The 61,695-nt window shown below is 41.2% G+C and overlaps 1 long non-coding RNA gene across 1 annotated transcript; it reads right to left on the bottom strand.

Annotated features, from left to right (window-relative positions):
• Positions 1–7,591: 7,591 nt before the first annotated feature.
• On the bottom strand, positions 7,592–32,398 carry LOC115282124. The gene is made up of 3 exons (XR_003904527.1): positions 32,362–32,398; positions 30,422–30,456; positions 7,592–7,620 (listed from the first exon to the last, which is right to left on the bottom strand). It is a non-coding gene; the product is annotated as an uncharacterized LOC115282124 (long non-coding RNA).
• Positions 32,399–61,695: the final 29,297 nt, after the last annotated feature.

The raw sequence follows: 61,695 nt of genomic DNA, 5'->3' as shown, positions 1-61,695 counted from the left end.
GTTTGTGGGTTCGAGCCCCGCGTCAGGCTATGTGCAGACAGCTAGCTCAGAGCCTGGAGCCTGCTTCCGGTTCTGTGTCCCCTTCTCTCTCTGCCCCTCCCCCTCTCATGCTCTGTCTCTCTCTGTATCAAAAATAAAAAAATAAAACATCTAAAAAAAAAAAAGACTCAAGACTGACCACTCACTTTTAAGAAAATGTACCCTGTGCTCATTCCTATCTGTCAATTCCATGCTACATAGTATTTTAGAGACATTTAGGAAGTTGGTCCTTGTCCTCACAGCTAAGACTACTAATAATCAGGGCCCGAAGGCTCAGGGCCCCCATCCAATTGTTTAACCAATCCCAACAGACTCTTTGCTTTCCATTTCTGGTGGGTCTCAAAATTAATTTAATTCATATTCCCAGCTGCTAAAATAATTTCTGGACTCCCACGAAGACCCTCAGTTAGAGCAACCAGATCCTACAGAACTCGTTTAGGAATTTCTAAACTAAATTACTCACCTGTCATCGTTATTGATAGTAAGATACTCAAAATGATTGATTTGGCTGAACCATAGTCTGGGCACACTCTGTATCCTAGCTATCAGCTCAGTTCCTGGTTCTTGAGATCTGTGTGACTTCCCCTTACACACTCTGTAGTCACACTTGGATAATCCCACCCATGATCCAGGTTTTAGATCATCTGCCTGTGGGTTTTCCATGTTGTGCAATCTCTATAGCAAAATTAAAACATTAGCCCAAACTGGCTTCCCCTCATCACCCAGAGGGTTGCACTGCCTTTTTTCTCAACCCACATAGGTGTGTTTAGAAAAAGCAAGTTCACTTTAATAGTGGGATGAGGGAAACCTAATTAGAAATATAAATATACAAGGGAAAAAAATGGTGCATACCAAAGTCAAGAAAAACATCTAATGTATATATCAGTCATATAATATATGATATATATATGAGACACACACACACACACACACACACACACACACACACACACTCCCGGGTCAGCAATTCCCTTTGTTCAGACAAGACAGGGTCACAACGACTCCAATGTGGAGCCTCACAGTATTTCTCCCAGCAATTTTTTAAGAATAGACTGGCCTCTCTGAAGAATGACTGTCAATAAAAAGCCAGAAGCTTCTCATGAGTGTTAGGGTCATTTTTTTCCCAATAGTCCCACCATATATCCTGAGTGAGTTTCTCACTTCACAGACCATTTTTATCCCCATATTTCTGTGGCTAGGTGAATGGCAGCCTCCCAGGAAGGCATTAATATACTGTTAGTCTGTTGCACTACGCACAGCTTGAAACACAACTAATAAATTTCCTGTAAGTTTTTCTCATCCCCTTTAAGCCTTAACTTTCTCAGGGTGTGTAGTGCTGCTGAGCTGTCAAAGAAACTGTCCCTGGAAAGCCTCTCATTTTTCTTTTAGTGCTAGTTCTTAAAAAGTCACAAAGCAAAACAAATTACCCCCATAAAAGTATAATGGCCAAGAGGAAAATTCATGACAGCCCTCCTCCAGGACCACAGCTGCCACAACTCAGGCTCGCCAGCGCTCATTAGCCACCCATCTCCCCCACGCCTAGTGGGGTGCAGGCTGCGGGGAATGGGCTCCAGGACCTTGGAGGTCGGCATGTCCACCCCACCAATTACTCACCTCCCTTCCCCAAACTGCTTCTGCCTCACGACCACCGAAGCTGCTCTTGCCAAGGTCACCGTTGCCCTGGAGGTTGTATAATCCAATGGGCAACTTTCAACCACTGGTTTTTCTGACCTCTCCAGAGTATGTAACACTTGATCACCCCTTCTGTGAGAAAAGTACCCTCATCAGGTGGGTTCCAAAATATCTTCCCCCATAACTGGTTTTCACTGCAGTCTCTTTTGCTGTTCCACTCCTCTGCCTTCTTCACCTATCAGCCCTTCTTCCTCCCAAACCATTTATACACCTTATTCAAGACTCTTACCAGGCCGACTCACCCTGCTTCAGGATCAGGCAGAGACCTTTGTCTAGAATGTTATATCCAATAGCCTTCTGGACATTCCATTGGCATGTTGATAATCAAATTTAAAGTGTTCAGAACTGAATTCTTAACCATCCTTCTAAACTCTCTCTTCTTCCCCATCTCAGTAGATGACCCCAAGTCCACTCAGTTGCAAGAGTCAGGGATGAACCCTCTCCTCCCATATTCCTCTCTCCAGGCAACCACTCAATCCAATCTAGCACATATCCTACCTCAACTCATCCAATCTCACCTCCCCACACTGCTCTGCCCCAGGTCTGCAGCGCACGTCCGCTGGACTACAACATCCACTCACTGTGTCCCCTCTGATCAATTCACCACGCTGGGGCACAGCAAACTGTCTCTACACATCTGACCACATCACACCCCACTTCACATCCTCCTGAAGATTCCCATCACCTCTTAGAAGGAAGAAAAAAACATTAGCGTGGCTTTCTAGGCTCCACATTACCTGGCCACATCTACTTCCGCACTCCCTTCGTTTCACTCCTGCAACCCTGTCCCACCCCCTTGTCTCTGCTCCAGTCAACTGGACTCCTCCCTCTCCCTCAGTCTGTCTGTCCTGCTCCTCTCCGCTTCCCTCCAATGTGCTCCCACCACTGTGCCCTCTCTCCTTTTCCATCTGGCTAACTCCTACTTAACTTCCAAATTTCAACTAAAATAACACTGCTTCCAGGAGACCCTCCAGGACCCCTGAGACAAGGTTTATTATCTTTGCTCTACGCAGTTCATAGCGCACTGAACATGCCCTGCTCTAATACCCTCTGCTTTTGTATGCATGGATTTAATGCCTTCTCACTAGTCTGCAGACTTCATGAGGTCATGGCACCAGTCTATCTCACTGCAATGCCCCGAGTGCCTACTACAGTGCCTGGCACTTGAATCATGGCTACTAAACATTTCAAAACTAAATCGAATTGGATTTTTTTTTACCTCTTGGGGAACTAGAGGTCTTTCTTTTCCCGTTTCTGGTACACACCTTATATCTTTGTCTACATCCAGAAGGCTGTTTAAGCCTGCTCTCCTACCATTACTCTCTGTGCCCACACACTGCCTCACACAGTATAGGTGTTTGGCAAAGTTTTGTGATTGAACAACACTAGCTAGCCTCTGAGACAGCATAGAAGAATCATGAAACACAGGCTTCATGTCAACAGACCGAGGACTGCGTTCAGTTAGGCCACTCGTTATCTTTTGAGTTTTAGTCAAGTTACTAAACCTCTCTTAGCTTCATTTTCCTCAGCTGTAAAATGGGGATAATAATAACATACACCAAATTAGGATGTTGGGAGGACAAAATAAAATAATGTGTATAAAGCAAGAGTAAAGAATGCTTTTAACAGCAAGCATTCAAGAAACAAGTCATCACTACGATTACCATCATTAGACCACTGTAATGACTTCATTGTGCCTCCAATGAACAAGGAACTATTATTTTGTTTTGTTTTGTGTATTTTTAAAAATTTTTTATTTTTTTAATATATTGTCAAATTGGGTAACACACAGTGTATACAGTGCGCTCTTGGTTTTGAGGGTAGATTCCTGTGGTTCATCACTTACATACAACATCCAGTGCTCATCCCAACAAGTGCCCTCCTCAAAGCCCATCACCCATTTTCCCCTCTCCCCCAACAAGGAATTATTAAATAAATGACAATATACATATGCCAAAAAAACCACTATAAAGTCATTAAAAATACATTTAAATAATATTAATGACAAGGGAGAAATGCTCACCCTATAATGTTTACAAAAACGTACTAATTTAATAAATATACTTGAAGTATTTAATACGTGCAAGTCCCAGTGTTAATGCTGAGGATATAACAGTCAATAAAAGCATGAGCACTGGCCTCATGGAACTCTATTCAAGCGTGTATACATTAAGGGAAGAAGGTAATATCCCATACAAGATATTTACATATAGCTTCATACAAGTAGCGTATAAGTTACATTAAAAGTATATGAATAAATAAATTATTGGAAAGAAATACAACAAAATACAATAATAATACAATACTATAATACAATGATGTATTGTGGGACTGTCATTTTTATATCCTTTACTGCGTTTATATGATATTTACCAAAAACAGACTCATTTTTTAAGTGTAAATCTATTATATAGTTCTATGAATCTGCTTTTTTTAGGAAAATTTAGACAGAAGTTCTAAATTCTCCACCTGGAATCCACTTTTGATTTTGTCTTCCTTGGTTATCATAAGGAAGTAGTAAATAGGTCAGATGTGACGTACCTCGGCTTCCCGCAGTCTCCACACCTGCCTCCCTTCCCTACAATGCCAAGCAGGAGATGTCAGACAACCAGGGCAAAGGCTGCCCTTATTTCCCCGTGCTCCCCTAGGCTACTCCCCTTCTTTACCAGCTCCCTTGTCTGCATCTGTAACTTCTTCCTATTTAGCCCGTCATCCTGCTCAGGTCTTTCCCACCCTTCACAAGTCTCCTGGCCCCAGTGGACTACCTCTATGTCCTGTCCTCTCTCTCTCTCCCTCCACTCACACCTAAAATTTCTTAGAATGGTCTACACACATCTCTCTTCTTCCTCAAATCCCATTCACTCTTCAACATCAATAAATTTGCTTCTACCCACAGCACTCCACTAAAACTGCTCTTACAAATATCACCCAGAATGTTCACGGCATCACATCCAATGGACATTCTGCATCTGTACTTTTTTTTATTTTACATAGAGAAAGAGAGTGTGTATGAGCAGGGGAGAGGGGGGTGGAGGGGGGAGAGAGAGAGAGAAAGAAAAAACCTTAAGCAGGCTCCACTCTCACACTCCATGACCCTCAAATCAAGATCTGAAATGAAATCAAGAGTCAGACACTCAACCGGCTGAGCCACCCAGGCACCCCTGCATCCTTATTTTTAGAAGGTCTCTTGGCTGACTTTTGCACATGCTCATCCTAGAATGCCCCCAACCCGACCTGTTTGCCTGACTAACTCCTCTTCTCTTTTAAGTCTTAGCTTAAATGGCTGTAGACCAAAAATGTCTCCCCTACTTCTCCTCTTTGCACCTTCTTTAAATATTAGCTCCCTTTTTTATGCACTGGGGTCATCATACATTGCTGCTGGAAACAAGAAGCTTCTTATAAATATATATTTAATATATGGCCAGGCAAGCTTATTTCAAGGTATTTATCCAAGAGAAATGAAAACATATGTCTACACAAAGACCAGGTCATGACTGTTATAAACACGTTATAGGCACCTTTATTTATAATTGCAAAAAAAAAAAAAAAACTGGAAATCACACAAATTTCCTTCAACTGCTGAATATAAATAATGATAAAAGTGCATGCGTGCTGTGGAACACTACTCAGCAATAAAAAGGAAGAAAATCTGACATGTGCAACAACACAGATGAATCTCAAAAACATTATGGTGGATAAAAGAGGCCAGACACAAAAAACTACACACTCTATGATTCCCTTTATAGGACACTTTATAAAAGGTAAAACTACATGGCTAGAAATCAGATCAGAGGTTGCCAAGGGCTAAGTATGGAGGAAAAGGGAGTGACCACAAAGATGCTTAAAAGAACATTTTAGGGAGATGGAGATATTCTATATCTTGAATGGGACAGTGGTTATTTAATATTATGCTTTTGTTAAAATTCATAAATTGTACACATAAAAAAGGATAAATCTTACTCTGTGTAAATTCCACCTTAATAAACCTCACTTCTGAGGAAAAAGAAACTAAAACTCAGGTCATGCTCATCTCTACAGGAAGCCTTCATGACTCCATCCAACTCACAGACTGGGTTTGAATGACCCGTCAGTTCCCACAGCACCTGGTACCTATGTGTTCCCTCATTGTATCCCTTGTGTCCCTTGAAAGTATCTCCTGATGATAAAATATACAGCAAGGCTGTTAAAGTCAGAAACGACATTGTATTTGTCTCACACCCACACATCTCGCCCTCTCACCCCTATGACAAACATCTTGTACAACCAATCATCAATGAAATCTTTCTTCCAATTCAATTAGCTGGAAATTCATTGAAACATCCTGCTAAGTTCAGAAACCTTCCTCATAACTCTGCCTTATCAAAATTCTCAGGTTTCTTTTTTCCCTTCCAAGCCAATGTAAATAAATACTTCTTAATAAGGTATTAATGACTGCTGGTAAGTGGCCTTCTCAAAAAATATATTAAATTTGAGTATAGATGTTCAATATCTTATTTTAAAGATAGGATCCCAATGGTAGAAATATTTGAGGTAAACTAACAAATTTGTAGAGAAGTTATTTCAGACGGAAGCCAATCATTGTCTCTTGAATCTATTTAAGAATTACTGACAATTATATACTGACAAACATAAAGTAGGTAATTGTTCTATTATAAGAAATATATATTTGATATTTATCTTCAATTCCTGGCACAGAGCTCCTAAAACTCTTGTAATTTGCTGATTGGTAAGGATGAGAGGATCATCTGCTGTTATTTATAATACGCCCTTTTCAACCACACCTGAGGTTATGCTCCTAAAGTGACTCTTGGTGGGCCCCTAGATAGCTTCAGAATGGAGGTTGGTTGCTAGTAGAACCAAGCATGTAATTAGAGGGTTGGAACTTTCAGCCTGAACCCCAGTGGGAGGGAGAAGGGCTAGAGATTGAGTTAATTACAAAGGCCACTGATTTAAGCATCTGCATCTACATCATGAAACCTCCATAAAAATGCAACCAACAGGGTTCAGAGAGCTTCTGATCCAGAGAACACATCCACATGCTCTGTGGGTGGTGCCCTTCAAACTCTACCAGGACAGAAGTTCCAGGGAATCTTCTGACTTCACTCTATGTACCTCTTCATCTGATTGTCCATTTGTAACCAGTAACAAGGGTAAAATGTTTCCCTCAGTTCTAGGAGCCATTACAGCAAACTTCCAAAGTTGAGGAGGGGGTCATGAAAACCCCCAGTTTGTATCCAAATTGAACAGAAGTCTGGGTGACCTAGAAACCCAAACCTGAGACTGGAGTCTGAAGGGGAGATGGGCCATCTTATGCAACTGAGCCCTTAACCTGTGGGGTGACACTAACTCCAGGTAGTCAGTGTCCGAATTGAATTAAACCACAGGATGCCCAGTTGGTGCCTGCAGCAAATTGTAAAACTACATGGTGTGGAAAACCCACACATTTGGTGCCAGAAGTTTTGGGAATAAAAAACAGATGATAATAGGAGTTGTGATGTATTTGAAGCTTTTTGAGTCCTTATGACCAATTTCCAGAAAACCCATTATTCTACAGGGAAGAATAGATGAAGTTTGGAAGGGCGGGCATGACAGGTACTTACATGGCTCCTCTGGCATCATTAGGATCTCTTTTGCACTTGAATTATAGATCAAAACTAAACCCTTTATCTTAACTGCTTTCTACTGAGAATCCTTCAATTAAAGAGTGGGGAAATATTTCAAGGGAGACATCATGAAAGAATGACATGTTGCTGTTATTTTATCCATTCAGCTCATTAAGAAAGGCCTCTTTCCATATAAGTAGTCTTGTCCAGTGAACAACCAAAGAATTCAAGGCTGTGTGATTTATCATATGGCTCCCATCTAGTAGTCAGGCTTTTCACAAGTAGCCTAGGAGAGAAGCAGGAATTTCACATCAATTACTAAGAATTCACTTGTCTTCCATTTTATTCCCCTCCTGTAAGGGCAGTGTGATGGATCCGACCAAACCCTCTCTAGCCCAGATCATTCACTCCTTGGCCTGCTCACTGTATACCGTACTCACAGTGGCCAGACAGAAGTGCACCCAGAAGGATTCTGCAAAGGAAGCAATTTGCTTAGTTTTGCCCAATTGAAGCATCAGTGACAGTAAAGCAGGGATGACCCTGTCCAGGTATTTTTTTGGGCAAAGGGCCAACATTTTTTTATCCCATTCTGAAAGTCCTTATCCTTGAAGTTATTTTTTAAAATTTTATAATGGGATATTATGAAGAAAATTAATATGAATAAACAAAAAAATGCAAATATTAGAAGGCATCCTATGTTTGGAACTACAGAGTAGCCAGCCAGTAAGCCCCTTTGAGGATCTACTGTAGGGTAGTAGGAAGCGGAGAGTGGAGAGTCCTAGTCAACAAAATGTGTGGCTCACCACAGTAATGTTCACCTACCCACTGTGTATTCGTCCTGTGAGAGAATATCATCAAGTTCCATAATGACCATCTTTCCTTTTTTTTTTAACGTTTATTTATTTTTGAGAGAGAGAGACAGAGTGTAAGTAGAGGAGGAGCTGAGAGAGGAAGGGAAGCAGAGAGAGAGAAAGAGAGAGAAAGAGAGAGAGAGAGAGACACAGAATCTGAAGCAAGTTCCAGGCTCTGAGCTGTCAGCACAAAGTCTGACACAGGGCTAGAACTCATGAACCACGAGACCAAGACCTGGGCCAAAACCAGATGATTAAGTGACTGAGCCACCCAGGTGTCCCAATAACCATCTTTTCTTACTTTTTACAAAATACTTTCACCTGTAGGATCCCACTTAAATTTCATTCCCAGTATAAAATGTAGGGAGAATTTTTATCTCTGTTTCACAAATGAAGAACTGAGGCTTGAAGTGGACCAAGAACACAAGACTACACTCACTTCACGCCACGAAAATTGACTCACTCTCTTTTGTCTGTAATTTGACCTTACACTGACTCTCTGTCTTTTCCTGCTACGGTTTTCCTTTGCCGTCTTTCAGTCAGTACTCCCAGACTCCTCAGATCTTGATTTGTTTTTATTCTTTCTTATTCTCTCATCTGAAATCTAACTGCCATGTACCCAGCAGGACCAGGCTAGGCTATCCCAGCTCCTTTATCAGTGACTTCAAAGCTCCTAAATCCTCAACATTTAGTACCTAGATCCTTTTCATGTGCTTCCACTCAAACCCATCTTGAGCCTCCTCAATATTTTGCCAGTCACCCTACAACACCCCACCATCTGTATCTCTCTCCACTCTGACACAGTGATCCACCTGATTCCTTTTTTTTCTTAATGTTTTTTTATTTTGGGGAGAGAGACAGATTACAAATGGAGGAGAGGCAGACAGAGAGGGAGATACAGAATCTGAAGCAGGCTGCAGGTTCCAGGTTCTGAGCTGTCGGCACAGAGCCCAACCTGGGGTTTGAACTCACAAACTATGTGATCTTGATCTGAGCCAAAGTCAGATGCTTAACCGACTGAACCATCCAGGTGCCCCTCCACCTTATTCCTTTAAGCTCAGCCCTAGAACTTGATCACAGAAGTCTCAGGATACCCATAATGGACAGAATTAGTTGTAGAGAGACTCATTAGATTATGGTAACCCTAGAGTGTGGACCCCATTCTTCAAATTCCAACACTTTCCATACAATAGTCCCTTTCCTACAAACCTTCCCCTTCACACCACTTGAGTTTTAACACAACAATCTGATCAACACAAAATTAGGTATGATTTCCCTGAAATATTGATTATTTGACCAATAGTGGTCCCTTCTACCCCCCAGCGCATGTGATAAAAATCATATTCTGCAATAAGAGATAAGCCACATGACCGCTGAATCTTCTTCCATTAGCAACCAGTTTAAAATTCATTTACTACTATGAAAGCCAGGAAAGGAAAAGAAAACAGGCTAAGAATGAGACTTGCCTAGAATTAATGTGTGCAGATTTGATGCTATTTTTGTCACAGTATTAGCATATATTCTGACTTGTCCAAATAGCTTTCTTTCTCCTCTCTGTCCTCTTCCAGAACTCCCAGCGTTGGCTGGAATGTAGGACAGAATTTCCCACAACACACAGACATCACACATATGTCTCTAATTTCACAAAATGACAAACTGGAATAGCCCTAAGAGCCAAAAATTCTATTTTATTCTTCTCTCTGATATACTAGTTAGGATGTGGATTTTCATTTCCCTTTAGTACAAATCAGGCACTTAAGGCGCCGAGAAAGGAGAGAGCAGACCCCATGTATGTCACTGCTATGCTGCTGATGGGCATTTACAAGAAGCTGGATTAACACAATTGAAATGAGCCCAGAAAGGAGTATAGCATGCCTTCAATACTGGAGAACCTACTGCATTTCCCCTGCAAAATATAAATGGACAGACCCCAGTTGAAACCTAGAGCATCCCTCTAAACTGGAGCAGGGTGTGTTAAAAATGTGTCGCTCACTGCCGAATCTTATTCTGCAATGGCAGGCAATGACCTTGAGTCTTAGGACATAGACTTTGTGGCGAAAGCCAGCACCTCTGAAACAAGATGATTTCTGGATTCTCTTGTGTAGACTTCTCCAACATACAGTGCTGTGTTTTGTATATAGATAGCTCCAAAACATTAGGAATGAGGACCAGATAGTATTTTCAAATGCTTTACATTTGACTAGATTATTCCTATAAGGAAATGACATTTGATAAAAGATGTTGAATAAAACACAGGGAATGGTATGTGGAATTAGTCAGCTCCCTTGAGGAGAAGTATGATATCCCAAAATAGAGCAGTCCAGAAGGTATTTAATTTGAAACCAGAAATCCTGAGCTTTTATCCTGGCTTTCCTCTCTCTCTCTCTCTCTCTCTCTCTCTCTCTCTCTCTCTCTCTCTCTTTAATGTTTTATTTATTTTTGAGAGAGCACAAGAGGGAAAGGGGCAGAGATATGGGGACAGAGGATCTAAAGTGGGCTCATGCTGACAAGCAGTGAGCCTGATTTGGGGTTTGAACTCAGGAACCATGAGATCATGACCTGAGCCAAAGTCAGACACTCAACCAACTGAGCCACCCATATGCCCCCAGGCTTCTCTTGAGGTGAGCTCAGCCTTAGCTTCACCCACCTACAAAAATGGGAGGGATCAGCGAAGTATTCCTTAGAGAAAGTGGTCTCACAGGTACTTGAAGAGCACAGTTATGATCTAGCACGTGATAAAGAGAAGACCGAAGTTTCACTTACTTTAGGCAGTCAACTGTCTAAGTTGGGGCTGCCTGAAAGCCACAGCCAACATGAGGCTTTGGGCACAGGTGTCCTAGTCTTCTCCAGGAAGCAGGAGACAGGGATTGGGGATAATCAGAAAAGGAGGGAGAGCCAACACAATAGGTCATTATCAAGGTCACGGATGGGAGCAACCTGGGCTCAGCAGGACCAGGATTCCTAAGAAGGGTAAAGAAAGCCTGCCAGAAAGGGCCAGCTGGATTATGGCAGAGCACTGTGCACACATTCCAGTCCCCAGTGGCTGAGGCCTGGCCCTGGAGAAGGACCTCGGGTGGACAACACAAACTGAGAGCATGTGGCAGGGGGTCCAGCAGTTCACAGTGAATGTGCACTCCTGCGGAGCAGCTACCATAACTGAGGCTAAAATCAGTGGGCTCTGGTGGACATGGATGTGGGCATCCAAGTGTTTTCTGTACCAACCCAAGGCTCTCTCACAGTACACCCTCACTTACTGCATCCTCAAAGGTGTTAAACAACACCTGGACATCACTTTCCTTATAAACTATAATGCCCAGGGATGACTTTTCCCTGAAGAATCACGTCCCTTCACGGAACTCCAGGCCTTGGCACACGCTACTTCTGATGTTTAAGTACTCTCTCTCCCTGCTCTTCCCCACACCTACTTTGCTGTCTAGACCCAGCCTAATAAATATGCTCTCCAAGGAGCTTGCCCTCACCTCTAGGGGAGGTCATCTGCCCAAGATATGTGTACCCAAGGAACACTGTATGGCTTATTTTTGCTATTTATCATATTTTTAAAACATCTGTTCCTCTAATCACACTCAAACATACATATGCAAACACACACAGGCCCACACACACACGCGTGCACACACCGTTCAATCTATCAGTACTGAGAGGTCAAGAAATTTGCTCTCTTGCTAGCAAACATATTCCCCAAACATAGCACAGTGCCTGGCATAAAAGTTCATGAACACATTTTTGTTCAATGAACTAACAAGTGAATGAATGAACAAATGAATCAAGGGAAGTGAAAACATATGCTGTTGCTAAAATCTACCTGAACATCTACTTTTTCTCAGAGGTCCTAGTCCCTTCTCCCTACTGTGTTTCCTTCAGGGTGATTATCCAAAGACAACCTTCCAGCATCTCCTGCTTGGGCTTTTCTGGGAAGAAAAATGTGCAAGTCAAATGCACAGAGTGTCCTTGGGATTTCTGTCCTTGGTATCTGTGCACTAGTTCCAGCAGGCTGTGCCCCAGGGTCATTTTGTTTGCTTTGGAGGCAGCACTAGTAGTTTAACTGTGGCCTTTCAGGGTCCTTCATTGGCTTCTAACAATAACCCTCTTATGTTGTGAAAGGCAGAGATGCTGTCACCAACATGTCCTCCTTGCCTCTCGTTCCTCTTGACCTCATCGCTCTCCAAGGAAGATGAGCCTGCCCAAGAGCAGATATGAGAGGCCAGTGGAAACCCCCTGTCAACAAGCTGTGTTCTTCCCACTGCAAGGAGCCAAGGAAAATGTTCTTTGGGGTGCAATCAGAGTCAAGGCCTCTCTGATTCAACCCCCAGATGACCTAATAAGAGCAAGAAGAGGATAGAACATCCCAGGAGTCAGAAAACCTCCCCCCAGTGCATGGAGGAAGAGCAATGTAGGGTCTGGAGACCACAGCAGGGCACAGGCCACTGTGCTCCAATAAGCAGGCAGAACCCTACGCTGGGGATACCAGGGCAGGTTCCCAGGGGCACTGAGATTGCACCAGAAACATCCGCACAGGTAAGTAGACCCGAGTTCAGAGATACAACTACTGCCAGAGAAGAACAGCCTAAGTCCAAATCCTACGTGACAGACATGTGGCAAGAATCTGGTCACTACTAAGAGGTCATCACACACACCATTGCTACTTCTTATTTTCTCGGTTCCTGCCATCATGTATGCCTGGATGCTCTTACCCACTCACTACCATGTACCTCTCACCTTGTCCCCAGTGCTTCTCTTCTAGGAAGCCTTCCTTGAACCCCAAAGACTATTCTCCCTGTCACTGTACTTGCCTACCTCCCTACTACTCTGAAAGGTCAGAGGAGGAACCCATGGAAGAACTCATCTTAGTTCTCTTTATACTCCCAGGCCCTAAGACAGCGCCTTGCTTGAGGAAGTCCTTCAACAAAAACTGAATCAATGAAGTGAATGAATGAATGAATGCACTTACAAGAATTGTTTGGAACCACACCTTCAAGAGAAGGCAGAAGATATTTATCAGAGTAGATATAAAACTAGAGCTGGACTATCGATGGATATGAGATGGAATCTCACAGTCCTAGGCAATTGTTCCTTAAAACTCTTAAAAATCTGACCAAGTCAAGATTGGTCTAAGGTTTGAGATGAAATTGAGTTTACAGATCAGCCTTGACCCTGGGTGGCAGAGACAGAAGCCAAGCAGGCTGAGAGCATTTGCAGTGGGCTGACTCTTTCAACCCCCAAGCTTGGCAAGGGTCAGGAAAAATTTGGAAGTGGCAGATGGACAGAAGAAGAGCAAAGTGGCATTTGCTACTGGGGGTGGAATTAGTGCAAGTATCACTGATCCAATGAAATTTCATCAGCCTAATTTTTTTCCTTCCTCACTTGGTATGTTCAAGACCCCTCAGCCTTCTCTCAGTTTTGTTGAATATGCCAAGATCTCTCATACCTCAGGGCCTCAGGACACACTATTTTTTCTGCCCTGAATATTCTTCTACCAATACTTTAAAAGATAAACCCCATATCTGTGAGTTTTAATTTAAATATTAATCTTCATGAAGCTTTTTTTGGCCACTGTATTATAAGTAGGTGCCCGCCATCGCACACTGTTTTAGTCTGTTTGGGCTACTCTAAGAAAGTATCACAGACTGGGTGGCTTAACAAATCTCTGTTGTTTAACAGAAATGTATTTCTCACAGTTGAGGCTAGAAGAGCCCAAGATCAAGGTGCTGGCAGCCTCAGTGTCTGGTGAAGGCTTGCTTCCTGGTCCATAGATGGCCATCTTCTGGTTGTGTCCTCACATGGTGGAAGGGGCCAGGGAACTTGCTGGGTCTCTATTACATGGGTACTAATCCCATTCATGAGGGCTCCACCCTCCCAACCTAATCATCTCCAAATACCATCACACTGGAGGTTAGGTTTCAGCATATGAATTCGAAGGGAACACAGTCTATAGCACATAGCCCATTAGTCTCAACCTCTTTTTCTTTTTTGCTTTCATCATAGTATTTATACAATTTGTAATTACTTCAATTATTTATCAATTTACTAGTGGGGGGGAGCTGGGAGCAGTGATCTCTCATATTGAAACAATTTTCTGAAGACAGGGATCCTGGCCTGTTTTTATCATAGCACCTAACACGTCACCTGGCACCTAGTAAGAGGTAACTGTCCGTCCCATTGTTGTTGAATTCACTGCTATTGTCAAAAGGATTTCTTTAGCATATATAAAACTGAATTGATATGTCAAATTATGAGCTCAGGCATGAGCTTCTCCATTTTTCCACATACATTATGTATCTTGTAGCAGAAAGCATTTCTTAATGCTTGCAGAACCATGTCAGCATTCAGTAATGTATATTAAAGGATGCTGTGTAGGTCTGAGTTAGCCTTGTGAATAAATCCCTCCTAATAAAAGAAAATGAGATTTCATGATTAAGGGGTTTAGAAATAATCAAGAGAGGGTTAAAAATAAAACTAGCGGAGGCAGAACAGCCCAAAGAATAGCTCCTGGCATGCCTTCCAAAATGATGTCCCAGATTATGATTTTATGAGGAAAAAAATTAAATAATTGCTTGCCAAGCCATCTAAAAAAGATGATTTTTTGGAAAACTTAGAAACAAAACACTGATAGGCCTATAGGGTCTAGCTTCTCCCAACAGCCTAGAATTTTCCCAGAACTCATTTCCCTGCCACTCTCAGTGTTCCCTAGTCTGATTTCCCATCATTCTGGTGATGCGGTCTTCATCACCCAAACCAAATCTGCTAAGTTTAGAAACAACAACAGGGACACCTGGGTGGCTCAGTTGTTGAGCATCAGACTTCAGCTCAGGTCATGATCTCACGGCTCACAAGTTCAAGCCCCACGTTGGGCTCTGTTCTGACGGCTCAGAGTCTGGAGCCTGCTTCAGATTCTGTGTCTCCCTCCCTCTCTTTCTCTGCCCCTCCCTTACCTGTTCTCGCTCTCTCTCTCAAAAATAAATTAAAAGAATTTTAAAAATTTAAAAACAACAACAACAAACAAACAAAACTTGCCTTAAGGAGATGGAAAATGAACTCTTCCTCAGGGTGCCTGGGTGGCTCAGCAGGTCATGATCTCATGGTTCCTGGGTTCCAGACCCACACAGGGCTCTGTGCTGATAGCTCAGAGCCTGGAGCCTGCTTTGGATTCTGGGTCTCTCTCTCTCTCTCTCTCTCTCTCTCTCTCTCTCTCTCTCTCTCTCTCTCTGTGCCCCTCCCCCGCTCATGCTCTGCCTCTCCCAAAAATAAATAAATAGACATTAAAAAAAGAAAAAATAAAATGAACTCTTCCTCGTTCGCATATGTTTGAGGAAGTCTCAGGCCCTAGGCAATTTAAACCTCAGCCTGTTTTTCTTCCCTTTTGTTTGTCTCATCACAGCACAGCACGCAAACCATGCCCCACCTTCTTTCAGCCAGATTTCAAAACTAATGAGTTATAAACAAAACATTCCTTCCTACTGGGAATGCTCACAGCTTTGTCTTCATCTATGAGAAGGCTTGAAAATGAATATACCTTTCAAAGTCAGAGAACACACTTCCTCAGTCAGCCCCGTACCCAATCTGCAAGGTTCCATCACGGCTCTGCCCCCCTCCGGAAGTCTGTTACTGCTCCAGCTCCCAGTAATCCTCCTAAACTCTCTTAGATGAACCTGCAGCTCGATCTTGTACTGTTTTCTAACTGTATAAGGTAAAGGGAGGAACAAAGTGGGAGGGAACACAAGAAGCAGGAGATAAGAGAGACTAAATTATGCCCAAGGACTGGGCTTCCTATATTACATAAGCAATCTCATTTAATCCTCACTACAGCCCTGTAAGAATTATTCTTCACCTTTTCCAGATGAGGAAACTGAGGTTCGTGAGACACTAAGAAACTTACCCACAGTTCAGAGCCAGGAAGGAGCCATAAAATCAGTTCGGACCCAGGTCTCTGACTGCCCGACTCTTGCAGGGCTTTCACACACATTATCAACTCAGCTTTATCTCCTCTCCTACTTTAGCCCCAGGCACAGGCCATGCAAGAAGTGAGAGGAGGAAGATAAAGGATATGAAAACCATGGCATGCTTCAAGAATAAACATCATCTCAGGCATCTATTAGGTATAAAGCAGAGCACTCAGAGCTTTGGAGATGGCAAAGGGGAGATTACAGTACAGTGAGAGAAAAGCCATTTATACACCTCTAGGCACGCGGTAGAGATGCTCCTGACAAAGTACTTGCAAGAAGAGGCATGAGATCCTGAACAAAGGAGATAATTAGGCCTCCACAGACTCTCTGCTGATCAAACCACGCCTGCAGTGTCTGTAGCAGTCTCAGTGACCAGAGGCACTGTGCTGTGGGATCCACGAGAAGACTATGAGCATACTCAGTCAGAAAAAGTGAGCCCTTTAAGGAATCACGGTTAAATCTTCAAATACATAAAGGGCTATCTTTTATGAGCAAGATAACTGGATAATTTCTGTGCAGTTCAAGAAAACAAATCCAAAATAAAGAAGTAATGCTATAAGAAAGCTCATTTCTGCTTTTGCTGTACAAAAGAATTTTGACAGTTCGAACCATCCAAAAATGGAACAAACCACTTCTGGAAATTGCCAGTTCTCATGGTGGACAGGTTCACACAGCCTGAAGACCATTTATCAAATATATGGTAGAGGAAATTCATATATAGGGAATTAAGTATGGGCTAAAGTCCTCCAAAATCCCATTTACCTCGGTTCTTCTGTTCCAATTGCACATAAGAGAGTTTTCTCTCATTGCAAGAAAATCTGTGCTCATTTCCTATCACTGCCCTAACAAATTACCACAAACTTAGTGGCTTAAAACAATACAAACTTTTCATCTCACCATTCTGCAGGTTAGAAGTGCGACACAGGCCTCACTGGCTAAAATGAAGATCTCAGCAGGACCGCCTTCCCTTCTGTAGGCTCAAGGGGAGGATCTATTTCTTGCTTTTTCTGCCTTCTCAGCTCACAGTCCCCTTCCTCCACCTTCAAAGCCACAACAGCAGGCTGAGTCCCTCTCAACCTACATCACCCCAACCCCCTCGTTTGCATATTAATCTCTATATTAAGATCCCTTGAGTTCACACTGGGCCCACCCAAATAACCCAAAGTAGTCCATGTCAAGTATTAATCTTAATTCCATCTGTACCCTTAACTCCCCTTTGCAATGCAAAATAACACATCCACAGGTCCCAGGGATGAGGACATGGATGTCTTGGGGAGATGGAGGAAACTTATTCTTACTGCTCCAGTGAGCTTCTAAAAAATGCTGCCAGTACATTCCACCAGTTCGAGCTGGCAAATGACTCTTTGCCTCCCCCAAAGACCACCGTGGAGAAGAAAAGGATTTGGCAAGAGCATACCAGGGTGCCGCTGGTTACCTGAGACTCGGTCTATGTCCAACTCAAGCCAACCAAATAAAATAACAGAAAATATTTTCCTGGTAGGGCACCTGGGTGGCTCAGTTGGTTAAGGTTCAGCCCTTGATTTCGGCTCAGATCATGATCTCACAGTTATGGGATCAAGCCCCATGTTGGGCTCTACACTGATAGCATGGACCCTGCTTCAGATTCTCTCTCTCTCTCCCTCTTCTCTCTCTGCCCCGCCTGTGCTCTCTCTCCCTCTCTCTCTCTCTCAAAATAAATAAATCAATTTTTAAAGAAAATATTTTTCTGTTTGATATATTTTACCTCTTGATATGGGACACCAAATCACCCAAGTGACCTCCAAACATACACCTTGGGTCATAAGGCTTAGGTAAGTTAGCAAAGAAATTAACTATAATTATCTAACAAGGAAGCCTCCAAAATTGGTAGCGGATAAGGAAGAGAGGAAAAAGAAAGGAAAGAAAGGAAGAAAGGAAAAAGAAAAAGGTCACTCTCCTCTATCTCCTTTTTGTCACCACCAGATACAGGAGAGACCAGATGCTGCTTCAGGCACCCTCCCCCACCCCCAGCAGACGCTACCACTCCTCTGCCCTTCCCACAGACCGCAAAAGTCTTCACAGGCGTCTTCGGCCGGTGCCCCAAGCAGGCACGAGCGAGTATCAGAGCTGGCACATGAGGAAAACCCTGTTTGCCTTCTCTTCAGGAAAGATTCCATTCAGTGACTTGGGGGTTCCAGTTGTCACTGACTTAGTAATTACTATATGCAGGGCAATGAACCACAAATCTTGCATTCAGAAACACCGTGTATCATTGATCACCTCGGCTGGCTAAGGAATACAATCTAGTAGCACTTACTGCCATTTTGTTTCTAATTGATAGATTTCCTGATCTCGCATCACACTTGCCTATACAGTTGATAACACAAGAGTTAGGGGTGCTGCCACCCCCCCACACACACAGTCAAAAATGCACACGTAACTTTTGACTCCCCTAAAACTTGAATAATAATAGTCTATGGATGACCAGAAGCCTAACTGATAATATAAACAGTGGATTAACATATATTTTGCATGTTATATATATTACATGTTGTATTCTTTACAGTAAAGCAAGCCAGAGGAAAGCAAATGTTATCAAGAAAACCATAAAGAAGAGAATACAGTTATAGTACCATACTATTTTTATTGAAAAAAATCTGCATGTAAGTAGCCCTGTGTAGTTCAAACCCATATTGTTCAAGGGTCATCTCTACTTACCTGGAGTTTTATCATTATACTACCTTAGGATCCCCATTATTTGAATCACACTGGAATTCCTGAATTATTATTATTTCTTTTCATAAACTTATTTATGTATGGTGTTTTTCTGAGAGTCCTTTTGGTCAGCATAAATGGTCTACCAGTCAGGATTCTTTCTGTTGTAGTTAATAGAAAACTCTATGAGAACAAGATAAAGCAAAACAAAAAAAAACAAAACAAAAAAAAAAGGAATTTATTGACGAACAACCTGAAAAACCCAAGGGTAGGTCTGCCATCGGCTGGCCCTTTCCAGAGTCCCAAATGCTGCTACAGGACCTCTTCACCCCCAGCACCACTTCCCCTCTGTTTCCCCTTCCTGACCTTATTCTCCTGCATGCTCTTGCCTTTCACAGACAAGACAGCTCCCAATTGCACCAGGCTTACCTCACATCTTCTCAGGAAGTCATTGCCTGGGGGCGCCTGAGCGGCTCAGTCGGTTAAGTGTCTGAGTCTTGATTTCAGTTCAGGTCATGATCTCATGGTCATGAGATCAAGCCCCACATCAGGCTCTGTGCTGACAGCCTGGAGATTCTCTCTCTCCCTCTCTCTCTCTCTCTATGCCCTTCCCCTACTCACACTCTCCCTCAAAATAAACATTAAAGAAAAGAGTCCCAGACTAAAAATTAGAGGTTTATCATTGACTTAGCTCAGGTCAGGTGCTCACCTGTGAACCAGTCATCATAATAAGAGAACTAGAAACCTCTAATTAGCCAGCCCTCAACACCTGCCAACTCCTCAAGTAGGGATTGCATTCAGCACCATTTAAACCACATGAAATAAAAGGAAGAAATTGATTCCCCAAGGAAAATTGTGATTCTGATATCAGATGTGAAAATGGAGGCTGAGTAGGCAGAAACACCAGGCAATCACTACACATGGATGCACCTGAGTTACAGTATTAGCTGCTCTCTGGTTCAGTATTAGCTGAGAGCAGGACAGGGAAAATAATGTCATCATTGGAATAGTAGAAGGGGGACTCCTGGGTGGTTCAGCCTCTTAAGCATCCTACTTCAACTTGAGTCATGATCTTGTGGTCCATGGGTTCAAGCCCTTCATCAGGCTGCTCACCGACACCTTGGAGCATGGACCCTGCTTTGGATTCTGTCTTCTTTGCTCTCTGCCCCTCCCCCACTCACACTTTTTCTCTCAAAAATGAATAAACGTTAAAAAATTTGAATAGGAGAAGGTATAGAGGAATATTCAAAGCTTAAACTACAGTCTGAGGAAGTGGGACTTAGATGGGACACTACAGTATGGGGACCAGGGGCAATCTGCATGACCTTTTAGGATGAAACTCCAGAAAACATTCAACAACCATCAAAAGAAGAGGACTTACCAAATTCACAAGCCTCATTCATTTTGCCTAACACTGAAATAACTTCTAAGAAAATAAAAAATAAAATAAGAAGACAAAAGGATTTAGGATCAGGCAAGCTGGCTTTGAGCCCCATCACTTACCAGTGGCCTGATTTTGATCATGTCACGTACCTTCACAAAGCCTCAGTTTCATCTTCTATAAAATGGGATTAATAATAATTTCTACTATGCACAGAATTAAATGTAATCACTTGTGTAAGGATCACTTCTTAAGATGCTGCAACAAACCTTCCCATCCACATAGCTATTGCTATGAGACTTTGCTGCACCTCTCTTCTATTTACCCTTCCCTTTTGAATCCCAGCTGGCCCTGGGAGTTGCTTTGTCCAATAGAGTGAGGCAGAAGTGACGGGTGATTTCCAAGGTTAGACTGTAAGAAGTCTTGCAGCTTCCATTTTTGCATTTTTGGAAAACTCCTTCTTGAAAGCCAGCCACCACGCCATAAAGAAGCTCTGGCTAGACTACAGAAAGAGGAGAAGCCACATACAGACAGACCCTGGAGAATGGAAGCCATCTTGAATGTTCCAAGTCTGGCTGCGTTCTCAGCTAAAGACAGCTCTGCCAATGTCCTAGCTGAAGACAGCTCCACCAATGTCCTAGCTGAAGACAGGTCTACCAATGTCCTCAACTGCACCACATGGAGCAGAGGAACAGCCCAGCTGAGCCCAGTCAATCCACAGTATCATGAGAAATAACAACCAGTTTTGTTTTAATCCTCTAAGTTTCAGGGAAGTTTATAACACAGCATTAGTGATTGAGACAATGTGTACCCAGGGAGTTCCAGTCCTTATATTTTTCCTGCAGTGTTTCTTGAGGAGTGTTCCCCGCACTTTAGGCAGAACAATTCCTCACTTGTGGGACTGTCTCACGTGGTGCAGGACTTTCAGAATCCCTGGCCCTTACCAGTCACCGAGAGACCTCCAGACCCAAACACGCAGCTGCTATGAACCAACTTCAAGAGGAACACTTACTTCTGGGAGCGTGAGGACTTCAGAGGTTAGCTTCACTAATCATAAGGCAGAAAATATATTCTTCCTATCTCCTGATCCTCATTATAAGTTGAAACACCTTCCCTGGCATTTCATGCTATCTTCAAAGAAATGGGCTGCACTAGGACATACCGAAACTGAGTTTATAATGCCTATAAAATTATATGATACCACTCAATGTAAATAATGCAACCAGAGGTGATAAATCTGCATAGTTTGGCCTTGAAGGGGCTCCAAAGAAAACTGTAATCTACCCCCAAGTGCAGTTAATGTGTAAATCATCAACATTCTTTCCCCAATTTATCCCATTTATTAGCACTTTGGGATCTGGAGAAAATAAGTTAAATGAACATCATTCTCGGCTGCATGATTATCCTTGTTATATTCTCTTGATGGATCTTTGTAATGGAAACTCCTAGTTTAACAGATCGACAACACAAGACAGGATATTGTGGAGATGAAACTTCTCTAAGATAAATATTACTTTCTTGGAGGCAGAGAAGTGACTTCCTAAAAAAGAACTGCCATTAACCATGAATATCTGTTCTTTGTAAACACCAGGGAGGACTAAAACTTTATCTGTTAATTTTATCAGAGTGAGATTCCAGGGTTTATATTTTCTTTTCTGGAGATCTTCAAATTTCCAAGGTCAACTTTAAAGGCAAGCTTTCATTCAGGCACTGAATCATCTGTACTCCTTTCTTAATGAGATATAAAATATTTCTTCTACCTCATCCTTCTATCCACACCCATTTCCCCTTCATATCTCCAGTAATTTATCATCTCATTTTCCTACTAACATATTAGTTGAAATGGGGATGGTAATTTATTTGAGCCCAACTCTTGTCCATTTAGCTCTGAATGAAAGTTGCTAGTATGGCAGACTGGAACACATCATCCGAAGACGGTAGTGGGTACTGAGTCAGATTTGGAATCAAGCTTCCCAAAATAACAAAATTATACTTTAAATCCTCGCATTTTACTGACTTAAGATTGTATAAATTCCCCAGTGATCTTAGGGGAGTAGAAGGGAGAAAGAATCAGATTACTAGGGGAAAGACAGCTATTATGTAAGAGTATGACACCTGTGTTTTACACACAGCTCTCTTACCATGGCACTACATGCACAGGTCAAACAAGTGAAGGAAGCAAAATGCAGGAGTTCTCAGCTATCAAAACTAAATGCTATATTAAGGAAAAACCAAGAGAGAGAGACAGAGAGAGAAACCTAAATACTCAATCTGCTGAAATTTAAACCTAAAATATATTCCTTATAAAAATATATATGTTAGGATTCAAGTAGGTGAAAATATGCTACTTTTTGTTCTGGTCTATTTTAGAAAAACCTGCTCCTTGGTAAATGAATAATAGTTAACATTTCAAAGTCCAGGTAACATTTATTGTAATAAAAGTTGATATTTTAAAAAAAGGAAAAGAACATATTTCATTTTACAAAAGGACTCACAATCAGGTTTTATTATGTGCTAATACCCTTTGGGAAATTCTAATGTGATTATACTTATTAAAAGTTAATGCATATACAAATTTTCATAAGTTGATCTTTTGTGTAAATTGAGATACACATCTCTGGCAAGGGCTATATTCATTTCCAACTCCTGAAACGTTAATCTCTCAAAAGCTTTCTCCTCCTCCCTGCCCTAAATCCTTTGTTATTAATCTTCAGTGACCTCTCCCAAAAGTCTCCTACAACAAAACCATAACTCTTTTTCTTAGTGTCTACCAAAGAAATACCAAACGACAGATGTTTACTTAATTAGGTAATATGGAGCCATCAGCTAATCCAGAGAATTGGACAATTCAAATTTCAAAATGATTCAAAGTACCTGAAACATCTGACATCCCATAATATTTACCTATTGGGACTTCAGATAAATTATCTACAGTGATCTTTTCTTTTAATGTAAAAATGAAATCTTCTGTCTACTGTGGAATATAAAGAATATCAGGGCAATTGTGCAGCTTGGACAAAATACAGGTCTACTGACTAACCAAAAGGAAAAAGAGGTCAGCTTACATTAATTAATGACAGTCCTTCAATGTGGCCCTGTTTCTACAGCTATCGTGATGGAGAGAGACTAAAGTACAAATCTTTCTTAATCTGAAGCCAAGTTCTCTCAACACTGCCGCACTGCCTCCTGATTTGCCTCTAGGAGTTTTCTGAATCCTGTATGTGATGAGTAAATGTGCTTCATGGCTAAATCCTGCTGGGACTGTTGTGTTGTTTTGTTTTGAGGGATGTGCTAATAATGCTTATAGTTTCCACCAAGCTCATTTCTGTTTGTCTTGATCATGAAACATGCTATAATTTTCATTAAAATACAACAAAACAGGGAAAGGAGAGGCCATCAGAGAAGCCGAAAGAAATGAAGCCAACAGGAAGAAAGAAGCAAAGAGTAAAGTGAGGCTTGGTGCAGAAGAGATATGAGAGAAGGAGGGAAATGAAAGAGGAGATAAACTGGAAAGATCTAGAGGATGCAAGCACAAAGAAGATCTGGGGACTTCCTCCCAGTTGCAGTACTCTAAGTAATTTGGGCCATCTCTCCTGCTGAAGAAAACTAAAATATGCAGACAGAATATAAAAAATCATGTTACTTAAAGTATCAAGCTAAAAAGACAGTATGGAATTACTGGGCCAAGATCTATAAGAAAATAGAAAGCCAAAGATATGAGTCTGTGATTTTGCCAAAAGCACACTGGCCAATCAACAAGAGGCAGCTGAGAGGCTGAGCTGTGTCTCTGACATCTTCACAGGGCCACAGGGACAAAGCGTGTGGTACTGCTGAGAGAAAACTTATAAAGCTTCACTAAAAGACAGTAAAAGTGACCTAAATAAATGGAGAGAGATGCCATTGTTCATGGCCTGGAAGACTCAATATTGTGTCAATGCCCCAAGAGACAAATAAATCTATGGAACAGCATAGAGTGACTAGCACTAGGCTAAGTCATAAACGGCATCTGACATAGAGGTGAAACTCACAGGACTGGGGAAAAAAATGACTGAAACAATTGGACATCTGCATGAAGAAAATGAAGCTTGACTTCCAATCTCACACTCCATCATTATCCATGTCCACCCCCCTACACACACATACACACACACACACACACACACACACACACACAAGAAAAACGCTTGCGTTTATGCATTTATACACATGACATAAGCATATTCATAGAAACACTGTATGAAAGAATAAAATTTTTAAAAATCAAAACAACACATGCACATAAATAAAGTGTGGAACATTCACATAATGAAATACAATAGTGCCATGAAAATGAATATTATAACATGGACATAATGCTTAAAAAATTAAAAAATTTGTTATAGAAAAACTACAAATATACTAAAAATATATTGTTCAACAATTCAAGCATGCACGTCATGAAACTATAAGTAAAAGTAAGAAACTGATAAATGCAAAATTCAGAAGAGTGGACACCTCTAAGGAAAAAGGATGGGCTTGGGGAAGGCACACGAGGTACTTAACAGTAACAGTGTGTTGTTCTTTTTTTCTTAAATCAAGGAGTAAGTAAGTGATGCTTTGTATTTTGTTATTTTGTATCTACTTAAAAGTTAACATAAATGTAATAAATATATGAATTGTCCCAATACTGAAGGGCCAAGTTTGAACTCAACATTCAGATGAAGTCAAAACCAAAGCTGAAGCTCACTATCATAGGATGAAATTCTTGAGATAGGATAAATCTGAAAACATTTCCAGAAAATAAACTGAATCATTACTTTGATCTGATTACTTAATATATTATTTCCCAAATATTAAAGTTGACACTATAGAGCATGAATAATCATTCTCAGCTTCATTAACCGCCACTGATTCATCTTACCTGCATGGCCAATGTAACACATATTTACAAAATCAAATAGACTCTTCCTTTCAACTGAAGTTAGCCCACTCTAGTAGCACCTGGTTTAAAGTACTCTTGTCTACTCTTCTCCTGGACTTAAGCTTTAGTCAATAGTGATTATGCCATTTCACTAAAGCAACCTAACAAATGGAATCTCTATGTGTTGCTGGAAGAAGATGTTTTCAGAATATTTTCAGGAGTAAATGCAGTTTTTTGGCTTCATTAATATTTTTTATTTTTAATATTATGCAAGAATGTACTATTTTAACTTGCTCTTAATCCTTAGAGCTACAAATGTGACAATAGGGCATCTAAATGACTTCCAAGATAGAGAAAGTCTCTGAATTTCTATTTGCACCTTAGCTTTCATTAGACGCACAATGATTTCACTATCTTTCCTGGAGCAGTGAAAGAAATGAATCCTTCTAGTAGATATCATGCACCTTAAAGTTTGTGAATTAGGGTACTTCTTCAGCAGTGTACTAAATACTAAAAATAGGGTACTATTTTATCTTCAAGAGGCCCATTGATTCTCCGCCTGGCTTGTTGGTATTACTATGTATTCAGAACGACTTTAAACATGTAGTAGCTACTCCTTCATCCAATTGAATATTTTGTATGACTATTTGAAAAGGCAGTTCCAAAACCTCTTGGATATTTCGGTGCCTGTCTTTGACTGAGGAATAATAATAAGTGGTCTACTACCTTACAGCCAGTAATCTTATCATGGTACCCCATGCTATAATTCCTTTTTGAACCTACAAGTGAAGGGTGTGAACATAATATCTTATCTTTCAAGTCTGAAGTCATTGATACCCTTCACAATGTTGGGGGGGTTGTTGTTGTTTTTGTTTTGCAATGGCAATGACAACATATGACATTGCACTGACTTTCCTTTTTTTTTTTTTTTTAATTTATTTTTGAGAGACAGAGATAATGTGAGCAGGGGAGGGTCAGAGAGAGAGGGAGACACAGAATCTGAAGCAGGCTCCGGGCTCTGAGCTGCTTGTCAGCACAGAGCCCGACGCAGGGCTCAAACCCACGAACTGTGAGATCCTGACCTGAGCCAAAGCTGGATGCTTAACCAACTGAGGCAGCCAGGCGCCCCTGATTTTCCTTTTTAAGTTTAAAATATTTCTTTAAATAGATTTACTGTTGTTGGCTGTTTTGAGATCCAGACATCTCTCAGGGAGAGGAGTTAAGATAGCAGGGAGTAGGGGACTCTAAGCTTGCCTCATCCCTTGAACACAGCTGGATTTATATATATATATATATATATATATATATATATAAAACTTCATTCTGAACACCCAAGAAATCCATCTGAGGACTAAGAGAACAAAACTGCACATCTACAAGAAGAAAATGACCACTTCGTGGAAGCTAGGAGCTACAGAGAGTTGATTTGGGGGAGAAAAGAGCTGCAGACACTTGGAGGGGAGGGACCCCTGATCATGGAAATAGAAGGAAGAGAAAAAGAAAGAGAAAGAGAGAAGGAGTGAAAATATGTGTAGAGGATTCCACAAGAAAATCCCTTCCCAAAACCAGTGATTGGGAAAAGGAGAGGGGCTAGATACCACAAGTTTTTACAAGCAATGGAGCACAACGGCTGAAGTTTTAGAGGTCTGTGCCATCACTAGGGTCATGCCTGGTACACTTAGTGGTGCTCCAGTGTGGAAGGAGGATGGTGATCCAGGAGTGGAAAACATGGTCTGAGGCTGCCCTACGGTGCATGAAGAGAAACAGTTCCCCTTCTTGGAGGGCATTTGGAAGTGCCAGCATGACCCTTGAGGGACAAAAGACCCGACTCGGGGGGCACCACTGAGCTGCCCTGTTCACTAGCATTGGAACAAAGACACCGGTGAGGGCAGTAGCCTCAGTGCCACCTGCTGCTGCTCTCTACCATAAACTCCAAGCTGCCGTGTGGTCCTGGGTTCCAGACCACAGCACAGTGAGACCCTCTCCCAGAGAATCAGCATGGGTCTGTGCCCCAGACCCATGCTTGGGGTCTCAAAACAGCTGCACCTGAGATAAAACACAGAGGTGCTGTCCTGCCTGGCAGGCAACAACTCAAACATAGAGTGAAGGCAGAGATGGAAGGCAGGGACACAGGAAGAATGACTGCTCTTCATGAGGGTTTCCTGAGGAGTGGCAGGCACAAGCTTCCTGCTCTGGAGAGAGCTGGGCAATGCCATTTCCTTTCCCACCCCCCCAACCCCACCCCTCAGCACTGACTGACATTAGTGAGCAAAACAGCACCACCAAGTGGAGACCAGAGCGGCTCACACCAAGCCCCACCCCGCTATGCCTTCCAGGTACACCTCCACTAGGGCAAGTCTGCAGGAGAATCAGCTCAGCAGGCCCCACTCCCAGAAGACCAACACTGACCTCTCATACACACCCACTCTACTGATCATAGAGTGCTGCAAATCTTCAGCTCTTAGGGAAATAGGATCTAGCTTCCTTCAGGGTATTTTTGTTGCTTTTTTGGGGGGAGTACAGAAAAAGCTACTACTCACTTATTTCTTTGTTTATTTAGTTTGGTTCTAGCCTTTTTTTATTATTATTTTTGATAGAGAGAGAGAATGAGAATGAACGAGTGGGGAAGGGGCAGAGAGAGAGAAAGACAGAATCTGAAGCAGACTCCAGGCTCAGAGCTGTCAGCAGAGAGCCCAATGTGAGGCTGGAACCCACAATCCGTGATCATGACCTGAGCCAAAGTCAGATACCCAACCAACTGAGCCACTCAGGTGCCCTGGCTCTAGCTTCTAGCAAACCATAATACATCTAAGATCTAGCTTCTTTTGTTTTCTTTTTGGATCTCTTCTTAATGTAGCCATTAGTCTCAGGAGCAGCAATATAACAAGCTTTCCTAACAATCACATACAAAAAACAGTGATCTTGACAAAATGACAAGAAAGATGAACTCATCCCAAAAGAAAGAACAGGAAGAAGTAATGGACAGGGATTTAATCAATACAGATATAAGTAAGATATCTGAACTAGAATTTAAAACAATTATAAGGATACTAGCTGGGCTTGAGAAAAAAAAAAAAGCATAAAAGACACTAGAGAATCCCTTACTGCACAGATAAAAGAACTAAGAACTAGTCAGGCCAAAATTAAAAATGTTACAACCAAGATAAAACCCAAATGGATGCCATGACAATGAAGATGCACAAGCAAAGAAATGAATCAGTGATACAAAAGATAAAATCATGGACAGAAATGAAGCTGAAAAAGGAAAGAAAGGCAATGGATCACAAATGTAGACTTAGGAAACTCCGTAACTCCTTAAAGTGTAGTCATAGGAGTCTCCAAAGAAGAAGAGAGAGAAAACGGGTCAGAAGATTTATTTGAGCAAATTGTAGATTAAAACTTCCCTAATCTGAAGAAGGAAACAGACATCAAAATCCAAGAAGCACAGAGAACTCCCATTAAATTCAACAAAAGATGGGCATCACCAAGACATATCATAGTCATACTCACAAAATACACAAACATGGAAGAAATCCTGAAAGCAGCAAAGGTAAAAGATTCCTTTGCCTACAAGAGAAAAGAGATCAGGTTTGTAGCAGATCTATCCACAGAAACTTGGCAGCCAGAAAAGAGTGGCATGATATATTGAATGTGCTGTACGGGAAAAGTCTGCAGCCAAGAATATTCTATGAAGCAAGGCTGTCATTCAGAATAGTAGAAAAGATAAAGAGTTTCCTAGACAAACAAAAACTAAAGTAGTTTGCGACCACTGAACCAGCCCTGGACTCTCTGAGTGAGAAAGAAAGACCAAAAGCAACAAAGACCAGAAAGGAACCGAGAACATCACCAGAAACACCAACTTCAGAGGTAACACAAAGGCACTAAATTCATATCAATCAATTACCACACAGATATCTTTCAACAGGCTAGTAAACCAGAAGCAGTCAGTTTAGGGATTCCAGAAATGACGCTAGAGTAAGCATTTGGTTATTTGGTATTCTAAAATTTGAAAACTAAGCCACAGCTTAAATGGCACATTTTTAGGTATAGAGTGAGGCCAATGCTAAACTTTGGAATATCAATCATCTTTAATAAAATAATTACAAAAAATAAAGAGACAAAGTTTAAACTAAAGGGATTAATATATCCATTCAACAAATTCTTATTGAGTACTTACTACATGCCAGACATTATATCAGGAACTGGGGATAACGTAATGAATCAAACAGATAAAAGTTCCTGTCCTCATGTAATTTACATTTTAGTTTAGAGGGGTGGGAAGGAAAAAACAATAACAATAAATATACAAACAAGTATTAGGTGGTGATAAATGCCATATGGAATAAAAAAGCTAGGAAAAAGAATCAGGAAGAGTAGGTGGAGTGGAGGAGGGAAGTGCTATTTTTTAAAGCCTGCTTAGGGAAGTCCCCATGGTTAAGGAGACATGTAGACAGAAAACTTAATAAAAACACACTTCAAAAGCAGTATTTTTTAAATGAATGGGCAAAGGTATATCAGGTTCATGAAAAATCAAGGATAGAATTTCACAAAACTGTATCAAACAAAAACAGAATTCAAGATCTAAAATTGCATATAAGACCAAAATCCACTAATCAAAGACTTATTTAAAAAGAACTGTTAAACAAAATTATGGTAAATTTATACAATTAAGTAATGGGTAGCCATTAAAAGATGACATAATTATTAATTTCAAAAGTAGATTAAATATCTAAAATGAAAAATATACATATAGATTATTTTTAAATCTGGAAGACTATACAACAAACTAATAATGGTACATCAGGGGAATGAAATTCTTGGGAGAGACCAAGAAGATCTTGGCTTCTACTTATGCAAATTTATATTATTTTAGAATTTTACAACAAACACTTCTTATAATAAAAATCTGCACAAGTGTTTTCAAACAATTCAAGGGAAAACAGAAATGATTTCACATTGATGAAGAATATAACTCAAAGTAGGGATATTATTTCCACTAAACCTTCTTTATATACAGCAAAAATATCTAATAAGGCAAGAATAGAGTTATATAAGTATAATAATAGTGAAAGGATTTCACTCACCATTCTAACTTCAACAGATCAACTGGTGAAAAATAATGATAAGGAGAATCTGAATTTTGCCATTAGTAAGTCTGATTTAAGTGCTAGTAGCTAACTCTCAACTCTACAGAGAATAGAACTTAATTTCCAACACCCATGAAAAATATAAACATTTGTCATATATTATGCTACAAAAAAGGTCTATAAATTCCAAAAAGCAGAAATTGTGTAAGTTACCTTCTCTATTCCCAAAGCAATAAACTGATAAAGATCTGAAATTAAAAGAAGCAAAAGTTAAACACTTAGAAATTAAAGGCCAGTCTCCTAAGTAATTCTTAGGTCAAAAAGAAAAATTAACTCTTAATATAATGTTTAATACTAAATAACAATAATACCATTATATCTTAAAATGTGCAAAAACAGCCAAAGCTGTTATCTAAAAGAAATTTATGCCACTAAAGTTTTGTACTGATAAAGGAAAATTGCATATAACAAATTAGGTATTAAAGCAAAGAAAAAACAAAATCAATGTAAAATAAAGAAAGGCATTCATAAGAATAGAAATTAATGAATTGAATTAGTGAAACAGTGGAATCAATCAAGAGCTATTTCTTTGAAAATACAAATAACATAGAAAATAAAACTATATGCTCCAGTACCACATGAGATGTTTCTTAGTTTTAAACTAGTTTAGTAATTTTCTTAAAAATGACAACTTGTGGAAGAGTTCTAAAAATACTATATTATTTCTAAACATCAGGTTTTAAGTGAAAAATATTCCTCGTCCCCTGCATCATTACTATTACCCATTCACTTAATCATAAGGTAAGTGAAATCTAGTATTAACTGCTACATTAAAAAGTGCTTTTGTTTTCCAAAGAGTTTTGAGTATGAGTCTTGGCCTTGACTTGAATCCACTGTTGACTTAGAAATGGACAGAAGTAATAAGCTATTCAGTTTAACCTGTGCATGGAGGGTCCTAGCCATAGCTTCCAGCCCTGTGGGATGGATGCCCACTTTCTGGTGCCTAATGGCATGTTGGTCAGATTCCACATGTTTCCAAATACTTTCATTTGTTAACTCAGTCCAGTCCCAACTGAGAGCATCAATTTCATCTATAACTTAAAGTTTTCTCCTTACCCAAAGCATGCTACACTCTGGCTCCTAGCACTTGGAATAGGGAAGGGACATGGTCTGTTCTTTACACATCTCCTGTCTGTTCTTTTAAACCATCTATCTCCTCCAGGGCTGAGGCAAGAAAGAACACCAGGGAGAACAGAGAATGTCTCTTGACCTGATTGGAAGAAGCTACTATTCTTTCTTGTTATAACTCCTCTGACCCGCCATGCCCTCAGAAAGCAAACATCTAAATGCTAGCCAAGCCATCCCCACCCCACTATTGTTCCCTGCTTTGGAAAATCGGGCTCTGTCTCAAAATCTGTTACAAGACCCTCTCCTTGGCTCCAAACACCAGCAATCCAGCCCACAGCCTCTGCTGCTGGGATTCTGGAAGGTCTAGCTTGCAGCCTCTTGCATGACTAAAAACCAGCAAATGGCTCAAAGATCCTATTCAAAGACCAGATGACCCACAAATACCTCAGTAGCCTGCTGTGCCAACTGTTGCAAGTGCAGCCACTCCCCCACCCTCCTGGCCCTGTCACGTCTTTCTAACTCTCTTCCCCTCCACTGGACTAAGAACATGGGCAGGTCATCAGTCCCACTGCCCAAGCAGATGTCCAAATAGGAAATGAAAAACTAGCCTCCTCCACTAACAGGCACCTCCTAATCTTCAAGAAAGACTGTCTTATCACTGTCCCTACTCCTGGGCTTCTAGAAGATAATAAACCTCTTACCACAAATACTGCATCCTTCAAAAGACCCAATTCTCAGATGACTCCCTCCCTCTCCCGATCCTCTTCTTACACAGGTTGAGACAGGGCAGTGGAGTGGTAGTTGGTAATTGTGCCAGATATGCCATGTTTAGGACACACTATCAGGGGTGGCCCTTGTTCTAATGTTTTCCATTTTGTGCTTTGGCCAAAATTCTAAACCAAGAGGGAAAGTCCCATTTAACATCCTGTTACTAATATATAATGGTTTCTCCATAAGTTCTGTATCATCTCCCTAAACAACAGAGTTCACTCTTTGATTCCCTCCCTTTGAACAATGAAACAGACCTGAAATCCAGTTTTCCTGTTTCTCCACAATTTAAGTCTTACTAAACCTTGTCTATGGTCAGCCTTCAGAGTCGCTGCATTCCTTGCGTGGTAGTGTCCCTGAGAGAGGAGAGAGGGAGGCATTAATAATCCTTCTAAAACAGGTTCTTTAGTCAGAAATGGTCCCATCTTCCTGTCCCGTAGCATGGTTCCCACCACACTAGCCATGCTGTTGTGTCAGAAATGCCAAGTTCCATCTAATAAGAAAACTAAACCTTCTGGGGTTAGGGGTTAAAAATAACTCATTGAGTATTTAAGGTCTGGAAAGGAAATCAGACCCTACCAGGTGGTTTGAACACACAAAACCAAATCTCCAGTTCCCTGAAGGGGCTTCACATGTCCCTGAGATTTTCTTATCAGTGAAGTCCTATCACACCTTATCCCTATCACCTCATTCCTTCTACCTGCAAGTCATCCCCACAGAAAAAAGCATCGCATGGAATGGTATATGAGGAAAGCTGACAATCCAGGTCACTTAAAAGAAATGTTCACAGGAGGATTCTGACTGCCTCTTACAAAAGAAATAAATAGGAGTGCCTGGGTGGCTCAGTCAGTTAACTGTCCCACTTTGGCTCAGGTCAGGATCTCATGGTTCATGGGTTCAAGTGCCACATCAGGCTCTGTGCTGAGAGCTCAGAGCCTGGAGTCTGCTTCCGATTCTGTGTCTCCCTCCCTCTCTCTCTGCCTCTCCCCTGCTTGCATTCTGTCTCTCAAAGTTGAGTAAATGTTAAAAACTTTTTTTAAAAGAAAGAAAGAAATGACCCCCAACCAGAATTAAACCAAAGCCTCAGAGAACCTACTGCTTAGAGAGAATCAGCAGCTGGGAAAGAATGACAGCTTGGCATTATCCACCGTGATTTTACTTCAAGAATTTGAAATGCTTTACTTGTAACTGAGTCACCTCCATTGCAAAGGTCCAACTCGGGTTCACTATTATTTAATTTCTTTTATGGATTTCTCCCTAGCCTCACAAAAGAAAACCATGTTTGATTATGGAGTGAATGCTGGTACAGGACTTAGGAAAAGGACAAGTTGTTTGATTACGATTCTCTATTCTTCTCAGGACATAAGGGTACAGCAAATACTGGCAGTTGAAGATTTCTGGTGCATACACTTTTCTTTTGCTTTTCAGTAAGCCTTCTCTACAGGTAAGTAGCAAAGGGAGAGAATATGGAGAAAAATTTAAAAGAATCTGTGGGAGCAGATATTCATTATATAATGTATAACAGTAATATTTACCTACTCCAGGAGATACCAAATGCTGCAATTTATAACACTAGAGTATTTCTGTGACTTCCAGATGTTCTGCTTGGTTGAATGGTGGCCCCCAAAAGTTATTCCACATCCTAACACCAAGCCTCTTAAATATGACAATTTTAGGAAAAGAGGTCTTTGCAGATATAACTAGGTTAAGGATCTTTAGATAAGATTATCCCAATTATCCAAGTGGGCCCTAAATCCAATGACAAGTGTCCTGATAAGAGACAGAAGAGGGAGGTGTGCCTGTGTGGCTCAGTTGGTTGAGTCTCTGACTTAGGCTCAAGTCATGATCTCACAGTTCCTGTGTTCAAGCCCCGAATCGGGCTCTGAGCTGACAGCTTGGAACCTGCTTCAGATTCTGCATCTCCTTCTTTCTCTGCCCCTCCTCACTCTCGCTCTCTCAAAAATAAATAAACATTAAAAAAAAAATTTTAAGAGACAGAAGAGGGCAATACACAGTCACAAGACCAAAAGTCCATGTGAAGATGGAGGCAGAGATTGCAATGATGTGGCCACAAGCCAAGGAATACCTGGAGCCACCAGAAGCTGGAAGAGGCAAAGAAAAATTCTTCCAGAAAGCTTTTGGAAGGAGTATAATGTGATTTCAGACCTCCAGAATCCAAAACTGTGAGAAAATAAATTTCTGCTGTTTCTAGCCACCAAGTTTGTGGCAATTTGTTATATCATCCAAAGGACATGAATACACTCCATTATGATATCAGCATTTTATTTAGTCTATTGTTATTGATCAACATATAGTAGAGAATTATATTGGAGGACTGGATTAAGAAGGTGGGTACATACGAAGCTGAGTACATAAGAAGCTGAGTGCATATGCAGGCCTGCCCCTAAATCCCAAGAAATGACAGAAAAGCTTTTGTGTTTTTATCAGGAAAACACAAATTACCTATATGTTACCTGTATGTAAAAGTAAAATGAGATTGGATTTAAAATGACAACTAAAGCCCCAAGAGGGAGTGACATCACCATAATGACAACCCACACAGGAGCATCTGTCCCACAAAGCTCAATAATAGACAGCTATCCATGAACAAACACAGCTCTGGAAGAGAGCTGCTGGAGTTCACTTAAGAAACTTTAGCAAAATAGCAGAACAAAAATCCTAAGGGTAACCACACGAGAAGAGGGGGAAGACACTTTCATTTTGCCTCCATCATGAATCTCTGTTCAGTGTCAACAGGGAACTTCCCAGATAGAAAGAGTTCCCTTTACCAGGAAGGGAAAGAGTAGGGTGAGCCACCAGCTTCTCCAGTGTTTCGGGCACTACACCAAGGTCTCACTTTGATCTCACTATACCCAGGGGGCAAAGCTAAGACAAACAGAGAGGGCTAGGAGCAAGGTAGAGGGGGGGTGGGGGAGGGGAGGCAGAGACTACGAAGAGCAGCCAGTGGGAGCAACCACAGTTCACAGTGACCTGCTATGTCAACAATCTGTATATTCCCCCAGCTTTTGCCCGACAGGCATTCATGTTTTCTGATGCCAGCAGCTGCCTGAGCCCTTCCCTCATCCCTACTCCGCCAATCACCGCCCCAGCCTCCAATGAACCTGGGACTTGAACTGCCCAGATTCCAGCCTAGACCCCCACAGCTGACTCCTACTGCCCAGTGCACACTAGAGCTAGATCCTCTAAGTACCTGCACACCCCTGGTGCAACCCCGACACCAGCCTCCCACAGTATGAATGTCCAGGGGGACACTGTACAGCCAAAGGATAGCATGCTGACAGCCAGAGCCCCATAGGCTGCCAGTGAGCCCATAGTTGCCCTTGGCCCTTGCTGTTTGTCCTGGCCCCACTAAAACATGTCTGTCTGCATCTGGCCTCTGCCACTACACAGGCACCTACAGCTGGCCCCTGCAACTGAAAGTGTGCACATCACTGGCTCTAGCCATCACTACTACCTGACCTGGTCCCCAGCCACCGGACCTGCAGATGCTGCTGAGGATCCCAACAGCTCTTGCAGCCACGGTGGCACACCCATTCCCATAACAGTCACAAAGGACCACACTGTTGTTTAAGTTGGGGATCCTAGTGGCCTGAGCTAAAGAGATAACACACTCCTCCAGACCTTGTGCCATCACACGCTCCTGCACTTGATGTTCTGCCCCACTAGACCCAAGTCATGGCATGCACAGGGGAAAGTCTACCCTTACAGAAGTTACTTCTTAAAAGTCTGGAAGAGGTGACTGCTTCTTCAAATGTGCAGTTATACAAAGCTACAGAAAGCATGACAAAGCAAGGAAATATGATTCCGTCAAAGAAATACAGTATAACTCCATTAACTGGCCCCAAAGAAATAAAGATCCAGGAGTTACCCAACAAAAAAGTCAAAATAATTTTTTTCCAGAGATGCTAAGAGAGCTACAAGAGAACACACGTAAACAATTTAAAAATATCAAGTAAACAATACAAGGCCAAAAGGAATAATTCAACAATGATATAGTTGCATTTGTACACACTACAAAGTGTCTGAAAAAGAAAAAACAGTAAAAACAATGCCATTCACAGTAGCGTAAAAAAGAATAAAATACTTAGGAATAAATTTAACCAAGGAGACAAAAGATGTGTACCCTGAAAACCGCAAATTTTAATGAAACAATGAGGAAGGCATAAATGAATGGAAAGATAACCTATCTTCATGAATTAGAAGAATATTGTCAAAATATCCATACCACCTAAAGCCATTTATGGATTCAATGCAATTGTTATCTAAATTCTAATGTTATTTTTCACAGACATAGAAAATACAATCCTAAAATTGTTGGAACCACAAAAGACTCCAAGTAACCAGAGCAATCTTGAGACATCATGCTTCCTGATTCACATGGTACTGTAAAGCTAGGGTGATCAAAACAGTACTGTAATGTCATAAAAACACTCACACAGACCAATGGAACAGAATCAAGAGACCAGAAATAAACCCTTGCATATATGGTCAACTAATAATTGAGAAGGGAGCCAAAAATACTCAATCAGAAAAGGGCAGTCTCTTCAGTAAGTGGTGTTGGCAAACCTGGAAAACCACATGCAGAAGATTGAAGTTGGACCTCTATTTTATACTACTTACAAAAAATAAATCAAAATGGAATAAAGACTTAAACATAAAACTTAAGTCATAAAACTTCTAGAAGAAAACATAAGGTCTTGACATTGGTCTTGGCAACAGGTTTTTGGATATGACACCAAAAGCAGAAGCAACAAAAGCAAAACATTAATAGTATATATCAAACGGAAAAGCTTCTGCATAACAAAACAATGAACAAAATGAAAAGGCAACCCATGGAATGAGACAAAACATTTGCAATTATATATAAGATAAAGAGTTAATATCTGAAATACATGAAGAATTCATACAACTCGATGTGGGGGGGAATCTGATTTGAAAAATGAGCAGAGAAATCAAATAGACATTTTTCCGAAGAAAACATACAAATAGCCAACAAGTATATAAAAGGGTGCTCTACTTCACTAACCATCACAATCACAATGGGATTTCACCTCACACCTGTTAAAATGGGTATTATCAAAAAGACAAGTGATAACACCCGTTGGAGAGGATATGGAGAAAGAGGCAACGTTATGCACCTGATTGGAATATAAATTGCAGTCACCATGGCGGTTCCTCAAAAAACTAGAGGGGTACCTGGGTGGCTCAGTCAGTTAAGCGTCCGACTCTTGACTTTGGCTCTAGTCATGATCTCAGGGTTTGTGGATTCAAGTCCCCAATCAGGCTCTATACTGACAGCTCAGAGCCTGGAGCTTGCTTCAGATTCTGTGTCTATCTGTCTGTCTGTCTGTCTGTCTCTCTCTCTCTCTCTCTCTGTCCCCTCGCCCAGTTATGCTCTCTCTTAAAAATAAACAAACGTTTTTTAAAAATAATTAAAATCAGAACTAACATATGATCCAGCAATCCCACTTCTGGATATATATTCATATATAATTAAAACAGGATCTTGAAGACCTCTCTTCAATCTTCTCACCACAAAAAGCAAATGGTAATTATGTGATGTGATGGAGGTGTTATGTTAGCTAATGCTGTGATCATAATCATTTTGCAATTTAAGTGTATCAAATCAACATACTGTGTACACAATGCTATTTGTCAATTATATACCAATAAAGGTTAAATAAACACATATAGGGGTGCCTGGGTGGTTCCAAACGTTGAGCCATGCTCTTAATTTCCACTCAGGTCATGATCCCAGAGTGGTGAGACAGGAGCCCGCATTGGGATCCACACTGAGCAGGGAGTCTGCTTAAGATTCTATCTCTTTCGGGGCGCCTGGGTGGCTCAGTCAGTTAAGCGGACGACTTCGGCTCAGGTCATGATCTCATGGTCTGTGGGTTCAAGCCCCCCACCCCCGCCCTGTCTGCTCTGTGCTGACAGCTCAGAGCCTGCAGCCTGCTTCAGATTCTGTCTCCCCCTCTCTCTGCCCCTCCCCCACTCATGCTCTGTCTCTCTCTGAAAAATAAACATTAAAAAAAAGATTCTCTCTCTCCCACTGACCCCCTCTCCCCTACGTATACTCTCTCTCTAAAAAATAAAAATAAATACATATGTACATACATACATACATCCAAAGCTCCAAAACTTCTGCAAAAATGGCAGCTGCTCCTGGGATGCTCTCAGTTCTGAGTTTGTGAATAAGGAGACACCTAAAGGGACCGGAATATGAACTCTTGGGGTAGTTTGTCAAGGCCTTCCAAAGGACCATCCAAGACACTCGTCCTACTAAAATCATGAAGTTATTAGCCCCCAGGAGGGGCAGTGAGTGTGAGTTCTTAGGCAGGATGCTGGTTAGAAGATGAAGTCTCCACACTCAGACCAGGCTGCTCTCTGCCTTACAGGAACCCTCCCAACCTCCTCGCAGTCTCTGGAGACAGTCTGTGATCAGAAGAGGCAACATTCACAGACATGCTAACAGGAACTCACACATTCACAATCAGCACCCCCTACTGTCAGAGGAGGGGTCACACGAGCGCAGGGGGCAGTGCCACACCCACCAGCTTCCCCGTGGTGCTCCTGGAGGTGCAGCTGGACGGCAGCCAAGACGAGGCAGCCAAGGTGGCCAAGCCCCCCCCCCCACACATACCCTGCAGCACGGCAAGCCCGACTGCCCAGTGCCTGAGCCCGAGAGATGGAAACCGGAGAGTAAACCACCCTTGCTTCAATAATGCATAGGTGAAGGGACAGTTTCTCTGAATAAAAAAAATATGGCGCTTTCTGACCCGTGGGAGCCTCAACAAGCTGGCCACTGGCACTGACCTGAGCCCACATGTGGTGGAACAGGAGGACAGCAGGAGGAGGGAGGCTGAGAGCCTGCACATGCGCATCGTCACTAGAGGCTACCTGTCCCGCCTCCAGAGTATTCTCGCGTGATCTTCTTCCTGCGTTAGATGTGGATGGTGGCAGCTGCCCACACCCTGGATTCGTGCCACGTCGTGTTCCTGTGCTGCACTTGTGTGAGTGACCGTCACCAGTCCCCGGTTGTGGCCGCCTTTCTTTGGGGCAGCGATAGCCGGATGTCAGAGACCTGTCCATGTGGACACCTGCAGGCTCTCCCGGGTCTGGCGCCCTGAGCCGACTCTGACCGCAAGGGCAGCCTTCTCACCTGAGCTGGTGTGAGCTCTGTGAAGTCGGGGGCCTGAGGCAGGCGGGTGAAGACAGTGGATCGGCAGGAGGGACTCTCCTGTGACCGCATGTGCGGAACTACCGGGGATATGCCCCCGGAGGGGCGGCCGAGGGCCTTGGCTGGCGCTCTCACCACTCGCGAGCCTGCCGTGTTTTGACATGATTCTCCTCCAGTCTGGAAGCACCTGGGCATCTTCACTGAAAGAAGAAGGCACCCACGACTTGCTCAGCCCCAGACCCCGGCTCACCACACACACCCCCAGGCTAGCCTCTGGGCCTCCGCAGGCCTCCATCCCACCGGTGTTAACCACACGGGTCTGCTTTCCACTGCTGTGTTGCATCTGGTTTAGCCTCTAAATATACCTTAGCGCCAGCTCCGCTTGCTTCTTTCCTACCTTAGTCTCGCTATGAGGATGATTATTCAGATGTTATGGTCTGCTAAGTGTCACCCGGAGACGGTCTGTCTGAGAGAATTCGAACAATGCAGATAAGCAAGAGTCCTCTAGACTTGGCCACCCTTCCTGTGTCCTTGCAGTGTCCCCTGGTTGCCCTGGGAGCCTTTCCCTGTGCCCCCACCTGCCGCCTGTGGCCTTTGCCAGCTGTAGTATGGCCATCTAAACAGTGTCACCTCGTTATTCCTGTACTGTTCTGTGACATTTCTTTCACTTAAGGAGTCTGGAAATTATCCTTGGAGTAATTGCTGCCATCACCACCACCAAAAACAACAATAAGATAAAGATTTAAAAAAAAAAGGAGGGGGGGGTCATATAACCAGGTATCACTAATAATTTAAGGAAAACAAAGACCATGAAAGAAGCATCACTGTTTAAATTGAAAAGCTTATACACAAGCATGACTGACTTGCTAGTTGCATACCCAAGATCTATTCTCTGTCTCTTCCTTACTACCAGAAGTTTGATTAAATGATTTAACAAAACTTTACCTCTCAATCATGTAAGAGGAAAAACAGATCTGGCGAGTGAGAAAGAATCTCTTGGATACTTATGGGTAAGTTTTGCTTTCCTAATTGTAACAGAGCTGGCCAATTGTTTCCTAATATTCATTCCTCTTTTTTTTATTCTTATTATGAGCCCTGATTTTAGCCCAGTCTATGGCTTCCTAAGGGGGACAGGGAGAATCAGTGGCATCTCCCTAGCAGCTACGTGTGGTCACATGACTAAGTTCTGGCCAGAAGATGTAGGTTCATGTCCTCCTGGTTCCATTTTCTTGCTAGCTGGAATTATAAATGATGGATAGATCTTGAGCAACCATGTTGGATCACATAAAAGGAGCCACATATTTTAGATGACAAGAACAAAAAAAACTGCCTAGGTTCCTCACTTCATGTGGTAGGATATCACCTCTGGATCTCCAAATTTCATTAGTATAAGAGATAGATACGCTTCATCTTTAAATCACTATAATTTTAGATTTTGTCAAAGGCATCTGTCATACTAATATGAATACCAATCCTTCCTTCCTCTTTACTCTGTCTTTCCTCCTCTGGTCTGTAATATATACCAAATGCTTAGTAGTCATCTTCATCCACACGGATGAAGCCACATGCTCAAAATGGCAGGATAAAAAGATAGAAGAAAAAATAAAATAAAATTTAATTAAAATAACAGATGGAAGGAGCCTAGTCCCTAGATGACTACTCTCTATGTTCATTTCTGGACTTTTTAATTCATGGGAAAAGTAAATTCATTACCTGTTTAGGTTATAGTTTGTTGTGATTTCTGTTACTTGAAATTTTATACAATCCTATCTAGTACATCTCAAAGGAAATAAGGCTGATTGATACAGAAAAACAAAATTTGTTTGTTGTATCCATGAAATAAGAACAGGCTGTTAATGAAAATGAACCAATTTTAGATCCTTATAATGAAAATATAAATGACTTAAAAGCAAACCAAATGGACATAGCTATAGCACAAATTAATGAGCTATAAGAGAAAGTTGAGAAATTCTTCTGGATATAGAAGATAATGATGTCTGAAATGACAAAACAAATGGAGATAATGAACTCAACTGTATTAATTTCCTAGGGCAGTAGTAACAAAGTACCACAAACTAGATGTCTTAAAAAAGAGGAATTTGTTGTTTCAGTTCTGGAGGCTAGAAGTCTAAGATAAATGTGTTGGCAAAGATGTTTATTCTGAGGGTTATGGGGAAGAATATGTTCTATGCTTCTCTCCTAGCTTGTGTTGGTTTATTGGCAACTTTTGGCCTTTGTCTTTGGCTTACAGATACATCACCCCAATCCCTACCTTCATGTTCACATGGCATTCTCCCTGTATGTATGTCTGTGTCCAGATCTTTACTTTTTATAAAAACACTAGTAATACTGTTTACAGGTAAGAAGAGACAGAGTTGAGGAATGTAGTATTTTTTAAAATAAATAATGGTAGAAAAATTCCCTGAGCTGAAGAATGATATGAGTCTGTATGTAGAAAGACTCCATTGAGTACTGGGAAAGATAAATGAAAAAAGATCTACTCCTACTCACATCATGGTAAAACTTGACAAGAATAAAGACAAATTTTTTTAAGTGTCCAAAATAAAAAGTAAAGATTATACTTCAAAACAATAATACTTAGATACACATTTGACTTGGTATCAACATGATTAGAGGCAAGAAAACAATGGAGCAATGTGCTCAAAGTTTTAAGGGAAATTTTTTTCTTTTCTTTTTTTTTTCAGAGTGAGAGAGAGAGAGAGAGAAAAAGAATGCAAGCCAGAAAGGGAGGTAGAGAAAGAGTGACAGAGAGAGAGAGAGAGAGAGAGAGCGAATCTTAACCAGGCTCCATGCTCAACACAGAGCACAACATGAGGCTGGATTCCACGATCCTAGGATCATGACCTGAGCTGATCAAAAACTGATCACTCAACCTATTGAGCCACCAGGGAAAATTAATTTTGAACTGAGAAAAACTATAATTTGAGTGAAAGGACCTATTAAAAATGTTATCAGTTAGCAGGTCAGTAACTGTTGATCCAACAACTGCAGTAGAACTTAATTCATTCCAGGCCAGTCAGAAAAATCCTATTCTCTTGCCAGGGGAGTGGCTCAGAAATGAGTAGTGACACATTCCAGCTAAGACACCAGAGAAATGTGTTGGGCCTCTGGAGAAGTCCCTCCTCATTCATCTTAAATTTGGCTCTTTTTGTAGCTGTGGGGTAACTGCTGTAAATTTCCCTTAAAACTTTGAGCACTGGATCTCTTCTTCCTACTGGAGTAACATGTAAAAATATTGTCCATTGCTACAGCAGTTACCCCACAGCTACAAAAAGAACCAAATTTAAGATGAAATTAATACCCGCACACAGTGCCTTTCTTAACTGGGATTCTGCAGAAGAATTAAGTCCTACTGAAAATGACTTGTGTGACTATTTCTCAGTTCTCCCAAGGATGATTCAGAGTTGGTACCATGCTAGATGCATAGGGTGTAAAATTATTTATTACATTCAATGGATGCCGTCTGTCATTAGAGCTTAATTTCTAGAGCAGAGGTCCGTATGCTATGATCCACAGACCAAATCCAGCTTGCTCCCTGCTTTACTGGAACCCCAGACTTATTTGTTTACATATAACCTATGGCTACTTTCACACTACAAAGGCAGAGCTCAGTAGCTATGACAGAGATGGTCCAAAAACTCTAAAATATTTACTATCTGGCCCTTTATAGGAAATGTTAGTCAACACCACTCTAAAGAAACCTCACTGACAAGAGACTTAGCTTTGTCCATCTTGACCTTTGTCCTGTTATCAGCAATCAGGGGGAAGAGAGCAGGCTGATGAGTTTGGCTGAGAGGTTACTTCTGCCTGTCACTTCCTTCACTTATAACCTTATCACAGAATTGTTATGAGAGTTGAGTCAATAACTGTAAAACACTTAGAATGCTGCCTGGCCCATAGTCAGCACTCAGTAAATGTTAGCTCTTCCCAAACCTGATACCAAGTACTATTTACTTAGCACATTGTTCTACAGATAGACAATTTGGTCTGAGTTCAACAGGATGGGTCTTCTGATATTGGCCAGATTTTATCTTGCAGCTCCAAATAGCTATAGCTAAATAGGTCAAATTTAGGCTATTCTACTCCAGGTTGCCTGGTCCATGATGGTCCCATTCATATGTCTAACAGTTGGCCAGGTGTCACCAGGACAACTGGGCAATGTAGCATTTAGTCCCTTATTCCCTAGCAAACTAGCCTGGCTTTTCACATAGTGGTAAGAAGGTTTCAAAAAGACTAAAGTGAGGAAAACTTCTTAAGGCTTAAGCTTGAGCTGAAACAGCACCACCTCCACTATATTTTATTGGCTGGACAAATCACAAGACCAACTCATATTCAAAGGATGGGGAAATAAACTTCACTTCTGATGGGAGGACTCACAGAGTCACTTTGCAAAGTGGCACACACACAGAGAAGAAGAATTGCAGTCATTTACGTAAACAATCTACAACATTAGGTTAATAGATCTTAGGGGTGCTTGGGTGGTTCAATCAGCTAAGCATCGACTCTTGATTTCAGCTCAGATCATAATCTCATAGTTGGTGAGATCAAGCACCAAGTTGAGCTCTGCACTGACAACCTTGAGCCTGCTTGGGATTCTCTCTCTCTCTCTCTCTCTCTCACTCTCTCACTCCTTCCTCACCCTGCATGCTCTCTAAATAAACTTAAAAAATATTTTTTAATATATGTATTAAGGTGTGTAGGTATATATAAACTTAAGACATACATGTTTTAAAATATATATTAGTATATACCATATATAAGCATATTTATATATATGATATATATGTACACCCTAACCTAAATTCACATAACAAACAAATATTTGAGTACTTGCTAAATGCCAATACTATATGAAATGTCATTGCTTTTCCCTTTCCTTTTGAAATTCAAAACTTTATTTGAAGAGCAGCCTTTTAGAAAAAAATAAATTCTTTTGCTCTTAGTAATTGTGTGTTTGTGGGAAGACATCTGAACGCATGTAATAACAAACCACCAAATTTAGTTGATTGATCATCAGTCTTTTCCAACTACAGCAAAGTGCTGAGCTTATTCTTGAATTTTAATTTCTCTTTAAATAAAACTAGAAATAAAATTCTAATTTTGTTTTAAATGCATAAAGTAAAAGGAAATTTGATCTCCTAATTTTTTAACTTGTCGTGACATCTTCACAATGTACTAAACCAAACACTGCAACATACCAATCACATCATCTTCAAAAGTAAAAGAGTTATTCGACTTTTCTCCTCTGCTTGAAAGTAGAAACAATAAATAATGATGAGAATTAGAGAAGAATCTATCAATGTTCTGGGACCTCCCAGCCTTCCTTTCTCTACATGTGTAAATCATCAAGTATTTAATGACTAATATGGCCATGATCAAGCTTACTAGAATAAATCACTTATATGTCTACCTTTGGCTATCTAGATTCATTCGTGCTCTTAAGCAAATTAATATGTCTTCACATTCCAGAGCCTAACAAAGTGTTATAGCCTCTCCTATTACATTACATACAGACTTGCCACTGCTTTTTCTATTAAGTGGATTTGTTTTCTCTCCTCCACCCCCAATTTTAAGCAGGCTATATATTCACCTGCTTTCTTTTTTTTTTAAGTTTACATATTTTTAGAGAGAAAGAGAGCGTGCACAAGCAGAGGAGGGACGGAGAGAAAAGGAGAGAGAGAATCCCAAGCAGGCTTCATGCTCAGCATGGAGCCCAATATGGACTCAGTCTCACAACCATGAGATCATGACCTATGCCAAAATCAAGAGTCTAATGCTCAACCAACTGGCCACCCAGGCACCCCTATATTCACCTGTTTTCTAAAGCCTGGCTCCATACCATGTGGGCTGGGAGAACACGATCTTTTGAAATGCAACTGGAAAAAGAGAAAAGACATATTGGCTATTAGCATAATATAATAAGATGTGATAGCAGATACTTATAAGTCATTTAGGATGTGCCAGGCACTCTTCTGAATAGTTTACACACATAAACTTATTAATGCTCATACAATTCTATAAATACATGTGCACTATTTTCCTCATTTTATAGATGAGAAAACTGAGGAACAGAGGTTAAAGGCTTAACTCAGGTCACAGAACTAAATGGTGGATCTGGGATTTCGACCCAGGCAATCTGGTTCCAGAACTCCTTGATTTCATCAGTACATTATACTGTCTCTCCATAAAACACCCAGGAACCATGTTGAAATTATGAAAACTCCAACGATAGTATAGATGCTTGATCCTGAGGCTGGACCAATGAGTAACATTTCCAGCCATCCTTTCTTATTCCAGCTTCATCCTGGAGAAAACTAAATGTAGCTCAATGACTAATACCCAGGGTAAAAAAAAAAAAAAAAAAAAAAAAAACTGTAGGGATTAGGAACTGGGGAAGGGTTTGGGGGAAATAAGTGGATCAAAATAAAGGGTAAATCCATAAGACAGATGCTACTGGACTGGATAGGAAGAGAGTGGTAGCGCTGATGATCACATAGTATCTAGTGAAGGAGTACCACACACATTCAGGATGGGGTGGAATCAGCTGAACAAAGTAAACATACCACTCATAGTTATTTCTCATCCTAAGGGGGATAGTAACATGGATGGCCATTGACTTTAGCCTGTAGTAAAGATCTGCCTGCATATCACCTGGATCAAAGACATATGCAGAACTTGAGAGACTATTGAAAGCTGAGAATGAACTGAGGGTTGGGGGGGAGGGGGGAGAGGGGAAGACAGGTGGTGGTGATGGTGGTGGGCACTTGAGGGGAAGAGCACTGGGTGTTGTATGGAAAACAATTTGACAATAAAATATTATGGAAGAAAAAAAAAATACATATCCCTAAGTAATGCTATCATCATGCCCTTCCAAGATTAAGAGCAAGGTAAAGAGCATTATACCTTAAGCTAGAAAACATCTCTTCCACCACTCTTTCCCAGTCCCCTCTCCTCTTTTCTGTTTGTATTGACATGCAAATATATTGTTTCCTCCAAATGAAATGTGTATGTTAATTTATTTGATGTCCTTAACAAAATTGGTCTAAAATAAAGTGCCAATACCCTATAAATAGTTACCAATGAAAGGTCCTGGACTTTTCCAATAATTTACAATAATGTTTTACAGGATGATGACATGTTCAAAGGAGCAAGCCAGTTATAAACACAAGAGAAATTGAAGAGAGATGAGAGAAAGCAGGACACTGCAGTACAAATCACTACTGCCCTGGAGCAAGACTATGACCTCTAGCTGAGAATTGCTCTGTTTGAGAAACAACTCTTGACCTTCTACTGGCTAAGGGCAATGTGTGACCCACTGAGTCACACTTCAGTGCCACTTGGGGAACAGGCACAGGCAGGTCCAGAAGGTGTGACTTCTCATGAACAGGAAACTCGGACTCTCATTGGTATTGGACTGATGTCTCTCCCTTCAACCACACACACAGCCTTACAAGGAGTTCTTTATGAACAAACATTGGAGGAAGGAAATACGAAGACTTGGCTCACAGGCGAGTCTGCATATGTTGGTGCTAGCTGGAAACGTACTGCTGCCACATTGCAGCACTACTCAGGGGTATCCCAGAAAACACTGGTGAAGGGAAATCATCCCAGTGGGTGGAGTTCCAAGCAATATACTTGACTGGGGAGTTGGCCTGAGATATGGATATAAACAGTCACTTGAACATTAACAAATGATTTGGCTAATTGTTCAGAGCCCTGACAGCAATAGGTCTGAAAGATCACATACAGTGAGGTCTGCAAAAAGATCTACGGATAAACCAATGGGAGTGAACTCCAAATGTGAATGCTTTTGTCTCATGTGAATGTTCACTGGAAATTATCTACCTCAGAGAAGGAGCTCAAAGACCAGATGGAAAAGATGGTGCAACCTATGGATGTCGGCCAACCTCTGTTTCTCAGTCAGCGTCTAAGGAATACCTCAATGGGCCCATAAAGCAAGTGGCTTTGGTGACAGGGATAGAAGGTCTGCATGGGCCCAACAACACAGACTCTCTCTCACCACAGATAACATAGCTACTGCCATTTCTGAGTGCTTCGCCCACCAGATGCACAGACCAATGCTTAGTCCTCAGTATGGCACCATTTGGCATTAAGCACCATCTGCCTTATAAAAACAGCAACTCATTTTTATCAGAAGTAATATCTACTCCACATCAGCATCTGGGAGTTCCAGCATCTGGGAGTTATAGGATGCCTAATCCATCAGCATGGCACTTCACATTATACTACCTCAAATGAAAGAATGCATTGTAAGGCAAAGGAGGTGTGACCCCAGGATACACTAGTTCTACTCCATATCCCTTTACCAGAAGAAGGAGACATGAAAGAATAATGGCAGAGCCTACTGGAAACTCACCTAAAGAGCCTGCTTGAGATACACAGTTGGGGACACTGTTCTCCAAGATTCAATATGTGCACAGAATATGTGCCAGCATACAGTGCCGTGTCTCCACAGCTAGACTACGTGGATCCAGGAGCCATGCAGAAGCAACAGTAGTTCTTCTAACCCTTACTTTCCCTACCATAATTTTTATTCCCTGTCCTGAAAAGATAAGCTATGCCAAGTTAGAGTTCCTATTTCTCACTGGGGCTGGGGAGTCAGGGGAGGTGGAGGATCCCACTGACTTGGAGAGCTATGAATGTTACTGCCTGGCCACTCTGGACTCCTTAGGCCCATGAATCAGAAGACAAAGAAAAAGTCACTTCATGCTGAGGTAATCAACACTGATTATCATGAGATTTGCATTGCGTTGCTACTACACAGAAGACAGTAAAGATTATTTATAGAATTCAGAGTATTCAGTAGGTCATCTTTTAATATTGACATTGCTTAGTTCTAACTGTTTGTGGACAATTACAGTAACTGTTATGGACCAGAAAGACAAAGCAACTGGGGTGCCTGGGTGGCTCAGTTGGTTAAGCGTCCAACTTTGCTCAGGTCATGATCTCACAGTTAGTGAGTTCAAACCCTACATCAGGCTCTGTGTTCTCAGCTCAGAGCCCACTTCAGACCTTTGTCTCCCTATCTCTCTGCCCCTCCCTCTATCGCGTGCACACTTTCTCGCTTTCTCTCTCTCAAAAATAAACAAACATTAAAATAAAAAAAGACAGCCCCCCCCCCCCCCGGGTGGCTCAGTCAGTTGAGCATCCAACTTCAGCTCAGGTCAGATCTTGTGATTCATGAGTTTGAGACTTCTGTTGGGCTCTGTGATGACAGCTGGGAGCCTGTGCTGACAGCTGGGAGCCTGGAGCCTGCGTCAGATTCTGTGTCTCCCTCTCTCTCTGCCCCTCCCTCACTCACTCACTCTGTCTCTCCTTCTCTCTCTCTCTCAAAAATAAATAAACATTTTTTAAAATTAAAAAAAAAGAAGACAAAGCAACTACACACTCAGACCACTTAGGGAGGAAAATCTAAAATTCCTACCAGAGTAGCAACCAAAAGAAGCCAATGCACTTGCCCAGGGAAAAGGAAATCTAAAACAAGTGGTAAGAAGGCTGGTGGTGAGTATCAGTTATGGCCTTAGAATCAGTTACAGCAGTAGGGACTGCACCTTAATTCACTAACATATTTTAAGGGTTTTTAGCAGATTTAGCATAAAGTGGATTCTGTGATGCACTGATTTTGTACCTCCCTTCTCAAAAAATGAGGGCATCTTGGACTCATAAAACTGAAGGCCCACAACTGTAGCCTGAGAGCCAGATCTCCGAGGATGGTCTGAGCAATGTATCAGACACAGCTTGTGCAGCTCTCCAGATATGTTCAGCTTTCTCTGCCTCCTGGGCCATGACCACTTCATCTTCTAGCTCTGGAAGCTATGTTGCCCGCCCCCCTTCTATCCCCTCCCACCAGGTGAAGGCCAGACTGGTAGAAGCCACAGCAGTGCAGACACCCAGACCTAATACAACCAGATACACAGAAGCTCTAGCTTCTCCAGCAGCTGTCCTCAGAAGCCGGGGAACAGTCCCAAAAGTTCTCAGGAGTTGATGCCCTATGGAACAAACATTATATGGCAAGAGACAGAAAATGGGAAAGAGCTGTCAGGAAGATTCTTCTCCCTTCCTTTCTCTGAGTGCTGTCGTCCTGAATGGGTTAGCTGGAAGTATGCGACGTAAGGGAGCACATGGGTGTGTTTCCTCCTGAAACCGTGGCTGCTTCACCTCCTGCCTTGCCTCCGCCATGCCTACATCTCTTTTTTTCCCCTTAATATCCTTCAACTGCACCCCCAGTTAAGCATTACCAGCATATAAGCTTTGCCTAAGTTTCTGTTGTCTAGGAAATATAGGTCGAAAAAGATGGTGTGTATATCAGATGCACTTAGGAACTGTTTCAAATGACAAGTATGCCACCATTAATACCCCTTTGATAAATTGTGGGCTTCAGGTTTGCAAAGATGAGAAAAGTAGAACACCACTGCATTAAACTTAGAAATATTTGACCTAAGTTCGATCCTAAGTGTGATCTTGAGTAATTCACTGAACTTCTCTGAGCCTAATTTCCCCATCTGGATCAACAAAGGATCAGCATGATACATACACATGGGCTGTTAGGAAAACTGCCTCAGGTACCTGTGAACCTTCAGGCAATTGACAGAACATCTCCTAAACCTCAGTCTCCGCTACATAAAATGAAGATAGAAACCCACTTGCCTCATGGGTGTGGCTTGAGGATTAAATGAGATTATCGTTCATGCAAAGCATTTGTAAAGTCGGTATCTATTATCACCTCTGAAAAGGGGTACACACTCTGCTTAAAAGGTTGTGTGAAAATTAGCTGCCTTCTCCAGGCAGCTGTTAGAGTTGATTGGGATAGGTCTGCACGCCTGAGCTGCTGTAAAGGATGACATAAATGTAAAATAATTTCTTTTTCTGGGAAAAAAAATGTTGCTTATAATTTTTTCCAGTTTCACTGAAAAATAATTGACATCATTACTAAGTTTAAGGCCTACAGCACAATGGTTAGACTTACATATATTGTGAAATGATTACAATAGGTTCAGCGAAGATTCATCTCATATAGATTCAATAAAAAGAGGAGAAAAGAAAAGAGTAAAAGTAAACAATTTCCCCTTGTGATGAGAACTCTTAGGATTTACTTGCTTAACAACTTTCCTATGTTACATACAGGGGTGTTAGCGATAGTCATTATGTTATACGTTACATCCCTAGGATTCATTTATCTTGTAACTGAAAGTTTGTACTTTTTGACTACCTACCTCCAGTTCCTCCTCCCCTCAACCCCTACATCTGGTAAGCACAAGTCTGATCTCTTTCTCTATGATATTGGTTATGTGAGGGTTTTTTTAAGATTCCATAGATAAGTGAGAGCATATAGTGTTTGTCTCTCTCTGACTTAGCATAATGCTCTCATAATGTTGTTGAAAATGACAGGATTTCTTTTTTGTGGATGAATAATATTTCATTGTGTATGTGTTTATCTCATTGTGTGATCTGTATATCACATCTTCTTTATCCATTCATCCAGTGATGGACACTTAGGTGGTTTCCATGTCTTGCTTTATATAAACAACGTTGCCATGAACATTGGGGTGCAGATATCTGTTCAAGTTAGTGTTTTCATTACCTTTGGATATGTTCCCAGAAATAGAATTGCTGGATCATATAATAGTTCCACTTTTATTTTTTTGAGGATCCTCCATACTGTTTTCCACAGTGGCTGTACCGATTTGCATATCTGCCAACAGTGTGCAAGGTTCCCTTTTCTCCACATCCTCACTAGTATTTGTTATCTTTTTGATGACAGTCATTCTAATAGATGTGAAGAGATATCTCGTTGCAGTTTTAACTTGCATTTCCTTAACAAGTAATGTTGAGCATCTTTTCATGTACCTGTTGACCTTTCATATATCTTCTTTGGAGAAGTGTCTATTCAGGTCCTTTGCTCATTTTTAATTGGGATTTTTATTGTTTGTTTCAGTTTGGTTTTGCTTTTGAATTGTATGAATTCCTCAAATGTTTTGGATATGAACCTTGTGTTACAATTTGTGTCTGGTCATTCTTCTCTTGCCTTTTACACTGTCTTCTCAGCTCAGTTAGTTGAGTCCATGCCAACACAAAGTTCAGCTCATATCTCCCTGTCCCCTGAAAAAACTGATCATTTCCCACTTCTTCAATCTTCACCCCTCATTTTCTCTAGCCCTGGTGACCCCCACAGAAGGCAGGTATAGCAAATAATAATATCAGTGATGATTCACAACTTCATTCAAGTCTTCATTTGAAATAAATACACTGAAGGCCCAAATCTGAGGAGAGTGGGTTCTTGCCTGAAACTTCGTAAGACAGATTCATATCACGTGACCTTGTTTTACTTGACGTATGACTTAAAGTAGCCCCCTCTGCTCCGCACTGGCAGTTCAGAAACTGCTTGTGGTTCTCTCTCCCTCTCTCTTTCTGGTCCCCCATCCCCACATGTGGCACACACACACTCTCTCTCAAAGTAAATAAATGAATGGTCATGATCTACCAGCTTTGTGTGTTCAAACCCCACATCAGGCTCTGTGCTGGCAGGGCAGACCCCTCTCTCTCTCTGCCCCTCCCTCACTTATGCTGTCTCTGTCTCTCTCAAATAAATAAACTTTTAAAATAAACAAGTAAATAAGTGATAAAGTAGCCCCCTCTGCAAAATAAGTTAGAGTATAAAGAAACCAAACCTAGCAAAAGTGCCATGTCAGGATATATTGTATAAGATTTTATAGATTTGTGTATAAAACCTGGGTCTATTAGGCTGGCCAAGCATTATATTACCCTAGTAATCTGAAAAACGAGCAGTAAATAATTATTTGAGATGGGAACAGATGAGCACCAGATCTTGCCAGGTTCTTGAGCAACCTTATTACAGCAGTTAGGCTTCCTTTGCACTTGACTCACAATCCTGTTACAAATTACCCATGGCCTCAAAGTAGCTAACAGCAGCAACAAAGCACAGAACCACTGGCATCCAACGCCACCATAATTCAGCAAAGATACAGCTAATGGCTGCTGCATCGAACACCAAAGTCCACAATGACCCTGTCCCATTGTCATTACCATGTTGACTTCACCTGGAAATCCTCCAAAAATATTCATCTCCCATAGGTCCCTCTTCAGAGATTTATAATTACCTTGAAACGCTGTAATTCATACAATTAATGGTTTATTCCAGACGTCCAGGTAATGCTGATTTCCACTGTTTGCTTGGATTAATGGCTGCCTGTTACCAAGAGAGTTCACAGCAATCCCTCCAGTTAATTAACGTTTTCAAGCACTTCTCTGGAAGACAACAGGAGTGGCTGTGTAATTGCCATTGTTCACCAAAAATTGCAAGGTGCCATGGTTACTTTATCCTCGTCGCTGTGGTCACAATTATCATCATCATCATCATCAACATATATTGCAACTAATTTTTAAATTTTTTCATGTTTATTTATTGTTTGAGAGAGAGAGAGAGAGATTATGAGTAGGAGAAGGGAGAGAGAGAGGGAGACACAGAATCTGAAGCAGGCTCCAGCCTCTGACCTGTCAGCACAGAGCCCGACACAGAGCTTGAACCCATGAACCATGAGATCATGACTGAATTCAAAGTCAGATGCTTTACCAATTGGGCCACCCCGGCACCCCTTTTACAACTGATTTTAATGTGGCTGGATCTCTCAGCACAACAGCCAAGAGACCTGGGTTCTGAGTCTTAGCTGTATGATCTAAAGCAAGTAATTTCTCTTTATTACATCTCAATTTCTTTATTGTGACATGAGAAGTTTGAACAAGAGTCGCACTTCGGTTCTAATTACTATACTGAGGTCTGGCTGAACACCCTCCTAAGATTCTGAGGTTAGGAGCTAAGTGTGGCAATCCTGGGAAAAGCCAAACAAGACTTAGAGCTTTATATCTCTGAAAACAATTTATCCTTCTATTACTTCTTCCAGCAACTGCTCCTACATTGTATAGAAAAGAGAAAACTGGAAACTTTTCTCAAGCACAAAAGATCTTGCCCAGATTCTGTAAGCTACCTCTTTGGATATTTATTGTTTGCCTAATCTTTCTTCCATTGAAGATTTCCCTTCTCCCATTCTATAATAACCTTACTCCATCTATCTGGTTCAAATGCAAGGCACATCACCCCAGAATAGACACATGACATAAGCCGTACACTTGCAGGATTCCTAATTCTCACAATAGTATTGTGAGAGGGACAGGATACATATAACTCTTCTTCCCATTGTAAATGTAAGAAAAAAAATTGATTGGGCTTCTTGATTTGATTAAAATTATACATATAAGAACTGCTATGACACACACCCTAGGGTTTTTTTCCATCTCACATCTGGTGTTCTTTTCATTTCCCCACAAGATTATGAACCCCATGACATTGTCATTGTATCTTCACCCTGTACATAAAAAGACAGAGACCCTACCCAAGATTTTGAGAATAAGATTAATATAATCAACCAATGTAAAAGAAGAGAGCAGACATTAGCAGAAGTCATTACAAAGATGCAGAATGTCTACCAGGTTAAAGTTAGGACTGTAACTTAGTAATACTGATTTGAGGGACAGAAATATCATGAAAGAGCATTCTTATGTAAAAATATTTTAAAGGGCTCAAGAAGAAAAATATGATAATGCTCATCCAACAATGTGTATGTGAAAGAAACATATAATCAGGGGGACAAAGGAATTTAGTGAGTAGAAAGATAGTCTATAATGAAGGGCAAAGGTTGGTACATCAAAACTCACCATAGCCTAATTTTCCCCAGATGATCCTTTTCACTTTACTCAATATCTATGTACTAATCCACGACATTGAATATCTAATCACACTAATTTATTCAGTTCAACAAACATGTTTTAAGTGTCTTCTGTGTACAGACAGTGTGCCAGGAACTGGTAATAAAAGGATGAGCAAGAAATAGTCCCTATATTCAAGGAGGCAGGTAAACAAGAGAAAGGGGTTGAAAAAGATCCCTGAAATTCTGACTTGGGCAACTGGGTGGATGCCATTAACTGGAGAATATAAGAAAAGGAACAAGATGGGAGAGGAGATGAGACGGAAGGGGTTTGCTTGTTGTTGTTGTTTTTAAGTTTATTTATTTTGAGAGAGTGCATGGTGGGGGGGGAAGGGAGGGGTAGGGGTGTGTACAGAGAGGGAGGCAGATAGAGGATCCCAAGTAGGCTCTGAACTGTCAGCACAGAGCCCCACATGGAGCTCGAACTCAGGAACTGTGAAATCAAAATCAAGAACCAAAATCAAGAACCTGAACGAAAATCAAGAGTCAGACGCTTGGCTGACTGAGCCGTCCAGGAACCCCAAGGAGTTTGGTTTGAGATATCAGATCAGTCAGAATGCCTTTGGCTATAAGAAGCAACCTCAACCAGAAAAATTTAAGCAATAGACATTTAATTACCACAATAGGAAATCTAGAAAATAGGCAGGCCAGGCCAGTACAGTGGTATAACAATACCATCAAGGACGCAGGCTGAATTCATCTCTTATTCCACCATTCTTGGCATGTTGTCATTTGTCCTTGTGCTTGTTACCTCCTGTTATTCCAGGATATATGTCAGCTGCTTGATTAAAATGTCATTTGTCATCCCTCTTTAATCACTGTAATGAGTCTCCTAAATCCCAATATAACAAAAATCAACACTTCTATGAAATGCGTTAATCCAACAAGGAAGGTAAGTACCAAAAATATATAAGCCTATTCTCCATTCTCCATCCAGCTATTACACAAGTAATAAGAAAAATAAAAGTACAGTGTTGATTGCTAGCTGGATGTAAAGCATTTCCTAATTCTAGAAAGTCAAGCAAACAGTCATTAAACATGCATAAAATCTAAAAACTAATTTGTAAATGGCATTTTCTTTAGAAGCCATGGGTGGTCCAGGAAGCAGTGGTGGAATGGCGTTCCACAGATTATCTCCCCTGTATCTTTCACATCCGTTAGACCCATGGTTCACCTGTTGAATGTAAATTGTTTTATGAAGAGCTGTTCCTTCCCCCAGAGTAAACAGGTGAGGCATTGAAATAGCCATCTAGTCTGGCGCTTGCTGATATCATAGCTTCCTGATTTCCCCAGATGAGAGATATTTTATTTATGCATATCAAATGTAAGAGATTAGAGTCTTTCTTGATAACTAGGTTATCCCTTAAATGTTTCCCACCATCACCTGTAAATTCAGGAATGAGATTTGAATATTTATTATTAATGATTCATTAACATTCAAGCCCCTGAGGAAATTACTATATTAATGTGCATAAATGTTTGTTAGAATGTGTAAACAAGTTGAGAACCCTGACTCCTCTCATTCCAGGAAGTTATTATTCTCTTTATCAAAATTAAGAATTTCAAGATTAGAATTTTTGTTTGAGGTAGGAGGACAAGAAGCAATAAAATAAAATACATCTTCCATAGGCCAGAATGTTTAGTCCTCTAAAAAGGACACCATATTCCAGAGACAGTAAAATATTTTTTTAAAAACCCTGACTGCTTTCCACCATCCTTTTTGGCACTTGCTTACTCGAAGGGCATGCAAACACACACACACACACACACACACACACACACACACACACACACCAACATGTTCTGGGCAGCCTTTAGTCCCTGTTGTCAAAAAAAATCAACCTTACTTCCATTTACCACTTCCTCTAAACTCTTAGAATCCTCAGAATCTGATATATCCAGAAGCCATAAAAAAAGCTAATTATACTATTTACACCAGCAAGAGAAAGACTAATGGGATTTCCCCAAGCAAACTACTAGTAAAGTATTTGTACTTTAAAAGCATGACTTATGCCAGACATATGGAAATCAAGTAGTAGACCCACAGGCAAACTAGGCTTTATCAGAGGGGTCTTTCTGGCCTCTAATCATAGCTTTCTCTACTTATTTAAAAAAAAAAAAAAAAAAAGCTTTGTCAAAGAATGTTTTTACTGTTCTCTAACTAAGGCACTTGACCAAAACAAAACCATTTCACAATGTATCCAGAAAATATCATAAACCCAAAACAAAATAGAGATTTATTTTTCCCTTAACTGCTGAGCAAAGTCAGTTAATGTCTGCATGAACTTTGACAGCTCTTTCTAGTATGTAACTTTGTAAGGCCTATGCTATGAAAGAATCATAAAACTAAATAGAACTCTCAAATGCCCCTAGCAGATCCTCAAAAAGAAAGTGCCTGTGAGTTAGCTCTTTGGAAACAGGTTGTACAAAGAAGCTAATTTGGGGAATTCTTGACTAGCCCAGCCCATGGAGAAGAGCATCAGAGGAGATAGACTGAAACTATGAAGCCAGAGGGGTGCCTGGATGGCTCAGTTAGTTAAGCATCTGACTTTAGCTTGGGTCATGATATCAAGGTTTATGGGTTCAAGCCCTGAGTCAGGCTCTCTGCTGTCAGTGATCCTCTGTCTCTCTCTCTCTCTCTCTCTCTCTCTCTCTCTCTCAAAAATAAAATAAATGTTAAAAAAAAAAAAAAGAAACTGTGAAGCCAAACATTCAGTTGGTTTAGGAACAAAGCCTCTATGTAGATCTGGTAAAGCATTCTAAAACCAGAAGACAACAGTGCATATGCCCCACACTGCGAATGAGTTTGACTTCTCATCAAATTCATACAACAAAAAATAATAATGTACAGACAAGGAAAGAGCAAGATGGAAAGTTATGGGTGAGGAAATAAGAGTGCTAGAAAAGAGCCAGAAAATGCATACTCTACAAGCTGATCACCTAACATCTAAGGTTCTCAGAACCCATCATACAAAACAAAATATACATCATCAGTCAAGATCTTGTTAAGATTCCAGAAACCAATCTGGATCTTAAAAACACAGGGAACTGAATTTGAAGGAATGAGTAAACAGGTAATCAAAGAGCCCAAAAAGCAAAGATGATATGGCGAGGCCACAGCAGGAATCCACAACCACCCTGGGGCAGGAGGAATCGTATAAGGAAGTGGCATCATCAGTGTCCAGAAACACAGGATATTAGAAGAGTTAAGACCAGTGCAGGGGCCCCCATACCGAAGATAGGCACCATGAAGGAAGCTGTCTCATGAGAGAGGAGCCTCGCCCTAGACAGGGCAAAAGAAAAAGAAATACAGATTTCCCCTGCTAGAGCATTCCTACAAAATCTTTCATAAGCCAAAATGCTGTAAAGAAGCAATTCCCATCACTTTCTATAGAAAAATTTGTTAGTATTCCCAGGCCCAAAACATAGCCTCTCTTGGGCTTTACTGATACCTTAAGACACATCTTGCTAATGGACGCACAAAATAAGTCAAGGTAAATGCTCACAGACACAGTTCACAGCTATGGTGGCTGGATGCTAAGATAGTGAGATGATTTGTGGGGAAGGCGCTTGGTGGGGCCACTCTCCCTGCTCAGGGTGCTCCGCCTCTATAATGGCTTGCTGTGAGACACATGTTGAATGCTATTTTCCCTTCCTTTTCTTCATAACAGTGAAAAATTCTCTTCAGATTTCTTTCCGTTAGCAAAAACAAGTACTAATGGAGGTCTTTCATAAAAGTAAAGTGGCATAATGCAAAATTTTGAAAAGCAGGGAAATATCTGTACCCAACTTCCCCCCCTCCGCCTGTCCTGCAATCTTCTACCAAACCTGCCTAGAATGCAACTGGCCAAACCTACCCAGAAATACAATTCCCTGTGTTATACAGCAGAGCAAGGGAAGGGTGCAAATTGCATCTGAGAGAAAACAGGTAAATGGTGGGCATAGGTCAACACTAGGAGGAATAGGAAATTCCCCCTGCCTCCATCTAGGCTAAACTTGCAATTTTCTGGCAAGTTGTGTGTGGGTATTTTATGGGTTTTTGGGTTTTGTTTTGTTTTGTTTTGTCTATCTATCTGTGTGGACACACAACTCCAGGACACAACCAGAGGGCAGGGTCCCTAACAGTAGCCGGTGATGGATTTTTCATGGAAGCTGTAAGTCCCTTCTAGAACCAGACAGTGACTAATTCTTATTGATGGAGAGATAGTGATTGCAGATTTGGAAGGAAGTCACACTTCAAAACAAGTCTACCCAATACCTAAACAAATGTTGGGAATTTTCTAAAATGATTAAATGCACCAATTAGTTCTCTTAATCTCATAATATCAAGCTAATTTCATTTTTCTTCAGTGACAGCATTATCATCCAGTTAATTTAGCCAGAAACTTGGGGGTGAGGGGTCATAGTTGACTCTTCTTTCTCTTTTCCTCCAAACAATTCCTTTGATGGCCCAGCCCTCAGAAGATATCCCAAAACCATCCAGCCTTTATCCACAATCCTCTCCATCTCCACCCCTAGTCCTATTCGTCTTCATCTCTTCCCCGAATCATGACAAATGGCTTCCCAGTCCCCAACCTGCTCCCATCTTCCCATATACCCATCACTCCCAGCCTCCTCTCCCCATAAGGCTCATATGGCAACTTTTTTTTTATTTAATGTTTATCTATTTTTTGGGAGGAGGGGAGAGAGAGAGAGAATGAGTGGGGGAGGGACAGAGAGAAGGAGACAGAATCTGAAGCAGATGCCAGGCTCTGACCTTTCAGCTCAGCTCAGAGCCTGGCGTGAGGCTCGAACTCACAAACTGTGGGGTCATGACTTAAGCCAAGGTCCAAGGCTTAACCAGCTGAGCCACCCAGGTGCCCCATGGCAGCTCTTTCATTATCTATATCTCAGTGCTAATGGCATGTCCTCAGAGAAGTCTTTCCTGGCCACCATTGAAAACTAGCTCCTACCTCTGCCATGTGACCCAGTTTTACTGTTTTCATGGTAGTTGTAGTGCTTGAAATTCCCTTGCTCCTGTCTTTGTTTTCTTCTTACCTTCTCCATTAGGAGGTAAGCCACATGGGGGCAGTGGCTAGTCTGTCCTAGTCACCATTGAAACTTCAGCACTACAAAAAATGCCTAGCACTAAACAGGCACTTGATAAATACTTATCAAATAAATGAAAGAATTCATTCTTCTACTCTCCCTATGAGATTGATTGATCTGGTCAACAGTTTAGACGGCAGAGAGGCTCACCATCTAAGATAAATTTATATTTATAGTTCTCCATATGTTTTGAGAGGGCTTTGAAAAGTAAAGGTTACCCTAAGAAATGTTTTAAGCCAACTGATCTTAGTCTGCTTGAGCTACCCTAACAAAATACCATAGGCTATGTGGCTTAAAAAACAGAAATTTATTTTCTCACAATTCTGGAGACTGGAAGTCCAAAATCAGGATACCAACGTGATTAGTTTCTAGTGAGAGCTCTCTCTTCCTGACTTCTGGACCATTGCCTTCTCACTGTGTCCTCACTTCGAAAAGGACGATGCCCCCCCCTTCCTTTTATTATAAGGGCACAGATCTCATTATCATGGCTCCACACCCATGACTTTATCTAATCCTAATTGCCTTCCAAAGACCAATTTCCAAATACCATCACATTGGGTGGGAGTTATGGCTTCAATATATAAATTTTTAGGGGAACACAGCATGACCATTAGCATAAAATTTACACACATCAACATGACACTAAGAAAGTTGTCCCTCAGCCATGTCCACAATTTCCCTGGATTTCAGTCAAACCATACTCTCTGGTATGGAGAAAGCATGTCTCTGAAAAATGATATGCTTTCTCCATACCTCTGCCTTTCCAAATTCCCTTCCTTCTGCCTGGAATAGTGTTCTCTTTTTGTCTCCCTGATACCCTTCAAGATTCAGCTCAAGAGTCCCCTTCTAGAAGTTCCCTTCCCCTCCCCACCCACTCCATCCTAGATAGAGTTAGGCATTTCTCACTCTCTCCATCTCTCTGTCTCCCTCTCCTTTTGGCATTTCTCTTTTTATACTCTTAGGGTGTTTTGCCCAGACCTTTATGCTAGGCTTACCTAGATTTTTATACCTCATCACTATTATTAATGCATGTATCTGTCTCTTCAAGTGGACTGTATACTCTTTAAGGTCAGAAGTCATATTATATTCACCTCTGCATTCCCAGCACCCACCTTTTAGATGCTTAACCAATATTTGGTGAACAAACAAATAAATGAGCTCCAGATTTGGGCTCTGAATTCTAGGTTCTAATATCCAGAAAGTGGGGTATATAAAGAGTGTCGTTTTTAAAACACCTGGAATCATGAGAAAACTTTGTCACATACAACTCTTAACTTTGAATATTGGTTATAAACCTAAGGAAATTCCCTTTTAAGGAAATGCCATTTCTTCAGTGCTCTTCTGTGATGGGCTTTTTTTTCATCACCACATCCACCTGTGCACATTTTTATTTATTATTTGAGAAGGACACCGCAGAATCTTTTTTTAAATAAATCTCTCAAATTGCAGGTGTGTCACCATGCTATGCATTTGCTCTTCTGTTCCCTTTTGTAAGTAGATTCTCTGATGAAATGTCCATGGAGAATTGTTTCTTTGCCTTGGGCAGCCAGAGGAAAAGAATGCAAATGCAACTTCATGAGATTGATGTCTTTTCCAGGATCCCCATCTACATCTCCTTCGTAATAATTCAGTAGCCATGACAACCTCCAAGGAGCCCCAGAATGTTTGGAGGCTACCTGCATGTGCCATCTGTTTTGTGCCATGAGTCTCCACCCAGAGGATTCAGGTCTGCATCTGGCTGAGCTACAGGCAAGAATACAAACCTTTCCTGAAGCCAATCTTTCCTCATCATGGTCACTCTGGCTCAGAGACTACCATGGCTGCTAAAGACTTATCTTTGACCCAGGTTTGTCGGGCTTATCAGCTTCTATTTCCTCTTTGCCTTCTGACTATGGCTCCCACTTGCCCTTCACTGTTCTCTGATTTCACACTAAGCTCTTACCCAGAATGCCCTGACCTAGGTTCCCAGTGTCTGCCATGACACTTTTGGTCCTGAGTCCAGTCTACTGCCTCTGACTTATGGCTGCCTAGGCCATTGCCCACATCCCTCTTACCATCAACACCCTCCAGCCCCCACTCATTCCTTGTCTCTACCAATTACCTACCTCTGCTAGGGCCATGATAATGGGTGAGTGAAGAAGAAGTTCACACCACCCCATGGATGGAATAAGTGTGCTGCTGAGACATTTCCGTCAGCTGAGATTAGACTTGGTCAACTTTATCAGGAGTACCATCTCATATGCAAATACATATGTGCTTGGTTCTAGACTTGATTCTAGTCTCCTAGAGATGATCCTTGGTAAATGATAATAAAATGTATGACTAAAAAGACCCTTGATCTCATAATTCCTTCAGTGAAGTTTTCTCTACTTTATTAATAGATGATTTTTTTTAAGCTTAAGGTTTTAAGAGATCAAGACTGTTATCATTTTTGTCTTTCTAAAAATGGCATAGTTCCAGGCACACAGTAAGCACCA

The sequence above is a fragment of the Suricata suricatta genome, chromosome 1, assembly GCF_006229205.1.
Source record: "Suricata suricatta isolate VVHF042 chromosome 1, meerkat_22Aug2017_6uvM2_HiC, whole genome shotgun sequence".
NCBI classification, from domain to species: Eukaryota; Metazoa; Chordata; class Mammalia; order Carnivora; family Herpestidae; genus Suricata; species Suricata suricatta.
This window is presented reverse-complemented; position numbering and strand designations above follow the sequence as displayed.